General features: G+C 35.1%; 2 pseudogenes; one reads left to right on the plus strand and one right to left on the minus strand.

The window, feature by feature from the left end:
- Positions 1-39,012: 39,012 nt before the first annotated feature.
- Positions 39,013-39,999, minus strand: LOC138169968 (dual specificity mitogen-activated protein kinase kinase 2 pseudogene; annotated as a pseudogene).
- A 6,968-nt stretch (positions 40,000-46,967) lies between these two features.
- LOC138169969 (ubiquitin-conjugating enzyme E2 L3-like) lies at positions 46,968-47,974 on the plus strand (annotated as a pseudogene).
- Positions 47,975-54,743: the final 6,769 nt, after the last annotated feature.

The following is a 54,743-nucleotide window of genomic DNA, read 5'->3' on the forward strand; positions in this document are numbered from 1 at the left end:
TCCTTCTCCTTCTTCGAACTCACAAAGGAAAATCTTGAATTACTCATTAAAAAGTATTTTATGATTACTTTATCTTGAACATTGAGACTCCTAAGGATGCTAAAAATACATTTTCTAAACAGGATTAAATATAGGTGACCTCTTAGGTATAGCTGATGAAAGTAAAGAGATGGGGAAGTTTGTTGGGGGAAAAACATATGTTAGTTTGAAAAAGCATTTAACCAGTCATAAGCAGAAACATTCCTTTTTTTAACCTCAGCATGGAAGTCATTCTAATTTGAAAATTTTGCTTACAATCCTCACACAAGATTTTGTTGGCATGATTTGTGAGGATGAAATGAGATAAAAAGATGTAAAATACAAATTAACACACTAGGAAAATGATAATGCAATTCAGCAAGTATGTATTAACCGTCTGCTACATGGCAGGTACTGTAGTAGGACTTGTATACACAAAGATAGAAATGAAACTGCTTAATGAAGAATTTGGTTTGGAGAAAATTATGAATTCTCTTTTGACAAGATAAATTTCAGATACTCAGGCCATATCTAGGTGGAAATGACTGGGTGGAAAGGACACAGAAGACAGAATTCCATAAATATCTACACAAAGTTAGAAGTATTGAGTCAGTGTTGATAACTTTTTTATGGACTTGTTTTGTAAACTCCATTTATTAATTTGAGTAGCTTACAGGGAGCTAAACTTTTTGTCTGAAATGCTAAGAGCATTTCCTATTGGCATTTGGTTATATATATTTGTGTCCACTTATAGGTAAATTTCACTGATGGAAGTTTCCATGACTTGACTTAATTAATTCTTAATTCTGTTGGAAGGGCATTGTGAGAGAACTACCATTTATTCAGGACAAAAAAGGAGGGATGGGGCAAACAAAAGTGTTGTTTTTTTCTCATCTTTTTTTTTTCCCAGAGAGAGTATGTAGAACAAAAACCATACCTGTTTAGGGAAGAAATTTGGAAGAAAATACAGTAAAAACCTTTATGACTGCCTTAAAGATAAGGCACATAAGAGTCATGTGTTCATGTGGCTGCGAAGTAGAGATGACAGAAGGTGGGGCCATGATGCAGTATTATTCCAGTGAGAAAATTGCTACAGGGCAGTCACCTCTTACTTCATGAGATGAGAGCTGTAGATACAGGAAACAAGTGGTTTGAATGATGAATTCTGAAATAAATTATGAATGAAGCCTCTGAACCTAGAAAAAAGAACAGCTGGTTAAAACCTATAAAATAGAGAGCAAGAGACCTGAGCTTCAATATTATCAGGGATTATGCAGTCACTATGGGTCCTAGGGTCCACACGTCTCCTTCCATTCCTAGGGATCTGAAGCTCACAAATTAAAACTGTGTCATCTGAATGAAAATTTATATTTTTGGATGGGGAGTTTTGGGGGGGGGATGACTCACTACTTGGGAAGGAGCTGTATGAATAACAGTTCTACATTTCCAAGCCTTATGAGAAGGACTTCAAATTCTGTGGAAACTGGAAATCATTTATATATATATATATATATATATATGTATATGTATATATATATATATATATATAATATGTGTATGTGTGTGTCTTTGTGCGTGTGTGCATGTGTGTGTTTGTGTGTGAGGGAATATTGCAGTAGCAGAGATGGTGGGGGTAGGGATGGTGTAGGATACTAGTAAACAAACATCCAAACTATAGCCTAGTGTTTTGATTCCAGTAGACATCATAACCCTGTGGAAAGGGGAATACTCTAGAGAGAAACCAAAATTGTGTTTATTATTTATGAACGTCTATGAGTCCTTGATGTGTTTTTATGCATTGTTTATGGGTTACTGAAATTCCTTTTCTGTGACTTTGCATTTCCCATGGAGAAACATAAAGGTTGTCTTCTACAAAATATAGGCATTGTTACCTTGATTAATATTAAGTTACAGAATAAGGGTATCCCCTTACGCATGTTGATGGAGTATTAATTTAGAGATTTTCTTGGAGTGGTCTCTGGATAGAACTAGTGGCAAAGAAGAAGATCCCAGGTCTGGAATAAGGATTATCTGGTTCAAACCCTGCCTTAGACACATACTATGTCAGCCTGGGCAAGTCACTTAACCACTGTTTACCTCAGTTTCCTTAACATAAAATGAGAAAATTATTTAATAGCACCTAACTTGCATGGTTGTTGTGAGGATCAAATGTGATAATAACATTAAGGTGTTCTAACACAGTGTCTGGCACAGAATAAGTACTATATGAATATTAGCTATTAGCTATGATTATTATTTTCCAGGTCAAATATCTCTTTTTTCTGTGAGATATTTATTTTCTTATATGTTTTCAGGTTTTTTTTTTCATTATTTCTTCATATTATGAAGAAAATAGCTTCTACTGAACCAATTCTAATTTGTAAAGATTGTCTTTGATAATGTTTTCCTTACTCCATTATTTTTATTTCAAAATACACAAGACATATTCACTTTGATTGTTCACATGGACTTTTTTTGTGTTAACCTGTGGTAGTGTTCCAAGCTCACATTCATCAATTCAGCCTCAGCTGGGGACATTTTACCTTGACCTCACAATAGCAATGTGCTTGTGGTCCTATTTGACATTGAAGTACAGCAACCAACCAACCTCTCTTTCTTTTTTTTTTCCTTTTGCCAGAGCATTTATAAATTTGGAGTCATTGCTACTTAGCTGCTCACTACTTTGTTTAGTGTTTGCTTTTGTTAAAAAACTGGTTTTTGTCCTAATTTCAGTAAATATTTCTATAATCATTTCCTCTTTTAATTTTCTTATTCATCTTTCCAGTCATTTTCTTAAATTTGTTACATTATTATTGGAGTCCCAAAATTACTATTTTATTTTACTTTATTTATAATTGTGGACTTAAGGTTTACTTCTTGTGACCACATAATGCACTTTCATTTTTTGTGCTCTTTTCTAATCTTATCACTCATTTTCTCTTCTTACTTTATGAGTTTAACTCCTAATTTTTCATTTTAGGACCTTGACTTATCCAAATCTTTTTTTTTTTCCTCTCAGTCCTCTTGCGATCTACTACAGTATGTGAACAGAAAATATTTCATTGTACTCCCTCAATCCTTGGTCCATCCACAATTCAATTCAAAATCCACCTATTGCTGAAGAGAGGGAGTATTTTTTTTTTGCATTCATTCTGGATTAAGGACTGATTTGTTTGCCATCATAATGCCACTGTTCAATTTTCATGGACAAATACATCTATGCTGATGGCTTTTTCCTCTTACATAGTAGTAAATTATTTCCAGTTAGGAACATGGTGATTTAAGTTCCCTCTCTCAGTTGAAATTGTGAGCATAGGTTTTCAAAATGAATCATCGCCAAGAATTGTGGAATTGATGATAACTCAATAATAGTTTGAAGCCAAGGTCTATGGGATTGGGGATAGGATATACAATACAGGTAGTGGACTTAAGCCACACTGGAAGAGTGAATTCTTCACTTATCCCTCTGTTCTGATCTCAGAAGACTATCTATTGTGTGGAGATGTTTGTCCTCAGCTCTTCTTGCTGCAATTATTTTCTAACCAGGGCAATACTGGCTGATTCTAGTGATAGAGTTTGCGTGTGTTACACTTTTAACTGTGGGCTACATTTTTTCCTGGTTACAGTTTCACAAATAAAATTCTGAAAATCCAAAGCAAATTAAATTTAATAAGCAGTTATTGGGAAAATCTTCTACAGAAAATGCTTTCAGGTAGCTAGGGAAATAATTTATCCATCTTAGATATTAAGAAGACATTTGAATCAAGGAAAGTCAGTGTAGAGTGAAGATAAATGTATGGATCAGGCCTATAAAAATAATGTCAGTAATCTTAAAGCTCATTGTTTTTTGAGCCTGATAAAAGCAGCTAAAGAACATAAATGGTTTTGTTATTTTGAGTACTTTCATTCTTCCTTTTAAGATATTTTAGGAAAAAATGGTGGGATCAAATATGGAATAGTATTACTGGGTAAGATAAATGGAATAATGATATATTATAATAAGATATAAATGCTCACATCTTTTTTTGCTTCCTTTTTCTGCCAAGGGAAATATGTTGACTTAAAATATGAATAAAATTATTAATAAGGACTTAAAATTCAAGATATATATGTTCAGTTAAATGATATATTCATAGTTCGACTAAACATCTGATACATTCAAGTCACTAGTCTCAGATAAAATAAATCCCAGAATAGTAAAAGATATATCAGATTTGTCTGCCTACTCACTGCCAATGATCATGGAAGGAAAGTGAAGGACAGGACAAGCACTGCGGGATGTGAGTAAAACAATCCGTGTTCACAAGGAACTTCTTGGAAATTGAGTCAACAAGGCTATATATACGGATGTATAAGCAAAAGAATGAATAGGAGTAAATTAAATGCTTTTAAAAACAAAATAGTTTGAAAAGGATATAGCTAGGGAGCGAAGGGGCTCAAAAATGCTTCATGTAGAAGGTGAATCTTGAGCAATGTTTTAAAGGTTGGGAAGAATTCTGTGAGATAGATATGATGCAAGAATGCATTATAAGCTTTGGGTCCAGTTAATCCAAAGGCACAGAGATAGTATATTGTGGGGAGGATGTTCAATGGGGCTAAAAGATGTGTTTGAATCAGACTGTGAATAGATTTAGAAGCTAAAGAAAATATTTTATGTATGATTCTAGAGACAGTATGAAGTCCCTGGAATTTAATGAGTAATGAGGGAAGTGGTCAAATCAGTGCCTTAGTAAAATTATTTTGTAACACTATAAAGGATGGCCTGAAGTGGATAGAGATTTGATGTAGAGAGACCAAATAAGAGAGTATTGCAATAATCTAAGGTAGAGATGATAAGGGCCTGAACAAAGGTCAAAGTGGCATGAATAGGAATAACTGGTGTAATGTCAATAATGTAGAAATAGAAATGACCAGATTTGAGACCTGATTGGATGTATGAGATGGGGCAGGGGGGGGGGGAACAGACAGACAGGCGAAGACAGAGAGACAGAGACAGATACCAAGAGAGACAGAGACAGAGAGAGAAAGAGAGAGAGAGACAGAGAGACAGACAGAGACAGGGAGAGATAGAGACAGATGAGGATAATGCCAAAATTACAAAATTGGAGTGTGAGACAAATGCACTTTGAATGAAATGTATAAAGCATTCTGCCTTTTTCCTGTTTTTTTATGTAATTAACCTGAAATTTGGAAGTAAGAGAGCCTTGTGGTAAAAGACAGTTCTGTTTTGAACAAGTTTAGTGTAAGATGTAACTAGATCATTCTGAAAAGTCTAACAGACAAGTAGAGATATGGGACTGAAGGTCATAAGAGAAATCCTATCTGTTTGAATAATTTATTCTGAGAGTCGACATAATAAAGATGGATATAAATCCAGTGGAGATAATGAGTTCATTGAGGAAGAGAAAAGTGCCTAAACAGAATTCTCGTATTATTAAAGCCATGGTTAATGAGTATCTAGTAAAAGAAGTAGCTATTGCAAAGATGCTGCATCAATTGTTTCATCATGAATGGATGGTTTAATATTATTGAAATCCTTTATTATTTTTGTTGTGTAAGATTTATTAGATGATTATATGAAGAGAATATATTAGATATAATTTAATTAGACTTTATCAAAACATTTAGATTGGTATATATTCTTATGTATGAGATGGAAAAATATAGGTAAACCTAGCCAAATTTTAATTTGATTGAATGACTGTATTCAAAGAACAGTCATTATGAGTTGATATCACTTTGGAGGGAGATCTCAAGTGGAGAAAACTTGTGACATGACTTGGTCCAATATTGTTGGAAATTTTTATCGGTGACTTTAAATGAGAGCAAAGAAATAGTGTTTGCCAAATTAGTACATGGTATGAAGCCTTTAGGGGAAACTAACATGTTGAATGGCAGAGTCAAGTCAAAACCATATTGACAGGCAAGAATGATGTGATAAATTGAGCAAAAATAGATAATTGCCAATTTCTATACTTGGGATCAAAAATCAGTTTTACAAATATAGAATGTAGGCAAGATTATCTGAATGATAGCATGTGGTGAATTTAATTTCTAAGATGGTCTAAATAAAGTACTGAAATTTTTAATAATATATCTGTAATTTAATGGCTGTAGGGAAATTTTGCAGCTTTAGAGGGTTACCTATGTCATTGAAAGGGTCAGTAACTTGTCTTAGTTTGTATAGCCAATATGTGACAGAAGCAGGACCTAACAACTACAGCCTCCTTAGTTTTATGACTGACTCTCTACCCACTATATCCTAGGTCTTCTAAAATCAGAAAAAAAGTTTTAATATAAATAATTATGTATTTATATAATTATTTTGTTATAATTTTGAAGAAAATAATTTAGTATTTGCATACAGTTAAAATTTCCCTAGAAATTAAGATACATCTAAATCTGTTTAGTAAAATGATGATGTCAATAATGATGAGAATGTTGGTAAGTATGAGTATAATAATGACATTCCAGTATATTAACAAGATATTCTAATAAAAGAGTAAGATAAAGAAGCTAAAGAGTAAGAGGGAGAAGATAAAAATTTTTCCTAAATGTTGGTACATTTCAGGGAATATTTGAAAGATTAAATTTACCTCATTAGATTTCTTTCTTCTACAGAAATCCTTCCATATACCCTTTGAATTCCATTACCTTGCTTATGACTATTATTTTCTACTTATCTTATCTGTTTAGAAGTATGCTTATTTGCACACATATGTATGTGTATGTATGCATGTATTGTATTTATGTATGTATGTATACATGTGTATATGTGTATGTATGTGTGTGAATTTGCTCTTTGCCTTTCCCATTAGACTATAAGTTTCTTGATGGCAGGGATGGTCTTTTGTCAGTTTTTGTATTCCTAGGAATTAGCACAGCACTTGGTACAGAATAGGTGCTTAATAAATATTGATTGAGGAATCGATTTATGATAGCTTACTACTGAAATGAAAAGGTATTTGCTATTTCAAAATATGTAGTATGTCTTAGGAATTGAGAAGTCAAATGACTACCCCTGGGTCATCACACAGTCAGTGGATGCCAAAGGTAAAATAAGAACTGAGGTCTTCCTGCCTCTGAAGTCTTGTCTTCCACAATTTAAAACAACTTCTTACAATGTGTTTTGAATACTGCCAAGCTTAGTTTCTAAGATTTGTCACAAATTTATTAATCAAAAAGTCTTTTCAATTTATGTTGAGTTTATTCTTTATGTAGCCATCATTATTTATTTAACTACTGGGCTCATTCCAAGGAGACCAAAACAGAAATTTATCTGGGATTTTACTTTTGTTATTTTTTTGAAAATACCTTTTCAGTAGAATCAGTACATGATGATTATTTGATAAATTAGTTCAGGCTATGGTATTTCCAGAAATAAAGTATATTGTTTCTTATTATCCTTTAGAGATAATTTGACAGGCTTCATCATCCTGTACATACAACTTATCAAACCTGTCTTATAAATTATAGTATACATAATCAACACCAGAAAAGCTTAAACAAGGGCTTTATTATACTAAAATGATAATTACTAGGATCTAATGAATTGCATAAATCATTTATAATGAAGGAAAAAATAAACAAGGGCTTCAAGATGAACACATTAATAAATTTTAAAAAAATAATGTCCAGTTTCATTTTTGTTTTAAGACAGTAACAACTTGAATTTTGTCCCTAAAATAATTAGCAGTTAATCAAAATGGATAAAGCTCATCTATCTGAAATACTTCAAAATGAACAACAAAAATTTAAGTCATTTAGATGCAATTATTTAAGCCTTATCACATGTACTTAAAGTCACCGTTAAAGGGTAACAATGAAATACTATTGAACTTGATTTGAATAAACTTAGAGTTCTCTGCTAACGGTTTCCAAGTAATCAGTGACATGCATGTAGTTTATGGGAATCCATTTACAAAAATGGTTATAAGGTCTTATTTTACATTTTAGAAGGTTATACAGTTACTTAGAAATGCCATTCTATTCTCTTTTTTCACATTGACTTTTGGATTTTACAGGAAGAGTGAGTTTTTTCTGGATGCATAAATCAGTATTATTTTTCTTCTTTTATTCGTTCAAAGCCTCTTTTATCACAGAATTCTGGTACAATATTTGATGACTTGAATATAATTTATTTAGTTTGATTTCACCTGCCTATTTATAAGTATTAGAGGTTTGATAGATAGATGTGTGCATACATATATACTAACATATGTGTGTATACATGAACAAAAATAAGTGCATGGTAATTAAGAGAAGGAACATGTGTATATACACATATATGTATAGACACATAGCCACAAACATAGACATATACCTATATATGTAAAAGGTATGGTAGATAGAAGGCATTCCCTCTGTGTGTATGTATGTATATATACCTATATACATACACATACATAAATATATAATGAATATATTCCTACTATAGGGTTATACCAGTAAAGCAGTAATATACAGTAAAATATAGTAAAGCTATTACTATTATACAATTACTGTGGTGTAGTATTTATGTACATATGTATACACATAACATACATATATGTATATGAAGAAATACCGTATATAGTATTTATTCTATCTTACCTTGTATACATATATGTGTATATGCTTGTTTGTTTTTGTATGCTTGTGTAGAATATCTTTTCTTTTCTACAATACAATTATTGTCTTCCATATTTTAATGCAGTAAGCATTCTCACCACTAATGCTCAGACTGATATTAGTAGAAGCAAAATAGACTAAAATAGCAAAAGAAAATTATTCATTTCTAGTTCTTTATTCTAAAGTGTTTCCTCCAAATTATAAAAGAAATAATTAATATTGTCTAGTAGATAAACAGCCTCCAAAACAGTAGGAAATCTATAAATATTATAATAGGAACCTGATGAAATAAGATTAATTTAAATACATGTAGACAAAGTTAATATTCTGCTAAGCATGAATGATACAAAGATAGATACAATATAGTCTCTACTTTCAAAGAATTGAAAATACAATTATGGGAAAACATATGCATGCTTATACGTAACTCTACATATCTGTCTATCTTTCCATGTGTGTATATATATGTAGACAGAGTGATGCAGTGACAAGAGCACTAGACTTGAAATCACAGCATACTGACTTCAATCTGCTTTTAGAGACTCATTAACTTTGTAACCATCTCATTTAAACAACCACTTTAAATACTTTGGACATCAGCTTCCTAAATTGTAAAATAAAGGGATGTGACTCAACAACATTTATGGAACTTTCCAGTTGTAAATCTCGAATGCGATCATAAACATATAGATACATACAAACCCACATATTATCCATCACTTTTAAAGTATACTATTGCTATTATTCATCCTTTTTTTTTTTTTAAAGCAATCAGGGTTAAGTAACTTGCTCAAGGTTACACAGCCAGTTATTATTTCTGGGTGTGGTGCTGAGTATCTGAGGCCGGATTTGATCCAGGTCATCCCGACACTGGAGACGGCACTCTTACTCACTGAGCCACCTGGCCTCCCCTAAGCAATTGGGGTTAAGTAACTTGCTCAAGGTTACACAGCCAGGTGTTTCTGGGTGGTTGCTAAGTGTCTGAGCCTGGGATTCGATCTCCAGGTCTATCTCAACACTGGAGCCAGTGCTCTTACTTGCTGTGCTACCTGGCCGCCCCTCATCCTTTGTTTTTGAAGAGAACCAGTGATGTTTTGAATTAAAGTGAGACAGAATTGCATAAACTCTTTCACCTCACACTCTTCCACAGAAATCGAAGTCCAGGGGCAAGAAAAATGTCAGATCGATTGGCAATGGCCAAGGATGCAGTGGATGATCTTATAGTCTTTGATGTATGTCCAAGCTCTACATGTTCTAAAATGCTAACTTTAGCCTCCTTCATCGACATTGGGGGAAAAAAAAATTATTGATCTTATCTGTTGATCCTGTGAGGCAGGTCTTCACATGCTTTACATGGTAGATAACTTCCTAATTCAATGATGGATTTCAAGCCCAAGGTTTTACCAGAGTATAGCCACTGCACATGCTACAGTTTTTGTAGTAACAACTGAGAGTTGGGTGACAGTTGGATACCATATGTGGATGAACAACCCAGAAAATGGCTCAGAAAGCCCTCATACTAGGGTACTAGTCCCCTCTGATCCCTGCATATATTCCCCCAAAAGGGGAGCATAAAATCTCATGCTAAGAAGAATCTGATCATTGCAAAGGATAAGTTCAGCTTAAATGCTGTGACATCAGATCAGAGTTCATAAAGGAAGTTTTTTTTTTCATGTTGGGCCTTATAAAGGGAATTTAAATTAGATACAGTTTTAAGGAGAAAATTGTCATTACAGGCATGTGGGATATTATGAACAAAGATCTAAGAATAGAAATTGCAAGGTAATATATAAAATTAACTATTAATTTAGCTAGATCATGGAGTACATAAAAATGTGAAATAAAGATAAATCTAAGAAGATAGATTAGAGACAAATAGTGGAGGTAGAATCATGAAGGCAGAATAAGAGGAAGTTTCACAGACCACCTCTCTAGTTAACTTTCTCCATAATCATCATCTAGAAATTGTACAAGATGACATTCTGACAATGGAAACAAAGAAAAATGTCTAATTGAGTACTTTGGAATTGTCTTGGTTCCTTGGATGGCTAAGAAAAGGTAAGTCTATCAAAGTCAGTTCTCACACATTGTAGCTATTACTGTGTTTGATATTCTCCTGGTTCTTCTCACTTCACTCATCATCAATTTGTTCAAGTCATTCTGGGTTTTTCTGAAGTCTGCCTGTTTGTCATTTCTTATAGCACAATTGTATTCCATTATATTCATACACCACAACTTTTTCAGCCATCCTCCAACTGATGGGCTTCTCCTAAATTTCCAATTATTTGCCACCACAAAAAGAGCTTATAGAAATTTTTCGGTACATGTGGGTCCTTTTCCCATAGCAATATGACTCTCATCCCAAGAGTAATGTAGTGATTCATTTCTAGCCTTTACCCCAGCATGTAACCGTGCTATGTAATAACAAGAGTCCAAAACCGAAGGAGAACAAACAGTTCAGTCACTGAACTGGCAGAATCTCTTAGCAAGCTAACAGTCACTGATTCTAGCAGTAGTCTTCTGAAATTCTGAAGAATCAACAAGCTAAAATACCTAAACCTACATCAGGAAGTTTTCGATCTCAGGTTAGGAGGACTGTAAAGAGATGTAGCACCAGATCATACTAATCACCAAAATTGAAGAAAATCATTGAAACTTTTCAAGATCCCAGTGTGAGCTGAAAAAGTAGCAGAAGGGCATTAGATATCTGAAACTGAGGACAGAATCTCACCCTCTCCAAGCCCCAACCCAGAAGTGAATATATCTGAGAGTTAGCCTATAGTCCAAATCCAAGAACTAGTTCAGGAATATGTGCAAAGAATTATGCCTTAAAGAGCTATTATGGCAGCAGGGAAGCTTAAGACAAAAAGGAATGATTCAAGAATATCCACAAGGAAAACCTAGGAGAAAAACACAGCTTAGACACTCTTTCACCAATAATTCCTACAAGAGTTAAAGCAGGAGTTTAAAAGAAGCCAAATTATTTTTTAATGAAACCAATGGAATAACTAAAGAAATAGAAAAAGAAGAGAGAGCTAATGGTGGAAAATATATAAAAAGAGAATAACAATAAAAAAGGCATTAATTATTACTGAAGAAAATTACTCTTTTAAAATTATAATTGGCCAGAGGAGAAATTAATGATTCCATAAGACCTCAAGATGTAATCAAAGTTAAATGTTTAAAAAGGAGAAAAAATGTCAAATATCTAATAAAAAACTGACCTGGAAAATAAATCAAGGAGAGAGAATTGAATAATCTTTTGACTGTTTGAAATTCAGGGGGGGGGGTGGGCGATAATCTAACTACCATGTTTCAAGAAATCACAAAAGAAAACTTTTGAGATATGTTACAACTACTACAAATTGAAAGAATCCACTAGTCACCTGCTGATAAAAACCACAAAATGAAAAATGCCCCCAAAATTTATGGGAAAAATCATACTGCATTCAAGTACTGACTAGTCAAAGCCAGGATCACACAATATTTAACAGTATTCACTTCAAAAAGAAAAGGTCTAGGCTTAACCCCAAGAATGACATTCCCAGCAAACCTGAATACAATCTTAAAAGAGAAAAAAAATGAACTTTTAGCTAAATGGAGGACTTCTAAACAACTGGTAGCTAAGTGGTACAGTACTGGGCCTGGAGTTGGGAAGACTCAAATCTGACCTCATATACTTACTAGCTGTGTGACCGTAGATAAGTCACTTACCCATGTTTGCCTCAATTCCACATCTATAAAATAAGTCAAAGAAGGAAACGGCAACCCATTCTAATATTATTGCCAAGAGAACCCCAAAAGGGGTAATGGAAAGGCTAACTCAACTGAAAAAATACCTAACAGTAAAATTATTTATTTGAGCAGATTAGAAGATTTGACATACAACATAGGAGTCAAGAGAAGCATAAACAGGAACACATGAGCAATAAATCATTGGAGACTAATCCATGTTAAATTGTCTAGATATTTACATACAGAAATGATCCATGTAATGCCTCAGAAGCATATCATTATCATCTGGGATCATAAAGGGAATAAAATTAACTGGAGAGTCTGGAAATAATTCCGTTAGATTTTTATCATTTGAAAAGAATGGACAGTGTGAGAAAAAGGAACATATTGTGACAGAAAGGAATAATGATGAAAATTTTCTCACATAAATAAATATTTATATCTCTCCATCTATCAATTGATGTGCCAGGAGATAAGGGACAGAGAAACAGAGATAGAATACATAGAAAGTAATATAAATAAAGGAAAGCTTGGGAAGAGGGACATCCCTGCAAAAGAAGAACTTTAAATATTTATAGAATATAGAAAATATAAAAGGAAGACATGAGAAAGGAAAGAACCCCACAGACAAGTAATAGCCAGGAGAAAAGCAAATAGATGGGGACCATATGTTCACTTATGAGATCACAAAGTAAGAAAGAATAGATGGAGGGAAGAGGGCCCAAGATCCAAACTTGGGGGATTCTCTGCTACTAATAGTATGTCATAGACAATGATCTAACCAAAGTGATGAGAATGAGTTATCAGGCAGCTAAGAGAACCAGCAGGAGTAAATGGAATCACAAAATTCTATGTACTACAGACTGTCTTGGAGATATTGATCCACTGTGTCCTACCCTTCAGAGATGTCAAGTAGCACGAAGATAGCAAAAAAGCCATTAGCCACCAGTCAGTCAACAAGCATTTACTAAACATGTGCCCAACCTACATGCAAAGCATGGGGGATTCAAAGTAAGGGAAAAAGACAGGTCCTGCTTTTGAGGAGTTCACAGTCTAGTGAGGAGATAACATGTAAACAGTCACATAACCATAAGGTAAAATGCAAATAACAAACACCTACATATAAATACAAAACAGTTATATACAAATAAGAAAATTGGAAGGAAGTCTGGGGTCATGATTGGGAAAAAAATTAATACCTAATGAAAACTTCTAAATCCAAATGATTGTGATGTAGAAGACCATCAGTATGTATACTGCCAAAACAATGGACTTGTTCTTCTTTATTTTGATGGTGGTACACTTTGACGGTGGCTTCTCTTTACTTTTTCTTCTTCAAGGATAACCAAAATAAAGCTTATGATATTCTCATACACCTAAATGGCTCCCACACCAATGTCAAGAGAAATATTTTAGGGCACAATTTCTAAGAAAGCTGAGCCTTCATCTGACCTTTAGAAGGCTGTATTAAATTAATATTTTTTTGTACCTTGAAACACCTGCTTTGCCAGAAACAAAATTGGGTTTGTCTTTTTTGAAGTGTACCTCATAGATGATGATACTTTGGGTATTGTATCTTTCTATAGTTTTTTAAAAGAGGGGAAATGCGATTCTTAACTCATTTTTCATGTTTTAGATTCTCAGTGATTGAAAAGTCTATGCTAGCATTAAGGCACGCATGTACAATATGCATTCTGGAGAGTCTTCACACATTATACTAGCAGAGGAATTAAAGAATACTTCAATCTTTTCTGAGATCCTTTTTCCCCTGAAGCAGTCAGGTGATCTGTCACAGTGCTTCTAACACTCATTCTCCTTGAGATACCATGAGGCTAAGGAGTTGCTTAGTTTCCTCCTGGGCATTACTAAAAGTACATGTATATGTCTCTTTCAAAAATGCTTTAAATATAGTGAAAAGAGTCTGTGGAAATGCTAATTTATTATGCAATTTTTACTCTTAGCAAGAACTTATTATAATGATCTTTTTAGGGCAATTCACAATAATTAAAGAATAAGTTCTTTGACACCCAGGATTGAAGAATGTCAAACGTGCTGTGTCATTTTGGACATTTTGCCAATGTTTATTTATGGTTTCTATGGGTCTTTCTCCTCCTTTTGAATTTTTCAAGTTTTATTTTAACCCAAGTCTCTAGGGTTTATTACAATTTAATTCTGAACCGTTCTGCAGAAGCATATTTCCAGGGCCTTAAGCCAAGTAGAACCTTTTATAAATAGTGAACATTTATCAGCAATTAGGGAACTAAGATTTTTTTTTAATTTTAAAGATACAAACAAGTTGTTTAAACAAATGTCAGACAAGATTACAAAAATTCCCATCAGGGATAGAATCTATCATGGGATAGCTATCTAGGAAACAGATTGTTGTAGTGTTATAACACTAGATCACTGGAGCAAAATTTACTGAGTCATAAATTTAAACTAATTTCATACTTTCAAAAATTCTCTGACCCTCTAGTGATAGTGACATGAAATGTCAGTAAACCACACACACATCACCTGGTTTCTAGACAGATGGTAACAATGTAGCAGTAATGATTGCAACTTATGATCACTCTACAATTTTACTGCCAATCACATTTTTCTCCAAGTGCAGGGATAATAAAAAGATATTCGTGTAGATGTATTTAAAATGTTTAACTATAACTTTATTGTTTAGTTAGGCATGAAACCCTGATGATCTAGGGTAATGCCAAAAATCATGTAGGGAGATGGAAATTGATCCGGAAATTCGCAAGTGGAGACCCACTGCTTGTGAATTACAATGTCATTTGCTTCAAGTCAACTGAGATTTGCCATAACTGAGAAAGAGAAGAAATACTGTGCTTTGGGAGAGGTAAATAACATTGTATGTTGGTAGGCAGCCTGTCAGCAAATGAGATTAAAGCAATTCCTATTGTATAGATCTATCCAGAACCGTAATATAGGAGAAAATGCTCTAGTGAAAACTATAAAAACTGCAGTTAAATTGTAAACCCAATTAGCATTGATAGGCTGGAGCTTAAGAATTCATTTGTGTTCTAAAAGCAACAACAAAACTTTCTACTTTTTAAAAAAATAGATCCTGTGCCTTCAGGTGAGTAAAAAAATATGTAAACATTGTTTTTTCTTCTTTTATATAACTGAAGCCTTACAAATATTTATTTTAAAAATATTACATCTCTGTTCCTTTTCATTTAATTGTTGCTGTGACAATGACAATAAAGTAAATCCCAATGTATGGTTTAGCTTGTTTGAATGTATTTTCACTATGGCTATAGAATTTTAATTACCAAGAGACAAATCACCCAACATATAAAAGTTACACTATGATATTTACCTGAAACAATTGCAATTGTCTCAAACTATTAAACATTTGGATTTCATCAGTTGGAAGCCTTGAAATAAGAATATCACTTAATTTAGAAATATAATCATTGTCGCACATTATATAACAATGATAAATGCTCCATAAGTTGTTAGTTTATTAAAAGTTATTTGGATTTCAATGTAAACATTTTTTAATTACATCTTTCTTTGTTGCAAATTTACAGTACATTGGTGTTGGATATCATAATAAAAAGTCAATTTCGACATATTGGAAAGAGAATTTTGATATAGGAAGACTGGATTTACATCAAATTTATTTTTTTTAATTACATGACATGAAGACACTTTGCAACAAAAAAAGTTTTCTCAATGATAATGAAAGAACAGTTTTTTGCTTAAGTGATTCCATGTTCCCCTCTTCCTGAGGAATGTATGTTGCTTGGATGAAGAAACTTGGGGCATTTGAGTTGATTAGTTAAGAAACATGGTGGGCTATGTAGCCATCAGTGCTCTTTCCAAAGTCCATATTCACACATTTTAAACACACCTGCAATCACTAAACAGTCAGAGAAATATGAAGAGGGTTGTGGTGGAGGAGGAAGATTTGAAGGAGTCATACTATATTTCTTATCATAACATATTTGAATCCTTTTATTTCAGTCAGAATGTTTTGGAAATCTTAGCCACATCATCGATGTAGATTTTCCTATTGACAACCCTTTCCTCTTTTCGACTTACACATTTTTTTATTGTAATTAATCTAATATTTATATTTTGATTATGTTTTTAAAAGGAAGTATTACGGATATTTTATGCACATAGACAATCATTGCTATTATTATGATGATATATAGAATATGCTCTATATTTTAAAAGTCATGTTAAAATAAATTTTTTTAGGTTATAGCATCACATAGCAAAGTATTATCACCGACATATATTAAAGAAAAAATATTTTTCTTTCATTTCCAAGATCTCATAAGATACTTTTGGATTTTATTGGAGGGGGGAAGGCAAGGCAATCGGGGTGAAGTGAATTGCCCAAGGTCACACAGCTAGTAAGTGTGTCAAGTTTCCAAGGCTAGATTTGAATTCAGGTTCTCCTGACTCCAGGGTAGGTGGTCTAATCACTGTACCACCTATGGATTTTTACACTCAAAATGCGTAAATATTTGGTTGAACATTACTTACAAATGACACAGGAAGCAGTTTTGTATAACTGAAGGAAAGCAGAGCTTGCCATTAGGAGAATATTTAGGATGGCTTTGAATCATCTCTTTGATGCCAACTAGTTGTCTGGTGATGCATAATTTTTTTTATTCTCTCTGAGCCTCAATTTTCTCATCTGTAAAATGGGTATTATAAAATCTATAGAAAATATGTATCCAATTAATTGATTGAAAGATCTGAGCAACATGACGTATGTAATGTACTTTTTAGGTGAGAGAAAAACTGGACAAAAATGCTATGTAATATTTCTCTTAATTTAGAGTTGGTTGAATGGATGGTAAATATTTGCTAATCTTGTAGAAAAGAGATAAGGAAGCTAGTTCCAATGTCATAGGGAAGTTGTGAAGGAACTTTAAAGCATTATTTGTATATACACATACATACATAAATATATATATATATATATATATATATATGCAAAATTCACAGATTATTGTCTTATTTAACATAGATCTCAATCTCTCTGCAAATCAATAAATGATTCTTAAGAGTTACTACAATAAAAACAAACAACAATGACCATTTTTATAGAGACAGTTTGGTGATGATAATATCCAAACTAATTTAGGTTAGTTTTTAAATGGGATGCATAAGATTCACTATGATGGCTCTCATACTCAAAACTTTTCCAGTTTAATAAGATCTAACATGGTTTTTCTTTAGTTGTTATAGGTCTCAGAGAATCCTGAATTATCTCTGTCACTAAATGAGGTACGGGAATAAGACTGTATGGTAGATAATATAAAGAATAATAAAATTGTTCATATTTACATAGTGACAGGGAGCATAACATCATAGATAAAAACGTTGACCTTAAAGTAAAGAATATGTCAGTTCAAGTACTTTCTCAGAACCATAATGTCAAGGCAAATATTTTAACTTCTTGGTATGCTGGGGAACTCTCTAAGAATCTAAGTTACAAATGAGTTGATGATTTGCATCAATGGAAGCTGTTTAAAAACTAGGAATGTATTTGGAAAGGTTTGTATATTTGTATGTATGTGTATAGACATATATGTGTGTAAATTATTATATTTTTCACTGTCATTAAGAGGTTATTAAATATTAAAATGATTTGTCATTAGATGAGCATTCTATATGGTATCATAAGTTTTGTCCTAAATATATACTTTTGATTTGTTCAATTCATTTGAATCTAATATCTAAGAAATATCACTTTGTCAGTCAGTACTAATAACTGATTAGATAACACACTGGATACAGGGCCAGGTCTGAAGTCAGATAGAACTGAGTTCAAATACAAGCTCAGATATTTATTAGCTATTTGGTCCTGGACAAATCACCCATTTGCTTTAGTTTCCTTATCTGTAAAATAAGGTAGAGAAGGAATGTAGCAGCAAGCACCCTAGTATACTGGTGGCTGGCAACACAGGTTCTTAGATCTGCTTCTCCAAAGGAAAAAACCCAAAATGGATTACCAATCTTACTTTAATCAATCAAACATATATCATTTTACCTAATCAGCACCCTGAACTTCAGAGAATACAAACAGAAGTTTCAACAGAACATAATACAATTCAGCAGACAGGCTTCCAACTGTCTGACCAGTATATCCATTACAAGTTAGTTACCAAAGAGGGAAGGACCGACATCTGCATTTTCAAAGCCAGGGGGATCAATGGCTGCCCAGAATATAATGTAGCCACATCACACAACTCTTCCGAAAATGAGCCCCACAGCAAAACTTCACACCAGGTTATATATAGTCTTCTCCTGGGACAGAGACCATCACAACCCTTGTGATCCACTGCCCAATCACAAAGTAATAAGGTGTGGGTGTTCCTCCCACCGCAGGCTACAGGTGACCACATTCAGCCCAATAGGGGGCAGAGCATATTCTCAAATCAGGGAAGGTTTTCAGAGTCACTTAAGCCTATCAAATGCCCTAGGGGCAGGAAAATCTTCAGATTCCCATTCCCATAAAAAGGAAATACCCCAAATAAGATCATGAAGTGTCACTCATGACTGAAATAACTGAATGACAACAACTAATCACTGAATGATGTTGATAGTTGCTGACATCCAATTCCTAAATTATTTTTAATAACTGATGATAACATTATTTAGTATTCTGGAATTTAGATGATGTTTTCATAATCAAAATACTTTGGGTAGAACCTAGTAGTAAAGTACATGCACCAGGGGATGACTACCCATAACTCAAGCCTTCTGTGCAGTAGAGTATTTCTGAAACCATAGGTCATGAGACCCTACTGTTAAATTTACTTTGAACAATTTCCTGGATTATATAGAAGTATGTGCTTCATTAACGATAGAATGTGACTAAAATGTGTGTGTATGTTTGTATTTATGTATATCTATATACATGTGGAATGTTTTCCCATATAAATGTTCTTAAAAATCTTTAAAAAAAAATATAGTTGAACATGCAAGTTTTAGGCACTATATAATTCTAGAAGTTTATAGAACACTTGATTCAAATGCAGTGTCTGTAAAATATTTTGTAGTAATGCAAATATGACCAATGTAAAAACATTCTACAAATTTACTTTCAGTTACTGACAGTTTCTCTCCCTAAATTAACATTTCAATTTACTAGAAATATTAAATATCTCTCATATCTAGACACTTTCCTAAAATCATTAATATAGTGAAAACAAGATAGTCATATATATATATATATATAACTGCTCTTAGTATTTAAAATTTGCCTCTCATATTTAATTCATATATTACCATTTCTTCCTTGAAGGCCTGTCAAAGTTACCTGCTTTTTTGTCACAACTTTACACCTACTTTGTTCTAAAACTGTATGCATTCCATTTAGTTATTGGTTTAATTTCTATATAAAATGAAGAAAGTACACTACATGATCTCCAATGTTCCTTAAAATATATAAATAAAAATTATATGATTTTATAATTAAGTCATGAATATAAGACAACCTTACACTTTGCAAATGATGATGATGATCTACTAATATTTTATTAATCACTTAATAGGTGCAAGACACTATGCTACATGGTAGGAATACATTTAATTAAAAAAGCATTCTGTGCCCTCTAGGAGCTTAAAATCTAACAGGGTGTATCAGCAATGCAATATTCACAATGCCTACAGCAATTATAGATATGCTGATGTAGTTATTAATCACAAAATATATCAGGCTTGCTATATGGGGGAATAAGGTAGAACATTTATTAAAACACCAAATGACTGAGTCCCAAAACCAGAAAGTCAAAGCCATCAGAGTAGTTATGAAATTAGCACAGGTAGATAAAGTACAAAGCACCCACATTCTCAAGCCTTTAAAACAGAACAGGCTACCTCAGGCAAAGGTCTTCCTCTCCCCACTCACAGCAACTACTCAGCATCCAGGAAGCATGCTCCTAGCAGCTCTGGCCCCTGGCAGTCCTCAGCAGGAGTCCTTAGCAGAAATTCTGGCTGGCTCAAAAAGGTGTTCGCATCTCCACCTCCACCTCAGCACTACCACTGCTGCAGCTGCTGCTGCTGTCACCACCACCGCCAGTCACTGCAGGAACTCTCGCTTGGCTTCCACTTCCTCTTGCCCCACCCCTTCCTGCTACATCAGCAAGTCCAATGAGGTATGGAAGATCTTTAAATCCCATAACCTTTACACAGGGGAGGAAAGTGCAGAAAAAGAAAAAGGAAAGTGGGGGAATGGAAATTGGGCCACCACGTTGTACCCTGTTCTATGTACTTAAAACCAGGCAGAGCAGTAGATGCAAAGTTGAGTAATAATAATATTAGTATTTATATTAAACCTACTTTGTGGGGAGTACTATGCTAGGTGCTTTATAAATAGTATCTCATTTTTATTCTTACAACAACCCCAGGAAGTATGGCATAAAATGAATTATATTTTACAATTGAGGAAACTGAGGCAGAAAGGTTAAATTAATGAAAATTTCATTTATTATTTATCTACCATGTGAAAGGTACTGCATTACACACTGGGGATACAAAAGCATGCAAAATAGAGACTCTGCCCAGAAGGAAATCATAAGCTAATAATTAGATTTTATTTGACAATTTTCCAGGGGTCACAAACATAGAAACCAGGCAGAGCAGACGATGCAAAGTGGAGTGATAATAATAGTTAGTATTTATATTCACCTACTTTGTGGGGAGTACTATGCTTAGTGCTTTATAAATATTATCTCATTTTGAGCAGAGTCAAGATGGCAGAGTAGAAACAGGATTTCTGAGTGGCTCTGGGTTCCACATCATGCAATTCATGTAAAACATGACTCTAGATAAACTTTGGACCAACAGAACACACACAATGACAGAGGAAAGCTGACCTCCTGCTGAAGACAGCCCAGCAAGCTGGCAGGAAAGGGCAAGCTGAGCACTCTGGGAGACAAGGCCAGTGAAGGCCAAGCCAGAGGTTTTAGCCTCAGGGCGACCTTTCCAGCCACAGGCTGGAGGGACTTCAGATCACCAGCAGCTGTGGTGGTTTCCAGAATTATCAATCCATAGATGCCAAAAATAAATTGAGAGGTCAGTGTAGACTTTGTGGGAATAGGGAGTTCTGAAGTGTGGTCCAGCCTTTGCCCCTGGAAAGAGAACCAGGTGAGCCTCCGAGGCCATGTTGCTTCAGACCTCCTGGTCTGCAGATTGTAGGGGGACCAAGCAACCAGTGTGAGGGGCAATAGCTCTTGCTTTAACCTACTTGGATCTGTATCACTGTCTAGGGTGGAGGACTGGGGTGTATGACCAGTTTGCCAGAGTGTGTTGAAGCTTCAGAGAGGGAGCCCAAATGATAGCTCCAGGACTTGTGAAAACCCTAGCAATTGGAATCAAACTCCTCTTTCTAGAAGCAAAATTCTACTGTGGCAAAAGGCTCAAAAGTCAAGTAATTGAGAGGCAACATAAGCAAGCAAAGGAAGCAAAGCAAACAGAGTGATCTTATATTAGACACCTGTTTTGGGGACAAAAAGAATCAAAGCATACAATAGGAGGGAGACAGTGAAGTCAGAACTCATCAAAACCTTCCAAGAAAAAATACGAGCTGGTTCCAGGTGATAGAAGAGCTTAAAAAGGATTTTGAAAACAAAATAAGAGAAGTGGAGGAAAAATGGAAAGAGAAATGAGAACAACGCAAGAAAATTATGAAATAAGAGACAACAATCTGACTGAAGAAAGTAACACCTTTTAAAAATATAATAACTCAGATGGCAAATGAGGCCCAAAAAGGCAATGAGGAAAAGAATGCCTTAAAAAACCGAATTTGACAGATGAAGAAATATCTCAAAACCTCACTGAAGAGAATCATTCCTTCAGAGTTAGAATGGAGCAAATGGAAGGTAGTGGCTTATAAGAAATCAAGATACCATTAAGCATATCAAAATAAATTAAAAACAATTAGAAGGCAATGAGAAATATCTCGTTGGGAAAACAACTTACCTCAAAAATAGATCCAGGAGAGAGAATTTAAAAGTTATTGGATGACCTGAAAGTCATGATAAAAAAAAAGAACATAGAAATCATTCTTAAAGAAATTCTCAAGGAAAATTACCCTGATGTTTCATTAGCAGAGGGCAAAATAGACATTGCAAAAATCCACCAATCACCTACTGAAAATACTCCCCCCCCCAAAAAAAAAAAAACTCCTGGGAATATTATAGCCAGATTCTGAAATTTCCAGATCAAAGACAGAATATTCAAACAGCCAGGAAGAAACAATTTCAATATTGTGGAAACACAACCATGGTAACAAAGGATTTGTCAGCATATACACTGAGAGATCAAATGGCTTGGAATACAATATTTGGGAGGTCAAAGAGCTGGGATTCAAACCAAGAATCACCTACCCAGCAAAACCAAGTATCATGTTTCAGGGGGAAATATGGTCACTCAGTGGAATAGAGGACTTTCAAGCATTCTTGATGAAAAAACACAGTTGAACAGAAAAGTTAACATTCAGATATAAGAAGCAAGAGAAACATGAGAAGGTAAACAGGGAAAAGAAATCATAAGAAGCTTATCAAAGTTAAAATATTTATATTCCTGCATGGAAAAACAAAAATTGTAACTTATGAAACTTTTCTCTGTACCAGAATAGTACCAGAATACTTGAAGGGAAGGGAAATGAAATACATACACACACATATGCACACACACATACATAAAACATATATATATGTCTATATAGGAGCTTATATGAGCATATATGAGTGTATGTGAGTGTATGTATATATGTGTACAATTATACATTGACAGAGGGCACAGGACCAATTAAATAGGAAGGAATGATACAAGGTGAAATTAAGAGGTGAGAGAGGAATAATGAGAGGAGATGGGTGGAGACTGAATGGAGTAAATTATGTCATATAGAAGAGGCAAGGTAAAACTATTACAATGGTGAGGAAAAATAGGAAGCAAAAGGGAATGAGTCAAACTTATTCTCATTGAATTTGGCTTACAAAGGGAATGACATAGACACTAAATAGGGTATATCACCCTTTAGGAGAGTAGGGAGTAAGGGGATGAGAGGGGGGATGATGAAAGGGAGGGCAGGCTGGGGGGAAGGGAAGTTAGAAGCACCCACCTTTGAAAAAGGACAGGATCAAAGTAGAAAATAAAACAAATGTGGGGGTGGGATAGTATGGATGGAAAATAGTAAGTGTTTTACAATATATCCACTATGGAAATAATTTGCTTAGCTACACATATACAACCTATATTGAATTGCTTATCTTCCCAGTAAGGGTGGGTGACAAAGGAGAAAAGGAAAGAATCTGGAATTCAGTTTTAAGATCAAATGCATATATATATATATATACATATACACACACATACACACACACACACACACACACATATATATATATATATATATTATTACTATTATTTTACATGAAACTGGGAAATAAGATATACAGTCACTGGGGCACAGAAACCCACTGTGCCCTACTGGAAAGTTGGAGGGGGGTAGGGGGAAGATATGGGAGAGAGCAGACTGGGGGAGGGGATATGCAGTGGGATCGATATTTTGTGGTGGTGTGTAGGGAAAACATGGGGAGAAATTTTGTTAACTCAAAATCTTGTGAAAATGAATGATGTAAACAAAAAACTAAAAAAGAGAGAAAAAAAATATTATCTCATTTTTATCCTTACAACAACCCCAGAAAAAATGGGCTACATTCTTCTTAAGACACTCCTTAAGAGTCTACCCATTATGGCAGATCCTTAATAAACTTTGTTTTACTTTGATTGAGACAAGGCTTGAGTCAAATTCATTTAGCAGGACCCATGTTGGTATTTTGGGGTATTGAGCGCTCCTAAAATGCTAAACTTCAATGCTATCACAGTCATTTAACTGCTCTAACCCTACTTTCTTTATTGATAAAATGGAAGAAATAAAATTGCCTACTATTGAATGTTTTTTTGACGATCAATGATGTATTATGTAAAATGTTATGTAAACCTTAAAAAGAAGTGGAAATGTGAGCTGTCTTTCAAATGATGATGATACATGGTGTTCAAGTACATGATGGATAATGTGATTGCTTGCTTCAGTCATTCCACAATAGACAATATTTTAGCAGATCATAGTGTCCAAGAAATTCAGGCTTTCACAAGACATATTTTTTCTGAAGAAATATAATGTACTTTGGAGTTGTTTTCCTGCATAAATTGTACATGCATGTGAGTGTGTGTGTGTGTGTGTGTGTGTGTGTGTGTGTGAGAGAGAGAGAGAGAGAGAGAGAGAGAGAGAGAGAGAGCGCAATGGGGGAGGTTAGTTATTGGTGATAGGAAAAAAAGATTTCCCATAATCAAATTCACTTTCAACATTCCTAATAGGTGCATCTAAAAAGAGTGATTTTAATTTAGGTGTAACTCGAGCACAGATTTGAAACCAATCCTCCATTTAAGTAATACATTCTCGTGTATCCTTTTAAAAAAGAGTACCACTAGCTAACAACACATACCTGTGCAAAGTGCTATCCATTTAAGGAATGGGAATTTACGGTCCTGAAAACTTCAAAAAAAATATTTTTGATAAAAACATAAATTAATTAACTTTGGAAGAATATAAAGTAATAATTACCATCATAGGTGAAGTGATAAATGCCTTGAGGAGGCATGCAAAACCTACAAAAACCTTTCAGTTTTACCTTTTTTTTCCCTTAACTACTAAAATAGTTTTATATAGAAACAGTTTTCACAAAGGACCTGAAAAATTCAGTAGTCATAATGGGAAGGAAATGGAACTTTGCACAAACTAAATGACTTAAATCACCATGTAAAATGTTTATTCCCCTTCTATTGAAGAAACGTGTTGGATGAAAAATAATTTTGATACAAGTTATAGTGTGAAGGACCACAATTTCAAAAACACCAAATGTTAAGAGGGCTGACTGAGAATTGCAGAATGACAGATAGTTAAGGCTTTATGGTCTCTGAGCTCATCTGTATGTAACCGTTTTTCTTACGCTTAAGTATTTAAAACTCATAAAATGACAAATAAAATAGTAATTAGAGACTCTGGGACAATTAAGTTAGATGCCATTTGTTTCAGAACTAGTAGATAAGAGAAATATGAGAAAGGGTTTTTTTGTTTGTTTGTTTGTTTTGTTTTAGGGGTGGGGGGCTTGGCGTGATAGGGGTTCGTCCTGAAACTCCCAGAAGAAGAGCAAGTCCCTGGCTATCAGGAACCTCTGATAAAAGAAACAAGAAAGTGAAGATGCACGGGGTTTGAACAAGTCAGTTCTAATTGTTTTGTGAGATAAAACAATTCCCAAGAGAGTTAGCTGACAAAAGCTGCATCATAGTTTCTGACTGGGAAGATCTTTCAATCACCCCTTAGGGTCACCGATCGTGAGCAATGCAGAGCAGCAAGGTGGTACAGTGTATAAGAGCACTAGGCCTAACCTCCCGAAGACCCGAATTCAAATGAGGCCTCTAAAACTTACGAGCTTTGGGACCCTGGGTAAATCCCTTAAACCTGTTTGCCTCAGTTTCCTAGTATTAACTGGAGAAGGAAATGGCAAAGCACCCTAGTATCTTTCCTTAAAAACAACAACAACCAACAAAAAAACAAAAAATAGGATTATGAGGAGTCAGATGGGAAAGACCAATGACAAAAATCGTTAAAAGTTAAGCCTCTCAGAAGTGATTGTTTCTTTCTGCTGCCCTCCCTGGTGTCAGCAGGTAACAAACTTTTGCCTCATCTGCTTGACAGCTAGATTGGAAGCTGAAGAAATATAATGAACGGAGAGCTTACTACGTTTTTTTTGAATTTACCAGAAACAGTCAGTTTAATTCGTTTTGTGGTTTTCTGGTTGAAAGGAATGACTAAACAGTGTAACACATTATAATAGTGGATAACCATCTCAATTATCTTTTAAAGATCATTGGTAGTTAAAATAGCTTGTCAATGATTCATTACTTCCAGAGTATAAAAGAAGGAGATTCACTTAACAGGACAGCGGTAAGGATGAGAAGATGTTAACAAAAAAGAGTCTTCTTATATCAATGTTACTGATATTTTATACACACACATACACACTCTATATGTGCATGTGTGTATACACATACACACATACATACATACATACACACACAAAGACACATGTTATTGAAATAATTCCCCTAAGTTTCTCAATATCATATACCAAAGAAGCATGGAGGCTCTATTGTTCTTGTCTTGTATTCTAATTCCTGTCAAATTACCAGCCCATTTTTATTTTTCTGTTCATAAATAATTTTGTGACCTTGAGCAAGTCACTTAACCCCAAGTGCCCTCCAAAAAGCAAAAAAAAAATTATAATTTTGAAAAAAAAATGCCACTTTATTTTTACATGTTTTTGTTCATAATATGCTGCAGTCTTTTTTTTTTAATTTCTCCAGTCATTTGTATCACCATTACCCATTTATGACATATTAGTTCTTCAGAAAATGTTGTATTATATCTTTCACAGCTATATAGCACCACTAGGGTGATTTTGTTGATAAAATTGTAAAACAACAATGAATGGGCTTCAAAATGATAATTTTCAACAGACCAAATATTTGCAATCACACAAAGGACTATAAAGAAGCAGAGAATATATGATCCATCTATTTGCTAACAATAAAACATTTTATTTGGTAGAACAAAACAATATCTAAAAGAATGTCCTCCACCAAGAACATTCCTTATGAGAATAAAACAACACAGTTACCTTCACTCCATTTTCACTAGATATCGATATAAAGAAGTAAGATATAAAACAAGGATGTATAAATTTCTCAAAAAAAAATGCTCTGCTTCCATAGAGAATGCTTGGAGGAGTGTATAGGAGTTAAAGATGTTTTATAATCCCCTCCACACACTATTTTTCAGCAAATGTCTGTTCAGGTGTATTTGTATTGATCTAAATATTTTAAATGTATTTCCTAAGTTGAAGGGCATTACCATTTTACATGAACTGCTTGAGGTCTGTAGCACTTATATTGTAGAGTTCCTGTTTTGTTTTTGTTTTTTAGTTGTCTTTGTCTTTTTTTTAAACACACATACAAACACAGTAAAAAAAAAATGGTAACTTCAAGTCACCAAATGTTGATGTGTAATGTATAAAAATAAAATTGTGGCATCCTCATTGATTTAGTCAGTTGAAGATGCCAAGACTAATCCTCGAACCAAAGCTTCATTTCATTGGAGAAATTCATTTCCTTTGCTTGAATAGTATTCTCTCATTAAAGGATAAGGGAGGAGAGAATTGACTAGTATTAGAACAGAAGAGCTATATCTGAAAAACAACAAATTCCCTCCTCACTATATATTTATGATACTTTTCTAAGAGGAATATCAAGAAAGAGAAAAATAAAGGAAGTTAAAAATCATTAGTGTTGACCTATGAACAGAAAAATGATAAACTCAGAAGGAAAATAATGAGAAAGTAAGAAATAATATATGGGAGGAAAACCTGTTTTTTTAATAATAAAAAAAAACACCAAAAGCTCTATTGAGACTTAACTACATCAAGGAACTGTCTGGGATATTATATTACTTAGACACAAAGATTATAGAAAGGAGAAACTAAACAGGATACAGATGAGGAATGATAATATCTCTCAAGGAAAAAAAAAATGAGACTGACTATCATAGGAGAGACAGTTTGGCCATGTGAGATGCTTCAAAGTCCTATTACAGAAAAAAATGTTGCTCACAATAACAGTTCCTCAGCAACCATATGTTAAATAAAATATATGAATTTTGTTTTCACTGTAGCATTTCTTATTGTTCAGTAAATAAAAAAAATCCATCTAAAAGATGAAAACAGCCATATGTCATCCAAGTTTTAGAATCCTCACTGGAAAGAAAGAACTTGCATATATAGGATATTTAAATGTAAAGCTGATAAGGAAGACCAAAAATTAAAGGAAATGGATGCTATAAGGCAATATTCTCAAAATGATGACTTAAAGTCAAATAGTAGAGCATCATAGAGCTCTAATGTTCTCGTTGTCTGCCCACCTTCTTTATTTCTCTGACTACATCTCATACATCATCTACACTGTAAATGATGCATGAAAAGTGTGGAGATGAAATATACAAGAAAAAGTATACTAAAATGAAAAGAGAAAATAAAGCCAAATTATAATATACTTTCAGAAACTGAGAGTCCAGGGATACAAGGGTCTCTAAAGAACTGAAGTTACAGATAAAATAAAATACGATGGAAAGGCACAAACAAGTAAGGATATTTCTCAATAAAAATAAGAATTTACAAAGGAAAAATAGGAATAGAAAATACCATTAAATAAATATATGAGAAAAGAAGAAAATCATGCAATCATGTGACAAGAAGAAGAGATAATCAATGGATAGTCTTATATGTATCATTGGTATGCTCATAATGTCAAAAAAAGGAATGCCACCATCAAGCTTGAGTCCCTGGGGAATTTATGGGAAGTTATAGACTAGTCATGCAGAATAGGTAGCTAGAGATAGATTAATTTCTTCATTGTTTAAGGTGCTACCTATAGACTTGGAATCTTCGGTTGATATATTATTTTTATTTTAATATTGAGTACACTTCCAAAAATTAATAATAACATTTAAAATAGAACATTGTCCGATAATACAATTCATATAAAAGTTATGTAGTGATATACCTATATAAATTCATGGAAAATTTAGAGCTCAGTCTCAGAACTGAGAAGAATTTCAGAGGTCAATTAATTCAGCAGGAACTAGAGCAAGCTAAGACACCTTTTTTTTTTTTTTTTACAACATAACTGAAAGGTTTCTTGCATAGTTCTTCCTTTTTTCCAATTTATTTTTTAATTTTAATTTTCAACATTCATTTTCACAATATTTTGAGTTAATTTTTTCTCTACATCTTTCCCCTAACCACATCCCAAAATAGTGAATACTGAATACCCCTGCCCCAATCTGTTCCTCTTATATCTTCCCTCTCCCCCCCACTTTATAATGGGTCCAGATGGATTTTTATACCCCAGTGTCTGTATATCTTATTTCCCAGTTGCATATAAAAAGCATTTTTTAAACATTTGTTTTTAAAACTTTTACTTCAAGATTTTTTTCCCTTCTTCCCTCCTCACACACTCTTACTGGGAAGATAAACAATTCACTAGAGGTACATGTGTAGTTATGTAAAACTTTTCTATAGTAGTTATAATGTGAAAGACTAACTATAATTCACTCCATCTTAACCCACCCCCCACTTATTCTATTTTCTACTTTGACCCTGTCCCTTTTCAAAAGTGTGTGCTTCTAATTACCTTCTCCCCCAATCTGCCCTCCCATCTATCATGCCCCCTTTGATCCCTTTCCCCACTATTTTCCGGTAGGGTAAGATACCCAGTTGAGTGTGTATGTTATTCCCTCCTTTAGCCAAATTCAATGAGAGTAAGGCTCACCCATTTCCTTTTACCCTCTTGTTTTTCCTCTCCATTTCACAGTTTTCCTTTGCCTCTTTTATATGAGATAATTTACCCTAGTCTATCTCTTCCTTTCTCCTTCTCCCAATATGTGCACCCTCCTATAAATACATATATGTATGTATGTATATACATATATATTCTCTTCAAATATCCTCACACTGAGAAAAGTCTTCTGAGTTACAATTATTGTTTTTCCATGTAGGAATCTAAATAGTTCAACTTTAATAAGTGCCTTATGATTTCTATTTCCTATTTACCTCCAAATGCTTTTCTTGCTTCTTTTATTAGAAAGTCAAATTTTCTGTTCAATTTTGTTTTTTTCAACAAGAAAGCCTGAAAATCCTGTATTTCATAGAATGACCATATTTTTCCCAGAAGGATTATACTTACTTTTGCTGCATAGGTGATTCTTGGTTTTAATCCTAGCTCCTTTGACCTCCAGAATATCATAATCCAAGCCCTTCATTCCCTTACGGTTGAATCTGCTAAATCTTGTATTATCCTGATTGTGTTTCCAAAATAATTAAATTGTTTCTTCCTGTCTGCTTGCAGTGTTTTCTCCTTGATCTGGCAACATTGGAATTTTGCTATAATATTCCTGGGAGTTTTCTTTGGGGATCTTTTTCAAGGCTTGATTAGTGAATTCCTTCAATTTCTATTTCACTCTCCAGTTTTAGAATATCAAGGCAACTTTGGTTGGTAATTCCTTGAAAGATATTTTCTAGGCTCTGTTTTTGAATCATGGCATTCAGATAGTCCAATAATTTTTAAATTATCTCTTCTGTATTTATTTTCCAGGTCAGTGGTTTTCCAATGAGATATTTCACATTGCATTTTCTTTTTTCATTTGTATGGATCTGTTTATAGTATCTTGATTTCTCATAATGTCATTACCTTACAATAAGACTATTTTTTATTATCTTACTTTCTTCAGTATTTTTTGGGTCTCCTTTAGCAGGCAGTTGACTCAATTTTCATGATTTTCTTGCATCATTCTCATTTCTTTTACAAATGTTTCCTGCACTTCTCTTACTTGATGTTCAAAATCCTTCTTGAGTTTCTCCATGGACTGCAACCAGTTCATAATTTTCTTTTTTTATGTTTTCATTCTTTTTTTGTCTTTATTAATGTGTTCATTTACTTTGAGATTACAAGGTTCAGTTCCTCAGTTATTTGAGACTAAAATTTTCTCCCCCTTCCTCCCCTTCCTCTTTCCTCCCCCCCCCCCCCCCCCCCCCCCTCCCCCCCCCCCCCCCACTGCAGAATGCAATCAGGCATAGGATCTACAGATACTTTCACATTAGACATTTCTCTAATCAATAGTGATATAGAATATTTTTTCATATGCTTTTATATATCTTTACTTCCTCTGAGAATTGTCTGTTCATATAATTTGACTATCAATTGAGACTGACTTGTATTCTTATAGATTTGACTCAATTCTCTGTATATTTTAGAAATGAGGCCTTTATCAGAGACATTGTTTGTAAAAATTCTTTCCCACTTTCTCACTTCCCCCTTAATCTTGGTTACATAGGCTTTATTCGTACAGAAGCTTTTCAATTTCATGTAATCAAAGTTTTCCATTTTGCATTTTATGATGCTCTCTAATTCTTATTTGGTCATAAAGTCTTCCCGTCTCCACAAATCTGACAGGGAAACTATTTCTTGCTTTCCCAGATTGCTTACAGAATCAGCCTTTATATCTAGATCACACACCCATTTAGACTTAATTTTGGTACACAGTGTTAGATCATGGTCTATGCCCAGTTTCTGCCATAGTATATTCCAGTTTTCCCAGCAGTTTTTGTCAAATAGTGTGTTCTTATCCCCAAAATAGGAGTGTTTGTGTTTACCCAATCTATTGTATTGATCCACTGCTCTATTCTTCAGTCAGTACAGAGTAGTTTTAATGGCTGCTGCTTTATAATACAGATTAATGTCTGGTATAGCTAGTCCACCTTCCCTAACATTTATTTTCATTAATACCCTCAATATTCTGGACCTTTTTTTCTTCCAAACAAATTTTGTTACTATTTTTTCTTTGTCTATAAAGTAAATTTTGGTAAGTTGACTATTATGGCATTAAATATGTAATTTAACTTAGGTAAAATTGTCATTTTTATTATATTAGGGTGACCCAGCCATGAGCAATTGGTGTTTCTCCAATTAAGTAGATCTGACTTTATTTGTGTGAAAAGTGTTTTGTAGTTGTGTTCATATAGGTCATGGGTTTGTTTTGGCAGGTAGATTCCCAAATATTTTATAATGTCTACAGTAACTTTAATGGGATTTCTCTTTCTATCTCTTGCTGTTGAGTTTCATTAGAAATATGCAGGAATACCGACTATTTATGTGGGTTGATTTTATATCCTGCAACTTTGCCAAATTTATTAATTGTCTAAAGTAGTTTTTTACTTGATTCTTTAGGATTCTCTAAGTATATCATCTATCATCCAAGAAGAGTGATAACTTGGTGACTTCTTTGATTAATCTGATTTCTTTTTCTTCTCTAAATGCTACTGCTAACCTTTCTAGTACCAGATTGAATTAGAGGAGTGATAGTGGACACACTTCTTTTACCCATGATCTTATTGGAAATGCTTCTAGCTTGTCCCCATTACATGTAATACTTGCTGATGGCATTAAATATTATGTAAATATTTATTATTTTAAGGAAGGCTCCATTTATTCCTATACTTTCTAGCGTTTTTCATAGGAATGGATGTTGTACTTTTTCAAAAGCCTTTTCTGTATCTATTGAAATAATCATGTGGTTTCTCCTAGTTTTATTGTTGATATTATCAATTATACTGATGGTTTTCCTAAAATTAAATCATCCTTGCATTCCTGGAATAAACCCTACCTGATCAAAGTGTATTATTCTTGTGATAAGTTGCTGTAGTTTTTTTGCTAATATTTTATTTAAAAATTTTCACATCTATATCCATGAGTGAAATTGGTCTATAATTTCCTTTTACCATTTTAACTCTTCCTCATGTAGGTATCAGTGCCTTGTTTGTGTCTTAAAAAGAATTTGGTAGGACTCCTTCTTCACTAATTTTCCCAGATAGTTTGTAGAGTATTGGAATCAATTGTTCTTTAAATGTTTGATAGAATTCAGTAGTAAATCCCTCTGGCCCTGGAGATTTTATCCTAGGGAGTTCACTGATGGCTTGTTCAATTTCTTTTTCTGAGATGGGGTTATTTAAGTAATTTACTTCCTCTACAATTAATCTGGGCAGCTTAGATTTTTGTAAATATGTATCCATTTTGCTAAGATTGTCAAATTTATGTGCATACAATTTGGCAAAATAATTCCTAATTATTGTTGTAATTTCCTCTTCATTGTAGATAGATTCACCCGTTTAATTTTTGATAGTCATAATTTGGTTTTCTTCTTTATTTTTTATCATGTTGGCTAAAGATCTATCAATTTTATTAAATTTTTTTCATAAAAATAGCTCTAAGTTTTATTTATTTCAACATTTTTTTTAATTTCAATTTTGTTAATCCCTCCTTTGGTTTTCATTATTTCTAATTTAGTATTTAATTGTGGATTTTCAATTTGTTCTTTTTCCAGATTTTTCAATTGCATGCCCAATTCATTGACCTCCCTTTTCTCTAATTTATTCATGTATGCACTCAGGGATGTAAAACTTCCCCTAAGAACCTCCTCTGCTGCATCCCACAAATTTGGGTATGTTGTGTTATTATTGTCATCCTCTTCAATGAAGTTACTGATTGCTTCTATGATTTCTTTCTTGAACAACTCATTCTTTAGGAATAAATTGTTTAGTTTCCTATTCGTTTTTAGTCTGTCTTTCCATGGACCTTTATTGCATATAACTTTTTTGCATCATGATCTGAGAATGATGCATTTAATATTTCTGCTTTTCTGCACTGAATTGTGAGGTTTTCATGTCCTAGTACATGATTAATTTTTGTGTATGTGCCATGAACTGTTGAGAAGAAAATATATTCCTTTTTATCCCCATTCAGTTTTCTCCAGAGATCTATCATACCTACTTTCTCTAAAATTCTATTCACCTGCTTAACTTCTTTCTTGTTTATTTTGAGGTGGGATTTATGAAGTTCAGAGAGGGGGAGATTAAGGTCCCCCATTAGTATAGATTTGGTATCTATTTTTTTTCCTCTAATTCCTTTACCATCTCCTCTAGGAATTTGGATGCTCTACCACTTGGTGCATATATGTTAAGTAATGATATTGCTTCATTCTCAAAGGTGCCTTTTAGCAGGATATAATTTCCTTCCTTATCTCTTTTAATTAGATCAATTTTTGCTTTTCATTTATCTGAGAAAGGATTGATACCCCTGCTTTTTTTTTTTTACTTTAGCTGATGCATGATATGTTTTACTCCAGTCTTTTACCTTTACCCCGCGTGTATCCCTCTATTTTATATGTGTTTCTTGTAAAGAACATATTGTAGGATTATGGTTTTTAATCCATTCTGCTATCGACCTACATTTTATGGGAGAGTTCATCGCATTCACGTACACAGATATGATTACTATCTGTCTCTTTCCCTCCATTCTTTGGCTTCCCCTGTTTATGCTTATATTTTTCTCCCCTTCTCCCATCCCCTCCTTAAAAGTGTTACTTTTGACCACCACCTCCCTCAGTGTTCCCTTTTTATCAGGCCCCCTCCCTTTTCTTTCACTTCCACCTTTCTTCTTCCCTCCCTTCTGATCCTCCCTCTTGTTAGCCCTTCACCCCTCCTCCTGCCTGTAGGGTATTCCTTCTTCCCACCAAGGGTGACAGGAACAAAGCTCCTCTCTCTCCCCTCTTTCCCTCTATCATGGTATGTTTTGTGTCTCTTCTCCATAGAATCCTTGTTTAACTGGTTGTATTATTCCCTTCTTGCACCAGAACCAATGAAGGAAAAGCTCATTTAATACTCATCTCCTTCCCTTCCCCTCTGATATATTGTTTGTATGCCTCTTTATATGGCAAAATTTACCCTTTTCCACTTCATTCTTTCCTCTTCTTCCATTGCAGTCCCTTTGCAACCTTAATAAGTTTTTTTTTTTATCATCATTTTGTGTAATTTATACCCAAACCCTCTTCTTGTCTATAAACAGTTTACTCTTATTAAATAACAGGGTGTGTGGGTGTGTTTTCCTTGTTTACCTTTCCATGTCGTCTCTCTTGTGTCTTGTAATTGGAGGTTGAGTTTTCCATTGAGCTCTGGCTTTTTCATCAGGAAGGTCTGGAAATCTGTTATACCATTGAATACCATCTCCTTGCCTGGAAGAATATGTTCAGTTTCTCTGGTTAGGTGATTCTTGGTTGCAATCTGAGAACTTTTGCTTTGTTTCCTCAGAATCCAAGCAACATGTTCAATATTCCTTTCTCATTAAAAGATTCAAACTTTTAAAGACATTTATCATTCCCCCATCCTTCTTGGAGTTTTATAAAATCATAGTTAAAGCAAAATTGGACTTTAGAAGCTGTTTGGTTCAACCCTTTCATTTTACAGATGAGGAAGCTGAGGCTCCGAGAGGTTCATCAATTAACTTAAGGTTATTAAAAGAACTAGTAAGTGGCAAGACTTTGATGATAAGAACTTTCTCTTGAGACTTTCGAGTTCAATTTTATTTCACTTTTGGTAGCACTTGGTATGCCATCTTTGCTGATGGTAATGAGGGAGGTGGGTCCTTTCCTCTAAGATGACTTTAGGAATTGAGTTGAAAACCAGGTCTAATGACTTGGAGGACACCTCTATTAAGAGTTTTCTATTAACACTGCTATTAAGTGCTAATAACAAAGCTATTGATTTCAGAGACTATCTCCATTAAGGTCCAAAAGGAGATAGCAATTGGGTAGTTGTAAAGGTATTTTCTAATTTCTGACATATTTGATATCTTGTCACCCCTAGAAGGAGCCCTGCTTCTTCAGTTAGACTAACATGATAATGATAATTGTATTATTATCAGTCTAAGTTTATCTATATTTTCCCAAAAAAATAGTATGCATGTCTTTGAAAAATACAATTTTTTTAAAAAACCATTAGGGTTAAGTAACTTTCTCAAGGTTGCACGGCCAGTTATTTCTGGGTGTGGTGCTTAGTATCTGAGCCCGGATTTGATCCAGGTCATACTGACACTGGAGCCAGTGCTCTTACTCACTGAGCCACCTGACTGCCCATAAGCAATTGGGGTTAAAGAACTTGCTCAAGGTTACACAGCCAGGTGTTTCTGGGTGGGTGCTAAGTGTCTGAGCACTGAATTCGATCTCCAGGTCATCCCAAAACTGGAGCCAGTGCTCTTACTCACTATGCTACCTGGCCACCCTGTACAATACATTCTTAAAATCTATTCTTGCCAATTATGTCTGTAACATTTCATGAGCAAGTCTTATATTATTTTATTGTGTAGTTTATTAAGTCATTTCATTTGTATCTGCTCCTTTGTGACCCCATTTGGGGTTTTCTTTGTAAAGATATTACTGTTGTTTGCCATTTCCTTCTCCAGCAAAATAAATCAGGAAACTGAAGTAAACAGGGTTAAATGATATACTCAGGGTTAAAACATGCAGTAAGTGCCCAAGGTCAAATTTGAATTGCAGTCCTCCTGAATGTAGAGATGGTGAGTTATCCATTGCATCTCCTAATTTCTGCACACTATTTTATGTCCACTCTAAAGATGAAACACTGTCCCAAATTCATTAAATAAAAGGTAAATGACTTGTCCAGGGTCACAGACTTTACAACAATGTCTAAGACAAGAATAGAATTCAGAACTTCCTTTCTGACATGAAGTATGAGACTTTCTACTACACCACACAACTTTCTAGGAGCACTCTGGTGTGGTCCAAGATTAAGTAAAATACCTCCATCAGCAATTCTGTTTAATAAATAATTTATGCTCTGCCATAAAATAAAAGATAAAGAAAATTCTTTCCAAACAATTTGTTGTCCATTCCCTGCAGTCTTCTAGGGTGGCATATCCTATATCTTTTTGTTTATTTATTTATTTCATTTTAAGCTTCAATGCAACAATGAAAGCAAACATAAATACTGAACTAAAGTACTAGGAAAAGGAGAAAAAAACTGCCATGTGCAGAGCAGAACATGAGAGAGGATTCATATTTTACAGTAATTAATTTCAATTTCAAGAAAGACTGCATAATAAATACAGACTGTTATGTTGAGAGCTGTATATCTTGTCTTTTCTTCCTCGTCAGTTTTCTTTTCTTCTTGGCTGTACACTGTTTCTGGTGCTTTTCTTCCAACCCTGGCTACAATTAAGCTTTGATATGTGTGCGCATGTATATGCATATATGTTTATGTGTGTATATACATATATGTGCACGTACATGAATAACCATGATAACGATAAGGATAAAGGCACATAGGCATGCAAATGTGTATATATATATTTGTACAATGTGTTCATACATGTATGGAAGTGTTATGTATGCATCCATACATACATGCATGCATGCATACACATAAAGACAGGTAGTTTTCTCTGAATCCAAATAGAATGTTCAATAATTTTTTTCAAAATACTAAATCATTCTTCTAAAGACATTTATCATTATCCCATCCATCTGAGAGTTTTACAACATAATAGGTAAAGCAAAATGAGACTTTAAAAGCTGTGTAGTCCAACCCCTACACTCACACACACATACATATAAACATATTTAAACACATCTATAAAATATACTTTTAGAAAAAGATACACACAAAGATATGCATATAATAAACAGACATAGACCTGTACATATATACACTTCCACATACACATATTAAATATCAATAATCATAATTGTATATAAACATATGTATACATATGCATCTATGTAAGACCATATTATACTTATTTATCCTCTATTTCTATGAGGATGGATAACTTCTTCCTTCATAAGTCTAAGTCTTTCCATATTTTTCTAAGTTCACCAACACATTTCTTACACCACAGCAATATTCCTACCTTATACTGTTTACTTGTTTTAAATAGTCCAAAACAACATTGCTAAATATGGCTGACACATAGTGTAGTTTCCCTATTTTTCTCTTTTAATTAACTCTATTTTAGCCTTAACTTTTTTCTGATATCATGATTACCAATCGAGCTCCTTTTTTCCCTAACAAATTCTACTCCTGTGACATCTAATTCCTCTGTGTCAATTTGTCCTCTTGCACCTCATTTGTATGATAATTATTCATTTAGCTTTTCCTGAATGGTTTTATTTTTTTTTAATCCTATCATACTCAGGTCTTCCCCAATTTTTCTTATGAACATATGTTCATAAGAGTGTAATGTAAAACATATGTCTAACATTACTATTAGTAATTGGGTAAAATTACTACTAATAATTTTAGACATATGTTTTACATTTTATATACATAAAAGGCAGACAGTCTGTCCTTATTGTGTCCTTTGTGATTAGTCTTTGGTAAGTCCCCTATAGTTCTTTTACTTCTTGTGTGTCAAATCTTCTATTAAATTCAGTTGTTGGGTTTTTTGTTTTGTTTTGAACAAAACCTGAAATTCTGACAGTTCAATAAATATCCATTATTGTTTTCATTCAGGATTATGCTTAGCTTTGCTGGGTATGGTTTTTTTTTTTGGTCAGAAACCCATTTCTTTTTTCTTCAATATATAATATTACAAAAAATCTGCAGTCTTTTAGTGCTGCTGCTATGTCTTGTGTAATTCTAATTTTGGTACTATCTTATTTAAATTTTTTTTTCTTGCTCATAATATTTTATCCTTGACAGGGGGTTTTGGAATTTCTCTATGATATCCCTGTATGTTTTCCTTGTAACATCTCTTTAAGTTGGTAATTGGTGGATTTTTTGTCTTCCTATTTTGGGGGGGGGGTTCCCCTCTCTCTTTTTTTCCTTTTTAAAAAATCCTAAGTGAAAAACAGGAGCACCACAAATCCCAAATATCAGAGAAAGAGCTGCACCGGACTGGAGTAGGCCTTCAGGAGAATGAACAAAGTAAAGAAAACTGGTTTTGGCTCGTTCATAAGGGGAGACAGACATTGCCTGCAATGGTGTTGTTCAGGTCAGGGTCCGAGGGGGTAAGGGAGATGGAGGATTGAGTGGGGAGGTGGGGCAAGGAGTGAATGGGGAGGAAAGAACTAGGGAGGAGATTGTCTTTGGCCCAAAGGGCAGGAAACAGTGATGGACAGGAAGACAGATAGGCACAGGACAGCCTGCTTCACCATCACATGGCAGTGCCTGTGGGAGTTCTGGGCTGGTTTAACCTCAGAGTTTTACATACTTGGAAAATCCACTTCTTCCACTTCTGACCATTTGATAAAGTGTGATTCATCAGCATCTTCAGATTTTCCCTCTTGGCTGGGTTTTTAATTAAGCATTTATTTACAAACTCCTGGAAATCATGTGTGAAAACACCATTCAGCTACTTAGGTGGAGGCTCGTTAATAATGTAGTCCAATAGTTCAAAAATGGCCATGGCACGCCGACTGTCCATCCCATGACCACTGATGGGGCGTCTTGGGGGTCGTGGCCGTGGTGAGATGCTGTGAGGTTCTCCCTCTGCCCCATTGGCTATGGGCCGACCGAATATTGCTTCTAGTTCCTTAGAGTCTAGTGGAGGAATCGGGTACCTTCCAGTGGATAGCTCTACTACAGACAGGCCCATGCTCCAGATATCTGACTGGACTGAGTAGTGGGTGCCTGGTAACCGCTCTGGAGACATGGAGGGTAGAGGTCCTATAAAGGAACTTGCCATAGAGTTGATGAGTTGCCCGCTCACCCCAAAGTCACAGAGCTTGATCTCTCCCCAAGCGTTGACCAAAATGTTAGAAGGTTTCACATCTCTGTGCGTAATCTGGTGTTTCTCTCTTAGATAAGCCAAACCCCTAAGAACCACAGTGCCAACTTTCCCAAAAATGTCTTCAGGCATTCTCTTGGCCTCTTTCCATACTTGATCAAGGGAGCCTCCATGCATGTGCTGCATGCAGATGCTCAGCTCTCCATCACCATAAAAGGCACCACAGAAACCCACGATGTATGGAGAGTTGCATTCAGGTAGGACTTGGGTTCTTGGATAATCTGGCTTTGGATTGCTGGTGTGATCTCTAGGTTCCTCGGCTTTCTGGCCATGAGGAGGCCCGAGGGTCTATGCCGCATTGCCAGCTCCCAGCTCAGGCATCCTCTCAAAGTCATCATCCTTTCGCTTCCCCACCTTTGCCTTCTGGGTGAGCAAAGCTTCCAGTCTCTTCTTCTGGGGCTCATCTTCTAATGTAATTCTGCAGATGTACCAAGTTTGCCGCGCCCTCGCTGGTCTGGCACCGGCCCTAGGCGATGGTGGCGCGATGGTGAGCCCCCGCAGCGCCGGCTTCCTCTGGGCCAGGGGTGGGCACGGCTGCAGCGCCTCTAGCCCGGCCCGCACGGGAGGAGGCGCCCCCAGCTCAGGCCCAAGCTCCCGGCCCTGCCCCCGCGGGGACCTTCGGCCCAGGCGAGCCCGGGGGTTGGGGCAGCGGCTCCCGACTGGAGGCTGCGGAGGCCGGACCCTCAGGGAAACTGGGGCCGGGGCCAGGACCGGCCGCCAGAGCCGCGCTCAAGGGCCCTGGGGCCAGGGCCAGGCCGAGCTAGGCTGACACTCCGCTGGAGGGGAGGTAAGGGCGGAGCGCGCCCCAGACGCCTGCCTTCCCTTCCGATTTTCTCCTCTTTCTAATGCTTCAGGACAGCTTTCCTTATTTCTTATGTTACTGCACAAAGACTCCTTTTTACACGGCAGCTCTTCGGTGGTCCTAAAAGTTCTTCTTGTGTCTTCTTGGGCCATGCTCCAAATCTGTTGTTTTTCTTATGAGATGTTTCACATTCTCTCCTATTTTTTCATTCTTTATGTTGTTTTATGATTTCTTGATCTCTTATGACTTTGCTAGCTTCCCTTCGCCCAGTTCTGATTCTCAAGTACTCATTTTCTTCCTTAAGAATCTGGATCTCCTTTTGTAATTGGTTGATTTTCTTTTCCTTATATTCTTGTTTTTCTTGGGTTTAAAAAAAAAAAATTTCCGCAATGTTTCTCATTTGATTTTTAAAGTCTTTTTTTTTAAGTTCTTCTATTATTTTTTTGGGGCAGGTTACTGTTTGATGTTCCTCATTCTTCTCTATTCCCATAGTCATTTTCTATGATTAGATTCTTTTTATTTTGCCAATTCGTTTTTAAAAATGTAGCAGCTTAGTTTTTGAAATCGCTCCTAGTGTATGAGGCATGATGCCTCTTGCTTCAGATGCTCCTTCAGTTTCCCCCATGATCTTGAACCTAAACTAAGACCTCCAGTTTTCTCCAAGGGCTCACAACCAGCAGCATCCCTGTCCCACTGCCTCTGAGCTCACCCTTGGCCACATCTCCACAGCACAGTTGTGTTTGCTGTTTCTGGTCAGTAGAAGTTGCCTTGATCTTCTCTGGCTCAGATGGCCGTCTCTCCTCACTGTGCCAGAGACAAAAGTTCCTTTGACTGGGGCTGAAGCAGCCTTGCATACCAGCTAAGCCCAAGGCTTGCCACTTATTGTTAAAGTGAATCAAGCCTGCAGGTGTTTTCACAAGGACAAAACCTCATCCTGGGATTTTTCTTCAGATCTTATTGAATGGTCCCTGGAATACCACTATTCTGCCCCTAGTCATTTATTTTTACTGCTCTATGTTAGCCCTGAAGTACTATTACTATCTTGTTTGTGGGGTAATCTGGAGAGCTTGGAATTTTCTGACCTACCCTGCCATCTTCCCAGAATTTTCTCTGTGTCCCTTTTTTCAACAGGGGAACATAATGAATCTGAAGTTGACTTGCTAGAGTGAAAAAGGACCTCATAAGAGAATGTCTATAACCACAAACTGTCTCAAATTTTAGTGAATGTCCTTCAATAAGACTTTTCCTTCAGGTTGAACATTATCTACATACTTAAACAGAGTCTTCTGAAACTATACTGGGAATCCTAGTAGAGACTAGAATGAAATGTTCATGCCCTATATAAAACATATCAGAAAGCCCACAATTCTTCCTTCATATATATGTGTGTGTGTGTGTGTGTGTATATATATATATATATATATATATATATTCACAAATTTCCCTTCCTTTCCTTTCTTATTACCACCAAAAATATTATAGGCCTTCTTTTTATCTTACTTAGATTATTATAGTAGTATCTACTATCATCTGACTGTTTCTCCTGTAACTCTGCTGGAAAAAATATCAGAACAATAATAATTTAAATTTATATAACATTATAAAATTTACTCATCCCTTTCCTCAAAATAAAGCCAAGTAGGTAGTAAAGGTATTAACCACTTTTTACTTCAAACAGCCTTGAGACTCAGATAGAATAAGTCACTTAAGTTAATGCAGCTAGTGAATGGCAAAAGTCATGTAATAGTATTCTGTATCTGACAAAAGCATTCTCGATATTCTACCACATTACTTCTCCAAAGTAATAAATTTAAAGTTGATGGTCCAAATGAAAGAGTATATATCACTGTAATCTGAAAATAAATATCTATCATTCTTTGTTCTTTTTATCCAGGTTGTTGCTGTGGGAAATGTTCATTATTACTGAACTAGTAATAGAAAACAAGGTATTAGTGATTTAGAAGTATTTGTTTATATGGAATATAGAAATAATAATATTAATCATAACTGCTATTTATATAACACTTACTATGTGCCAAGTAGTGGTTGTTATTACCCCCATTTACAGATGAGGAAACTGAGGTAGAGGTTATATGACTTATCCAGGGTCCTGTAGCTTGTAACTGCCTAGATTTGAACTCTGATTTTCCTGACTGGAGACCTGATATTCTAACTGTCTTATTTGTATTTAATTAACATAATAAATCAGCAGAAGAGATATAGGACCCCCAATACTATATAGATTCATTACAGCAAATTTTTAAGAAGGGTTAATTGGTAAACCTGAGTGATATTTAAATAAATTTACCCTATATGTAGGACTCTTTTTTCCCAATGGACTTTCTAATGGATATCTAGAATATTATTTTTCATTTTCCCTATATTTTTAGAAAAAAATGAATAAAATGAATCAAAGTATTGACGCATACACAAATTTGTCATGAAAAATTTGTATTTGGGTATATTTATTTCATATTGTATCCAGTTAAAGGAATATAAAATTGGGAGAGAGTACTATAATATTAACCATTTAGGTTACTAGTGATCAAATTAAAGAATTTAAAACAGGAAAACGTGCCTCAATATACTCCACTCAAATCCTAGATTACTCATTAATATAGACAGAAGATTGAAAGGAATAGTTTCTTGTAAGATTGCATTTCAGTACTTTGTGTCCCAACATTTTTTTGCCCATTACCTAGCTATGTTTGCTGAACTTCACAACCTAACACAATTCTACTGTCAGCAATGTGACCTCTAGAAACAGAGTACCATTCCTTTTCATGAACAAATTTGACCATGGCTTACATTTCGCTTCATAAACTACATTGAAATTATGAAAAAAAAAAAAAACCCTGCCAATTACAATTATAGTAATGCAATTTTGTTACTCTTTTTTTTCCCAAATGCTTTATTACCTTCTGATTTACATCATTCATTTCCGCCAGATTTTGAATTACAAATTTTCTCCCCTACCCACTGCCCCAAAATACCAGTCCCACAGGATATCCCCTCCTCCAATCTGCTGTCTCCCATATTTTCTCCCATACCCCTTTCGACATTTCCAGTGGATCTCTATGCCCCGAGGTAATCGGTGGATTCTTTCAACCTCTATTTTTGCCCTCTGGTTCTAAAACATCAGGGCAGTTTTCTTTGAGAACTTCCTGGCAGATGATTTCTAGGTTGTTACTTTGATCATGGCTTTCTGGTAGGCCAATAACTTTTAAATTATCTCTCCTGGATCTATTTTCCAGGTCAGTGGTTTTTCCCATAACATATTTCACATTGCCTTCTATTCTTTCATTTGTTTGGATCTGTTTAACAGCATCTTGATTTCTCTTAAAGTCATTAGCTTCCATTTGCTCTAATCTGATTCTGAAGCAATGATTCTCCTCATTGAGCTTTTGAGATCCTTTTTCCATTGGCAAATTTGGCTTTTTAAGGCATTCTTCTCCTCATTGCCTTTTTGAGCCTCTTTTGCCATTTGAGTTAGTCTATTGTTTTAAGGTAGTATTTTCCTCAGTCAGGCTGTTGACTCTCTTTTCATAATTTTCTTGCATTGTTTTCATTTCTCTTCCCAATTTTTCCTCCACTTCTCTTATCTGCTTCTTAAGGTCCTCTATGGCTTGTAACCAGATTGTATTTTCCTTTGAAGCTTTTGATGCAGTTCTGACTTCAGTCTTCCTCCTGTTCCATGCTTTGCTCCTTTTTGTCCCCAAAATAGGACTGTAATGTTGGAATCTTCTGTCTGCTTTGTTTCCTTTGCCTGGTCATGTCACCCCTCAGTCACTTGACCCCTGGGCTTTTTGCCACAGTCGGATTCTGCCACCAGACAGGGGAGCTTTCATCCCAAACGCTGGGGTTTTCTCAGCTGCTGGGAGGTATTAGATGGGTGCCCTCTCTGAGGTCTCCACACACTCTGGCAAGCTGGTCACACACCCCAGGACCTCCACCCAGACTGCAATCCAGATCCAAGCAGGTTAAAGCAAGAGCGATTACCCCTCAGACTGGTGCTTGGTCCTCCTACACTATGCAGGCCAGGAGCTGTAGCTGTCACATGGCGCTGGCTGGCTCTGCTGACATCTCAGTGGCTTCTCGCCCCGGGGCAAAAAGTCAGGTACTCTCACTTACTGGGTCCCATAGTCCAGACTACGCTGACCTCTCACTTTGTCCTTCGCATCTGTGTGTTGATAAATCTGGAAAGGCCACACCTGCTGCTGATCTGGAGTCCCTCCAGCCAGCTGCTGGTCAGGCCCACACTGGGGCTAAAGCGTTGGAGTGGGGCTGAGCTCAGCTCCCAGAAGGCTTGGTTGGCTGATTCCTGCTGCCCTGCTGGGCTGTCCTCAGTGATAGGTTAGCTTTACTGTGTCATTTTGTGGGTTCTGCAGCTCCAAAGTTTATTTACAGTCCCGTTTTACATGGATTGGGGAAAGTGGAAGCCGTAGCCGAGGTCCTGCTTCTACACCTCCCTCTTGGCTCTGCAATTTTGTTACTGTTTAGAATAACATTGCAAAATGCATTGTGATCTCAACAAGAACATCTATAAACTTTCATTCATTTCAGCACTATTCCCTGTTTCTTTTTATTTCCAATAGAAAAGATGTCTGTATTTACAAGTCTAATATAATTATTGTTGAGTTATTACAATGGTAAGAGGAGGAAAAAATAACATTTCATTTTCTTTTTTTTAAAAGCAATCGGGGTTAAATAACTTGCTCAAGGTTACACGGCCAGTTATTATTTCTGGGTGTGATGCTAAGTATCTGAGCCCAGATTTGATCTCTAGGTCATCCCGACACTGGAGCCGGTGCTCTTACTCCCTGAGCCACCTGGCTGTCCCTCATTTTATTTTTCAATAGTAAGAAGAAAAAGAAATTTGTTGTACCATATCATCACCTTACCTCTTTCACAGTGGTTGGAGTGAAGGTGAAAAATGAAAATGGTTTTTGCCATGGCCAGCAGCCAACTTTGTGGGAAGGAGCATCTAGTTCTAATATCACATAAAAGTAATCATATTGAAGTAATTTAACACCCACTAATAATCAGTCTCCTGTTCAGTGATTAGTATATGTAGTGACTGAAGAATAAAACAATAAATAGTACTCAGAGATTGAAGGAGTGGTGTACCAGTAAAATTCACTGCAAACTTTAAAGTACTACATAAATGTCAGCAATTACATTACAGTGACTGAGAACAAACTACATTGTCAGAATCATCATCACTACTATTAAACAGTAGTACTTTATGATTTGTAAAGAACTTCATAACATATTTTATGCTGACAAAAAAGCTGTGAGGTAAGTGCTTTTATAATTTTTATTTTTACAGATATTTTACAAAGAAATTAAATAAATTAAGCCAATTTTAAAAATTAAGTTAATTTGTCCATAGCCACATATGTAAAATGTCTGAGGAAGAATTTGAAATAGAATAAATGATAGCATCAGTTTAAGGTGTATTGAAAGATAACAATAATAGATGATCAAGCAATATGAGACAGTTAATCATCTGAAGGATAGAATCTCTAAAAAGAAATCAAACCCTATGAAGGAAGAAAAAATAAGCATTCAGGATTGTTTGTATCATAAGTATCATAGAATAATTAACTCATATTTGGAAAGAAAGTTTGATTTAACTTAGTCTTAACCTCAACCTTAAGAATGATTTCCCTCTAACGAACTTTCAACAAGTGTTTGGATGACTCTACTTGAAAGCCTGTAGTGACTAAGAGTCAACTACCTCTGTGAATTGCAAAAAGAGGTAGCAAAATATTTGTAGGAAATCTCTTATTTATTTTGTTTGTCAACCCTGATAAATGCACATTAACATGATAGTCTCTATTGTCTGGTAAGATTTTTGTTGTTTTTCTTTATCTTGGTGGTGACTGTTTTTATTTTAAATTCATTGGTCCATATTTCAAAGTAATTCCATTTAGTAAACATTTATCAAGCTCCTACAATGTGCCAGGCACTGTGTTAATAAGCACATGGGATACAAAAAAGAAAGAGATACTCCTTATTCTGAAGAAATTTAAAATCTAATGGGAGAAATCAGCTCACAAAAGGACTTTCATAAGATGGTGAGGTGGTCACACTGAGGGGACAAGGGAATGTGTTATTCCATGTAATCAACACCAAGCAGAGCAACTAATAAAAATAAACAGCCAGAGAAACAAACAACAATAACAAAAACTACAAAAAAAGAAAACAAAACAAAACACAGAGTTACCAGAAATGTTGTGAGTCTTCTACAAAGGAAGGCTTGACATTTGAACTAACCCTTTCTTTTACATTTCCCCCGTTTATTTATGCTCTTCCTCGGACCACTGTCAAATCCCGCTATTTTTTCCTCAACGAAATTGAAAATGTGCCAATTCCCTTTCTTGCCTAAACTCACATGCTTTCTATTCTTCATTATTTGTGATGTTAGGTGTAGAGAGGAGAGGAAAAAAGGAGAGAACGTAGTAAAAAGTAGTGCTTAGAGACCCAAGATGTGGCCAGGAGGAAGCTGATGAAGGAGTTGGAAGAAATCCACTAGTGTGGCATGAAAATCTTTGGTAACATTCAGTTTGATGACAATAAGTTATTGAATTGGCAAGGGCTTATTGTTCCTGACAACCCTCCATATAACAAGGGAGGCTTTGGAATCAAAATCATCTTCCTAGCAGAGTATCCATTCAAACCAACTAAGATCACGTTTAAAACAAAGATTTACCACCCTAACATTGATGAGAAAGAGCAGGTCTGTCTTCCAGTGTTTAGTGCTGAGAACTGGAAACCAGCAAGCAAAACTGACCAAGTTATCCACTCCCTCATAGCAGTGGTAAACGACCTCCTGTCTGAGCATATCCTTCAGGCAGACTTAGGGGAAGAGTACTCTAAGGACCTTAAAAAAATCTGTAAGGAAGCTGATTTGTTGTAATGTTGTGGGATTTAAAGATCTTCCATGCCCCTTCAACTTGCTGATGTGGCAGGAAGGGGTGGGATGAGAGGAAGTGTTAGCCAAACTAGAGTGCATGAGGTGACTGGAAGCTGCTGCTGCAGCAGCAGTGGCAGCAGTGGGTGCAGTGGCACGAACTCCTTCTTTTTGATCCAGCAAGAATTTCTGCTAAGGACTCCTGCTGAGGATTGGCAGGGATGTGAACTGTGGAGGGGGGTGGGGGGCAGAGATGCTGGGAGCAAGCTGCCTTGACGCTGATCAGTTGCCATCAGTGAGGAGAGGAGGACCTTTGCCAGAGGTAGCCTGTTCTGTTTGGAGGCTTGAGAATGTGGGTGTTTACTGCATGAACTATGTGTGTCACTCTCATAACTACTGAGATGGCTTTGACTTTCCAGTTTTGGGACTCAGTTTTCTAGTATTTGAATAAATGTTCTAGCTTTGTCTCCCATGTAGAGAGCCTGATTTATTTTGTGATTAATAACCATGTCAGCATATTTATAGCTACCATAGGCATTGTGAATATTGCAATGTTGATACATCAGTTTACAAAGAAATATGAGGAAAGGTGACACATGGACTAAATCTTGTGTTATTGATTCCAAGCAGGGTGAATGAAGACCTAGAGCAGTATATTTCCAACATGCCACAACCCGCACTCTGGGACATTGACAGGGGCCACCTGCTGGTATTAACTTGGGGCAGTTACTAGCTTTCTACAGTTTTCTTAATCAGTCTTTTTAGAACATTTAAGATGTTCTAAAAAAAATAGAAGTAGGCCTTAATCAGAATTTGGAGATGTTATTGAAAAATCAGTACTGTGTTCCGTGGATATTCTTGAATAAAATAAGCACATAACATGTTTATGTTTAATTCTCCTATCCACTGTGTTGAGGTTTAGCAATTAGGGCTTATCCATACTCCTTGGCTACTGAAAACTGACAGTTTTATGCTGTGTGATTGTCACATGCTGTGTTTACCAGCTGAGTACAAATGTACAATGCAGAGCAGATTTCTTATGTGCTTATTTTTCTACAAGGAGAAGGAGATGGTAGGGGAGAGGTGTAGCTAAGTCAACAGATAAATTGAGAATTCCAGCATGAGCAGCCCGGATCTGATTAATTCTGTGGAAATGAGAAATTACCTAACCAGCTAGTATGACCTACCCTAGGCTGCCCTCACTGACATATCAGCAAATTGATGTGGCTTTTTTAAACAACAGTTTAATTAGCTATTCACTAATAATACTACTCACAGCCACCTCTGTCCCCGGAGGTACCTAGGGCAGATTAAACCCCTTAAAGAAAATAAGAATGCACTTGAATAAAAATAAATAGTGATGATTGTGTTTTTAAAGGAACATCACTCATTTGAGTTAATTGTATTTCAAAATTAATATCTCTAGTATTATAAGTTAACCCAAATATTGACAGAAACATAAGAATTTGAATATTTATTTTATTATTTGAATTTTTTAATACTTACTATGTACAGATTGAGAGGATGCCTGGGTAATGGCTCAGATTCAGGAACATTTGATTTCAAGCACTGCTTGTGAAAATACTGTGCATCCTAGGGCAAGTCACTTGACCCTGGTTACACGGGAAAATATATAAGACCACAGCTTTCAGATCAGGCTCAAAATAATATTAGTAGAGGGATTTCTCTCTTCCCCATTGAAATTAATACATACCTTTATATATATATATATATATATATATATGGACATATCTATGTGTGTGTACTTTCACACACATATATACATACAAAGAGAGAGCGAGAGAGAGATAGAGGTAGAGAAAAGGGCATTGCATTGTTAGGCCAAAAGGTGGTAGGTAATGAAATAAAATATGCTTCATGGCATCCTGAAACATACATTGACTAACTATTTTGTATGTAAACCAATGTTTTTTTTCAAAATTATACATTCAATTTATTTTCTTTAATATTTTTAAGTACCTACCCAAGACAAGGAACTAAAAAAAGACACATAAAGATATAGTTCATTTTCAGATAGGGAAAGGATCACATCATCATTTCCAAATCATTTTATATTTATTCTGTATATGAATATGTATATGTTGTTTCCCCCAATAAAATGCAAGCTTCTTGAGATCAAGGAGGGTTCTGTTTTTTTGGTCTTTGCATGTCCAATACCTATTACACTGATGGGCCCATAGTAGATAATTAATATTAGTTGATTGATTGATCAATAGATGGTAGTCTTAATCTGGACCTTAAAGAATGAGCAAATTTTCAATGGGAAAAAAAAATTTGGCAAGGTGGAAGATGGCATTTCAGGTTGAGGTTCAGAAACAGCAATGGGAACAAGTAAGAATTCTAGTTAATCTAGAACAGAGGTCATAGAGAGTTGAAGAACATAAAGTGAGTTTGGAAATGTAGGCTTGTGCAAAGTTGTTGAAACCCTTCTTAATGTTAAGAATCTCATTAGAAGGGTTGCTAAAATACTTCATGTCTTAACTCTTTTACTAAATAAAAACTCCTAGAGTGTGAGAACTTGGTCGTAAATATTTTTGTAACTTCCTCAGCAGTGCTTTTACCAATGAGAGTGAAAACATTTATTTTTTTTTAGGATGCATGAAGCTTAAAAGATTTCATAGGAGCTTCACCAAATCCTGTGTATCTATCAAATGAGTATCAAGGTTTCAAAGTAGAAATATTCAGCAGCAGTAGGTGATGTGTTGTCTGAGGAACTCATTAAATAGTAGTAAATCAAAAAGTAATTTAATTTAGGTCACTGGAGGGATGACCCTCCACCCCACTACAAAAACATGCAGATACTGTAAATGAAAGTATCTGCGGTTATGATTATATGCGGTGAAGACACATCATTTCATGTGTAGGGGAGTTACCTAAGTTGGAATCTATAGTGAAAAGTAAATGGAATCTTTCATAAATCAAAGAGTTTTGGAATTAGAGTGAGAAAACCTGGATTATGAGCTACCTCTTTCATTTTCAAGCCCTGGGTCCATGGGAAGTTCACTTAAACTTTTCTGAGCCAGAACTTCCTCATATGTAAAATGAATTAGCTAATTTTTTAACTACCTACCTCACAGGGTTATTGTGATGAAAGCATTTTTAAATTGCAATGACCCATATAAATGTGAACTATGATTAAAGAAGAAAAGATGAATCTGGGAAGTTTTCTACATTGAATAATAGTTAAACATTAAATAATGAAAGGCAGGGGAATTGGCTTAGAGTTAAGGAAAGGTCTCTTCTGATAAGAAGAGGTTTGCTTGCAACACTTGCTCGTTATGTGGCCATGGGAGAACCGATTAACTGTTTTCCTAATAAACAAAATTAATAAAATAATACCTATAGAATCTATTCTATAAAAATTATTATGGAACTCCAATTGGAAAATATAATCATTATGCTCATTTTTTCAGTAGTATACAAATCCTTACTTTTTATGACATTAATACTTTTATTATCATCATCACCATCATCATCACAGAAAATAATTTTCATCTTTAATGAGAGGTGAATTAGAAAGTCACTATCTTGACATTCTGTTTATATTTAATGATCTTTAGACTATTAAACAGTTTGCCAAAATCTATATCTTTTTTAAATAAAGCATTAGAGTGTCTATACTTCTTCCATAAATATACTGAAAGTATTTTTTTACAACTATATTAGCAGACAGGACAACAGGGATGATATGTACTTCCTCCTATTCCACGTAATTTATGTTTCTTCTGAAAGTTCTCTAAATTTTGAAAGTGTTTTTCATTCTATAGAGATCAGAAATTATAAGTATTTTGTATTGAGACATATTAAAATATTGTTCTTGATTTTTTATGGATGAATATTATGTTGGGGATATTATAGGCCATAGTTCAGTTTCTGATAACCTTTTTTTTAGTATAATTTGTTGGATGGCTTCTCAAATATATTGAACTCTGTGTTAGTAGTATGGGATCTTATCATCTCTCAATCTGTTAAATATTCTGATGCATAATTGAAACCTCTCACATTCTTCACCTTAAAATCTGTGAATCAATAGGTCTCACTATTTTCTATGGAAAACGGTCTATGTGAGATCCATAGTTTCATAGGTTCTGAAGTAATGAATGGGTATACCACTTTAGGGGTTGTGGTAAAAGAACATCTACAATTAAGTGTGTGTGTGTGTGTGTGTGTGTGTGTGTATGAGTGTGTATTGTTCATTAATGCAAGAAAGAAAATCACTCTCACCTGGATTCTCATTGGCTCTCCCTGTTACATTTCCACCCGACACCATCTTTTCCCCCTTTCCCCTTTCTAGCACCCATCTGGAGAATATTGAATATCTTGTTTATTTGTATTTTTTACTGCCCCTTAGCCTTCTGGTGATCATAATGCTTTGTAAAAAGTAAGTAGTTAATAAATCCTATCTATTTATGCATTTACGTATCTCTATATCTATATGTCACATCCATAATCCATCATTCATCCCTCATTCACTTATCCTTCTCTCTGTCCATCCATCACTCCATCTATCTATATATCTTTATTTCAAGCAATGAGAGACCATGCTCACTTTTGTCTTTCTTAAGGATCTGAAGGATCTTCTGTAGACAATGTTGATAATCTAATTTAACTTCTTTCGTTCATCTCATGTATCTCAACTTATCACAAAGTCATTTTTTCCATTGGAAATAACATTCTCAGTGTCTTAGGTATACTTTTCAACATTAATTAAATCACATTCAACTGGGAAGATTTTCATTTCCCTCTGCCTATAACATTCCTATTCTATTCCCTTCTGCATAGCAGGAGGATAAGAAAATGTGAGCATCTGGCTAGAGCAGATAACTGTAGAGTACCCTGCTAAAGAAAGGTCTTGGAAAAATCCAAATGAAAAGTGTTAAAGAGCTTTTATATGTTTTTAAATTTTCATTCAGATTGCTTACTGGTTCTTTTCAATACCAAACAAGGGACCATGTTGATATCCATTTCCCAGAGAAGATAGTTGCAGCTGTTCTTGAATGGATTCCGTCACCAAGCATTCAGTTCTTTACCATTAATAAGACATGGCCTACTATTCTAGGATACATCTATATCAGACCAGTCAAGGAATTAAAGCTTGGGATTCAAATGCAATAAGGTACCATATGTGTAACATAAAATATAATGAAGCTTTTGTTTATGATAAGAATATAAGGGATACAATTCCTAATTTAATTTTAGAAAACTATTCCCCATTCACCACATTATTTAGCAAATTCTTGGAATTCTTGGAAAGGATTAGGAACGTTCCTAGTCATTGGAGACCTGAAGACAAAGTAAAAAGGTCCTGACTCTCAAGGAACTTATTACAAGTGAAATAAGGCAGTGTAAATAAAAATAACAATTTAGGAAAAAAAATCATCATCAAACAAGGTTAGAATTTCTTCCTTAAATAGACTTGTTATTTAAGAACATGTGCAAAGTATTTGTTGTTCAGTCATTCAGTTATGTCTGTCTCTTTGTGACATTATAGGCTAATTTTTCCATTGGATTCTGTTGGCAGGCATAATGGAGTGGTTTGCCATTTCCTTCTTCAGTGGATTAAGACAAATAGATGTTAAGTAAATTGACCAGGGTCACAAATCGAGTAAGTGTCAAAAGACAGATTTACACTCGGGTCTTTCAGACTCAGGCCCAGCTCTCTATCCACTTAGCCCCTTCACTGCCTCCTATGTATCTTATTAAGAATACCTAAAAACTTGCTAATAATTATCATTAACATTTTTTTGATTGTTTCAGAAATTAGATGTGTTGTTATATGTTTCTGTTTATTCTTTTATTTTTGCACTTTATTCTCCAGACTCCCTCAAGTGAGATCTCACTTAAGGCCTATCATTTCACAGGGTCCACAGTACTTACTGAAAGCTTCCCGAACACTGAATTGGTGTAAATGTTTTATCTAGGACTTTGTGCTCAGACCCTAAGATGAATTTAGAATTTTATGAATATATAATCATAATAATATACTCCTAATAAAAATAATCAGAGCATGGAAAGAGCTTGGATCTCAGAGATCATTCCATTTTGCTTCTGTTAGAAAAGTAAAAGTCATTAAGATTACTAGAAACTGAAGAGTCTAGTGGCAGTAGCAATATATAAAGTGTAAAAAACCAATGAAAACCAAATTTGAGAGAGCTGGTATTAGATGAGTTCTGAATGGGTTTCAGAGATCCAGGGTTTCAGAAAGTTTCTATTTTTATGCTTTTGTCATTCCTAAAACAAATGCAAGTTTTTATATATGGCTTCCATGTTCTCTGGAATTCCTTTTAGTTAGAAAACATCTTCTATTCTAAGGGGTCACAGCTTTCTCCATAGCTGCTAGTACAAAAAAGTGGTAACAGGTAAAGATATTGAGAAAGATATAGAGATATTAATTTTGTGTTTGCATTGTTAAGTCTAATTTAGTTAATACTTAACAAATTATGCAGATTTTTAAACATTGTACTATATCAAGATTTTTGGAAGAGTGAGATGCAAAATGAACATTTTCAATACACCATAATTTGAGCTTTATTCTATTGGTTCAACTGTCAATAGAAATCAATGGGGTCTTTATGCACTATACTGATAATGGAAGGAAAAAATATACAATTTTTGTGTCTTCTACAAATGTACTACTTAAAATTGAACATTCGGGTTACTTAATTTAGGTTACAATTTACTAGATCCACTGACAAAAAAGAAATCACATCTGCAGATAAAGTTATTACAACATGCATTTCCTTCAAGTCTTTGAAAACTTTCAAAGATATGTAATATACCATCTATATAGTTGTATCAATAAATCCAAAATCTATACCTTTTCTCTAGTATAAGCACTATGTTAGTAAAAATCAATTGTGAAGGGGCGGCCAGGTGGCTCAGTGAGTAAGAGCACTGGCCCCAGTGTTGGGATAACCTGGGGATCAAATCTGGGTTTCGATACTTAGTACCACTCACAGAAATAAATGGTTGTGTAACCTTGAACAAGTTACTTAACCCCAATTACTTTAAAAAAATTAAAATAAAAAAAAATCAATTACGAAAACTAGATACCGTGTTTCCCCGATAATAAGACCTATCCCCAAAATAAGCCCTCCCCTTACTGTGTAAGATACCTCTAAAATAAACCCTCCCCCGAAAATAAGCCCTATTGAGATTGCTACTGTAATGAAGGTGATTCCCTGCGCTACACGCTACATTACAGTACCCTCTGTATGCACCCTCCCCCCCCACCCGGGTGAAACACACGCCACGCTCCGAGCTGCATCCAATCAGAGATGCAGCAGTGAGTGCGTCATCCTGTTCTTCCCCAGTGATTTGCTTATTGAATAAAGGTACATT

Source organism: Petaurus breviceps, unplaced genomic scaffold (genome assembly GCF_028583685.1).
Source record: "Petaurus breviceps papuanus isolate PSGF00001 unplaced genomic scaffold, PetGlider_PUasm1.0 38, whole genome shotgun sequence".
Taxonomy (NCBI): domain Eukaryota; kingdom Metazoa; phylum Chordata; class Mammalia; order Diprotodontia; family Petauridae; genus Petaurus; species Petaurus breviceps.